General features: G+C 35.5%; 1 protein-coding gene, 1 long non-coding RNA gene and 1 pseudogene across 2 annotated transcripts; 2 read left to right on the top strand and 1 right to left on the bottom strand.

Annotated features, from left to right (window-relative positions):
- Positions 1 to 10,809: 10,809 nt before the first annotated feature.
- LOC126721951 (uncharacterized) lies at positions 10,810 to 12,538 on the top strand. The gene is made up of 4 exons (XM_050425095.1): positions 10,810 to 10,833; positions 11,693 to 11,794; positions 11,886 to 12,429; positions 12,519 to 12,538. Exons 1-4 carry the CDS (start codon positions 10,810 to 10,812, stop codon positions 12,536 to 12,538), a joined length of 690 nt encoding a protein of 229 aa, XP_050281052.1.
- A 4,730-nt stretch (positions 12,539 to 17,268) lies between these two features.
- Positions 17,269 to 17,982, top strand: LOC126721950 (tyrosine/DOPA decarboxylase 2-like; annotated as a pseudogene).
- A 27,819-nt stretch (positions 17,983 to 45,801) lies between these two features.
- LOC126722129 (uncharacterized) lies at positions 45,802 to 48,397 on the bottom strand. Its single transcript, XR_007653968.1, has 3 exons — positions 48,133 to 48,397; positions 47,478 to 47,529; positions 45,802 to 46,102 (listed from the first exon to the last, which is right to left on the bottom strand). It is a non-coding gene; the product is annotated as an uncharacterized LOC126722129 (long non-coding RNA).
- Between the last annotated feature and the right edge of the window lie 9,239 nt (positions 48,398 to 57,636).

Here is a 57,636-nt window from a genome sequence, read left to right as displayed (position 1 = left end):
ATTTGAGGATGAAACCGTCAAATGTGAGAAAAAAAAAAGGTAAGAGAACCACCAAATATGAGAAAAAACTATCACATGTGATGTTGGAACTGCATAGTGTGAGGATGGAACTGTCAAATGTGAGAAAAAAGTAAGGGAACCACCAAATATGAAAAAAGAACTATCACATGTGATGTTGTAATTACACAATGTGAGGATAGAACCGTCAAGTGTGAGAAAAAGGTAAGGAACCATCCAACGTGACAAAAGAACTGTCATATGTGACGTTGGAACTGCACAATGTAAGGATAGAACCGTCAAATGTGAGAAAAAAAAAGTAAGGGAACCACCAAATATGAGAAAAAAACTGTCACGTGTGACGTTGGAACTACACAATGTGAGGATGAAACCGTCAAATGTCATAAAAAAGTAAGGGAACCACTAAATGTGAGAAAAGAACTGTGATATGTGATGTTGGAACTGCATAATGTGAGGATAGAATCGTCAAGTGTGAGAAAAAAGTAAGGGAACCACCCAATGTGACAAAAGAACTGTCATATGTGATGTTGGAACCACACAATGTGAGGATGAAACCGTCAAATGTGAGAAAAAAAAGTAAGAGAACCACCCAATGTGACAAAAGAACTATCGTATGTGATGTTGGAACCGCACAATGTGAGGATAAAACCATCAAATGTGAGAAAAAAGTAAGGGAACCACCAAATATGAGAAAAGAAATGTCACATGTGATATTAGAACTACACAATGTGAGGATGGAATAGTCAAATGTGAGAAAAAAGTAACCTGGTGTAGCAGGTTACCTACTAGTGGGTACTGTACCCCATTTTTTTGGAGGGGGTACCGTAGAATTACTCCTAATCTTATTGTAAATACAATTTTAGTGAAATATCATTGTCTAAATAATTTTTCTATAAATTATAGGATTTGATTTAATTATTAATTTATGTTGTTAGGATTTAGGAACAACAATAAATTAACATATTAATCACCCAAAACTAGGAAAATTCGCTTAATCAAGTCGCTTGTAGTGTAAGATGTAAGATAATTTTTTTTTTTTTTTCTTTTTTAAATTCAATAATTGGAGCATAAGAGATTTGAATCCTAACTATGTTCATAGGAAAAATTCAAATGCGTCAACAAATTAAGCTACAAAATTATTGGCATAAAATATGAGTCAATGATGACCAAGATTCATGCCATTAAAAAAATGACGTAATTAAGAAGTAGTAACAATAAGAAATGGAAGTAAAAATGACGTAGTATTAAATAACTATCCAAAATTCAAAAGGTTGTAATTAAGAAAAAAAAAAAAAACGTGTTAAATTTTGTTGCATTCCTATCCTAGTTTGCATCTATAAATTTTTATCATTTTAAAAAACTAGTGATCCATTCCATACGTAATTACGTACTATTTTTCACTTTTGATTGGTAAGATTAAAGACCATAAGAAGCCATTAAAACATTTTCATCTTGACATTAAAAAAAATAAGAACATTTTCATCTTAATATATAAATTCAGGGGTTTGGCTTACCTTTAGTACTTTTTTTAACTGAAATTTTCTTTTGTTTTAATAAGAAACTACCACATCATCCACTAACTAAATAAAATGTGGAGATTAAAATCCATTATCACTTCCAATTAAAAAAGTATTAGAGATAAATCAAACCCTAAATTCAAATCATCTATGTATAAAACGTGTATGCGATTAATGCAAATAAATGATGGTCATAAAGTATAAGACCCAAAGTTGAATGACAATTTTTTTTTTAAGAAGGAAGTTGCATGACATATTATTCTATCTTATTTGAATTTTGTAAATCACAAAAATTTCTAAACTACACATAACTTTTACATATTAGACCCATGTGCAATTCATGTGGAAATGTAGGAATTAACATAACTAGTAAGAGATATGTCCCTATCAAAAAAAGAAAAAGAAAAAGAAATATGTCCTCATGAAAAGATGGTTGATTGCAGGGAGGTGACATCTCAATTATTGCCACAAGTCATTCTGCAGAATCGATAATATAACTTAAATCATAGAGTATAGAGCATCCACAGCAGTGGAGCTAAAAATATTTAGCTATTTAGCTCCACTAAAAGTTACTTTATATATTTTACCTACACATATGTTGCAGCAGTAGATCTATTTTAGCTTTTAATACAATAAAATAATATAAACATCACAATAAAATAATATATCTCCTATACTAAAATAATATATCCCATTACCCAAAAAACATTCATAGCACCAACCACAACCAGCTCTACCATTAGCCACACCCACAACCACACCCACAACCACCACCACCACCACCGGCCACAACCATCACTCTACTTTGGCAATCACAACACAGCATAGAAAAAAAAAACAAAAAAACAAAAACAAAACCACAACCATAATCACAACCCCATCACCACCAATCACCACAAACCACTAGACATGACAACCAACCATGACAATCACAACCACAACCCATTGCCACTGCCACAACCACAACCACAACCATAAACCAGAAAACTCATAGCCAAAATACACAAAACCCACTTTCAAAGCCAAAATCATCCACCACCACCACAACCAAAATCCACAAACCCACTATCAAAATCATCCACCACCACTACCATAGCCAAAATAAACCACCACCACCACAGCCACCAAACCCATATGAAAATACATAAAAAAATAAATAAATAAATAATAAAAACTCAATCACAGCAAAGGAGAGGAAGAGGCAGCGCAGGTCTGACACATGCGGCAGCGGAAAAGGCAGCGCTTCTGAGGAAGGAGAGGAATCCAGAATTCGCTGGCTCTTGATCGTCGAGGAAGAGATCCTTTTGAACTCTAAACACACCATTCGTGCACATGATCGCAAAGCTGAGCATCAACACCGAGATGAGGAACGATCCGACGGTGGTGATGAAAATGACGACAATAGCTAAGAGCGAGAGACCAATGTTGGTGACGTCGAGCTTCGGTGGTGGAGATGTTGACAATGGTCGGGCCGGCGGCAGTAAATAGAGTGAGAAGAGACCGGAGTTGAGAGAGAAAGGTTGAGATACTTGAGCTGAATGAGAGACTAGTGGAAAAAAAAAAAAAAAAGTTGTACCCGAGGAATAAAAAATTACTTTTTTTTTTTTTTTAGATGTGAGCTACAGTGCACATCTATCTATAGATGTGCATTGTAGCAATTCAACTAAAAATTTTAGCTATTGCTCCACTGCTGCATAGGAGTTTTTTGTGTTTTGGCACATCTAAAATAGCTATATAGCTATTTAGCTCCACTGCTGCAAGTGCTTTTATTTGACACGAAACTATTTTTAAAAGTACAAAATATTCTGTTCAATAGCGATTTTTAAAAATAGTTCAAAAAATTGCTTAAACCATGTTTTAAATTCAAATTAATTTTTTTTTAAATAATATTTTTTGAAAGACTAATTTAAAAGAATATTAAATAATAATAAAAATTGAAAATTTGTTTAGTAATGTTAAATTACGATTGTCCCAAAAGTTTAAACTATTGTAATATGGTAAATTTAGTTATTTAACCACATATTTCTAACACTCCCTCTTATGTGTGTGTGCCGAAACTACTTTTTAATAAGTGAAACCCAACATGTGGGAATTTAAATGGGAGATAGAGTGGAGGAGACAAGGATCGAACTCAAGATCTCATACTCTATTACTATGTTAAATTATCGATTGTCTCAAAAGGTTAAACAATTGAGATATGGTAAATTTAATCATTTAATCACATATTTATAATAATGTTAAATTACCAATTGTTCCAAAAATTTAAACTATTAAGATATGGTAAATTTAATCATTTAATTAATACTTCTAATAGTCCCCCTCAAATGTAGGCCTAAACTACCTTTAAATAAGTAAGGCCTAACACGTGGGAATTCAAATGGGAGGTAGAGTGGAGGAGACATGATCGAAATCAAGATCTCATGCTGATACCATTTTAAATTACTGATTTTTCCAAAATTATAAGCTATTAGGATATGGTAAATTTAATCATTTAAGCGCATATTTCTAACAAGTAATATCAAATTTAAAATAATTTTTTTTAACCAACTGAGAAATCTTTCATTCAAATTGTGGGGCCCAATAATTTATGGGCCAGACCCACTTGCTCATGGGGAGTCCAAAGGCCCAAGCCGAAGAAGGCTATGGCCCAAGCTCAATAACATAAAGCAGAAAACGGCCCGGAGAAGCAGCTGAGGACAGTACAGTCCTCGGTTGACCCAAAGCTCCACCGAGAAGAGGGGCAAAAACGGTATAGGGACAAACTTGAAGGAAAATCTAAAATATCTAGGAAAGGCTGCCCCTACTACCCTCCCCATACACGGCTCTGCACCTAACAGAGCCGTATTCTTCAGCTTTATCAACCACTCCCAACAACTTTGGTCTTGGACTGACGGGACAAGTATCAGTCTTGGAAAGGTCGACCCTACACGTGGACGAAGGAAAGCGAACGCAGGCTAGTATAAAAGAAAAAATAAGTAATCTGGAGAAGGGACTGGAAAAAATGGCCAAAATGGAGGGCCTCCCAGTCTACCTCCAAGAGACATACTCCAGGGGTGAAAACACCTTGAACACGTACGAACACCATAAAGAATCCACCGCCGGGTATCCAAGGCCTAGCCTTTCAAACCCACTATCTACAAATGATATTGTCTGGGCCCTTTCACGTGCGAGCCCAACACCGTTGGGGTTTGTTGTGTATTGAGTCCTTACAATTGGCGCCGTCTATGGGAAGGGCTTGCGCGTTGGCTCAGGTGACAGTGGAGTTAGGCTTTTGTCGAATAAGAGTCTATGAGGATGCCTTTATGACTGGCGACACATTCTTGTTGTTCCAACATAAGTTCCCACTAGGGGCTACGCCTCGCAGTGCCAGTGGCGTGGGCAAGTCTAGGGGCTTCAAACATTAAGCTGACTTCCTCCACCTTATTCAAGGAGCTAACCTTTAGGAAATAAAAAAATAAATGAACAACTACAAGTTTTGGACAGAACTAAGGCCTTGCATGGTCCTCGGACCCAAGCCTTTGGGGAAACCAACTACTTATAAAGAAAAAACAAGTTTTGGACAGAACCAAGGCCTTGCATGGTCCTCGGACTCAAGCCTCTGGGGAAACCAACTACTTACAAAGAAAAAACAAGTTTTGGACAGAACCAAGGCCTTGCATGGTCCTCGGACTCAAGCCTCTGGGGAAACCAACTACTTACAAAGAAAAGACAAGTTTTGGACAGAACCAAGGCCTTGCATGGTCCTCGGACCCAAGCCTCTGGGGAAACCAACTACTTACTAAGAATAGACAGAACCAAGGCCTTGCATGGTCCTCGGACTCAAGCCTCTGGGGAAACCAACTACTTACAAAGAAAAGACAAGTTTTGAACAGAACTAAGGCCTTGCATGGTCCTCGGACTCAAGCCTCTGGGGAAACCAACTACTTACAAAGAAAAAACAAGTTTTGGACAGAACCAAGGCCTTGCATGGTCCTCGGACCCAAGCCTCTGGGGAAACCAACTACTTACAAAGAAAAGACAAGTTTTGGACAGAACCAAGGCCTTGCATGGTCCTCGGACCCAAGCCTATGGGGAAACCAACTACTTACAAAGAAAAAACAAGTTTTGGACAGAATCAAGGCCTTGCATGGTCCTCGGACCCAAGCCTCTGGGGAAACCAACTACTTACAAAGAAAAAACAAGTTTTGGACAGAACCAAGGCCTTGCATGGTCCTCGGACCCAAGCCTCTGGGGAAACCAACTACTTACTAAGAATAGACAGAACCAAGGCCTTGCATGGTCCTCGGACCCAAGCCTCTGGGGAAACCAACTACTTACTAAGAATAGACAGAACCAAGGCCTTGCATGGTCCTCGGACTCAAGCCTCAGGGGAAACCAACTACTTACAAAGAAAAGACAAGTTTTGGACAGAACCAAGGCCTTGCATGGTCCTCGGACTCAAGCCTCTGGGGAAACCAACTACTTACAAAGAAAAAACAAGTTTTGGACAAAACCAAGGCCTTGCATGGTCCTCGGACCCAAGCCTCTGGGGAAACCAACTACTTACAAAGAAAACACAAGTTTTGGACAGAACCAAGGCCTTGCATGGTCCTCGGACCCAAGCCTCTGGGGAAACCAACTACTTACAAAGAAAAGACAAGTTTTGGACAGAACCAAGGCCTTGCATGGTCCTCAGACTCAAGCCTCTGGGGAAACCAACTACTTACAAGGAAAAACTACATTACATGGACCTTAGGATCTATCCGAGGAAAACTCTCCACTAACAATTGGGTTAATTCCTCAATTGCGAGGATTCTCAAGTCTGCTTTCGGATCTTCAGCACCAAAGGGATCGATGCAATATAGAGCAGTATGTTGCCTGAAACACAATCGGAGTTCCCTACTGCTCAGTCAACTCCTCGGATGGATTATTTAGAGATTGTCAACCAAATTAAGTGTTCAAATACAGATTAAAGACATCTATGCTGGAACTACTATTTTTAAGTTCCACATTAACAAATGTAGTTGGGATTTCATGACCCAACTATTCAATTCTTGGATTATAACATTAGTATTCCAAACAACCAAAACCATAGTTTCTGGCAGCAACCACAAACTTATATTGGCATGAGAAGAGAACCTACCTTATAGCCTTAAACACCTGCCAATACTCTCCCATGAAAATGAAGACAATTGAACCTTTCATTTTTAATTGAGGAGACTCAAAGCAAAGAAGCAGACAACTAAGATAGCTTAGCTCAGTTGTACATCTCCACAAGAAGAAGATATAGGGTCAACTATAAATATATATATATGTATATATATATATATAATAGAAATTCATTAATTATTACAAACAATTGTACATTGGAGGCATTAAGACTTGTGCTGATTATCAAAAATTAAACTGCAATATTTGTGCAGAGTGCACATCAGAAATCTAAGTCATACGCTTAAAAAACTATTCCATAATTATGTTCATTATAATATTTTTCAACAAGCTAATAAAACCTATAAGCATATGTAAATGAGTTGATGTGCTGTAGCAAATTTTAGAGTTCCTAACACAATTCTTGTTTCATTAACTCCAAACACAAATACAAATCTCCCTCTTCCCTCACTAAGCTTGAGAAAACTCTTAATTTTATTTTTCATTTTATCATTAAAACTTTCTGAAAATATATTTTAAACTACTGCTCTTACTGCATTTTAATTAACTTTTCCCTTCTGTTTCTAAGAAAAAAAAAAAAACACACACACACTTTTCCCTTGTAAAAATGTGCAGTTTGCACAGTATAGAAATCAGTTTTTAATTTTATGATGGATATATTTAGATCTAAACAAAAGAACACAATTAATGTTGGGGGGACATTACCTTATGTAATGGTAAAGTCACGGGGTGGTCACAAGGGCGGCACCAAGTGAAGATTAGGGGGTTGAAAACTTTAAATAAACCATCTGAGCTGGCCAAAAAAGAAAAAGAAAAAGAAAAAAAGTATAAGAGCTAAATAAAAAAAAAAAGAATTATGTATAATATTTTTAAAATATTTTTTTGACCGTCCTTAATAAAATTTTGAACTCCTGATCCCAAACTTTTTACATTCAACAGATAAAATGAGCTTAAATATGATTATCTAGACAATATCTTAGCATTTTTAAACATTAAATGCAAAAAGCCCAACAAGAAAGTAGAAAATTTGTTGACCTTAAAATTCAAGAAAATTTTCCGTATGGTTCTCTGCTTTTGAATTTCTTATTTCCTTCTTTGTATTCTGCTTTCATGTCTGGGTATTTAGCTTATGCTTCTGCTCCATTTATCTTTCATTTTTTTTTTTTTTTATGCTCTGTTGATGCTGTTTTCAAATGGGTTTTCTGGTTGGTTTGTATGAAGGGATTTTTCTTGGTATCTGATGGAGTTTTCAGTGTTGGGTTTACAGTGGCTATTTTTGGGTCTTCCTGAGAATTGTTAAGGGTTTGACAGTGGGGTTTTGGCTGTAGTTCCAGTGGGATTTTTCTTGGCTTATTCTAGGATATTTGTAGTGAGAGTTTTGGAGGATTTGCTGGGTTATTTTCAGTGGGGGTTGAGATTGTCGATTTTGGGGTTGATTTTATGGGTTAAAACAGGGATATTTATGGTTCTATTTGGGTTTGCAAGGGCATTGTTTTTGGGTATAATATGTGGTGTTCTTGGCTGGGAATTTGGGTGTTTCTCTATAAAGTTTGTAGGGGTTTAGAGCTGGGTTTTTGGTTGGATTTCTATATGATTGAGGGATTCTTGCAGGTTTTGTTTGTGAGAAGGTTTTTTTGTGTATTTTCTGGGTTTTGATAGTTTTTGTAGTGTGTCTGGGAGTTTGGGTGTTTCTCTGTGGAGAGGGTAGAGACGTGTGTGAAAAATATTGAGGAAACTTGATTTGCATGGGAGGCCTTACTTATTTTTTAGTAAAAGATGGTGAGGTCGCGTGGGATGGGAGATCGCTTTTTCTTTGGCATTTGGCCAGCTTGCAATTTGTTGAGGGTATGGAAAATATTTGGTTGTGCATGGAACCAAATTGGCTGTGCAAACTTGGGGGTAAGGACAAAATTTGTTACATCTTCTCCTAGATGGGTTCTAGAAGAAGTGAGATTTAGGGAAATGATCCAATTAAGTACCACCACTTGACATAATTAGGGACCAAATCAATTTCAAATGTGCACTTCTTTAAGCAATTAATAAAAAGCAAGTAATACTAAGGAATTGGACTTGTTCCTCGGAAAAGTAAATGAATTTCTAAGGAACACAAACTCCAATAAAATTGGACTCAATAAATATAGTGGCACACATTTCATGCAAAATCAAGTAATACTAAGAAGGGAAATGGTAATGAGTGTCCTTAAGTAAATTTTACTAAACTTCTTTGGAGTTTGGGTTCATATCAACTAAGTTCAACACTTTTAGAAACAACTAATTCAGTCTCTAAAGGATATTTTTATTCCTAACTCCATTTAGCACAGTTACTTTTATCTCATATTTTGTTCACTGTGGATGTGTAACGTCCTTGTCATCAGAGAAAAAACAAAAAGAAAAGAGGGGGTCAAGTCAGATTTTTAGTTCGCACGTGCCCCCCACCTAACACCACTCCCCATCACTCATTTTCACCCACCTCTCTTCTGTCTTTTGGCTGGCTGTCTCTTTTCTGTGTTTCATTTTCTTTCTTTTATCTTTACTTAAACACACACACACACACACACTCACCCACCGGCCTCCACTCCAAAGCAATCAATCCTCACCATCATTTTTTCGACAAGATCACCAGAAAAATACTTAGGAACCCCAAAGCATCTTCATTACTTTATTTGAGGTAAAAGTTCTAATTTCTTTTGATGGGTATTATGTTCTTGTTTGAGGTTATTTTACCCAAGATGTAATAATGATATTCATGTGATTTACGAGCTTTGGAAATGATATTCAACTTGGCTGTGCATGTACATGACACTGGCAGTAATGGTATTATGGTTGAATTATATGCAACTTACATATATTTTTTGGATAAAAACAGTTTTTTATTTTTGAAAGGGATAAAAACCGCTTTTAGATAGAGACATCGACTTATTTGTTATTATCAGTTTCTTTAAGTATCAAAATCTCCACATTTACAAAGATCACATATATCATGTTAGTTGAGCACTTGAGCTATATACAGTGACTTCTCTGTAATTGTGAACTTTGAAATTTCATTCTCTCTAATAATGGTTTACTATATGCAGACGATTTGGTCCAACAAACCGCACCATCCAATGATGGGCGTGCAGAAGATTCAGTTCGGGAATCCCCAATATCCAATAATATAAATAAAAAACGTGGAATAACGCTAATGCAGCGTATATGGGCTCTTCCACCGAACAAGAAACTTGTATGTGGGTTAAATGGGAGCAAGCAACCGGTTGGGGAAAGCGGGCAAACATTCAAAAGGTGGTTGGGCACCTTATGCATCTGCCGCAACTATTGCCCACTTATGCCTGCTACTTGGACGCATGTCGACCGTAAATGCAAAGAAGACACTTGGGTAGAGATAGAGGTTGTATCAAATTAAGATACTTTTAATTGTTATGTATAGTCGTGTATGTGCTAAATGGCATTTTCAATAGGGTGAATTATTGCACTATGCTAACTCAATTTTTTTGCATTTCAGAAAAAATGGATCATTGACCCAGAGATTATTAGCCCAGCTAATCAAATGAACTGGGCAATGCACTTATTAGGAGAGTTGAGAAGGAACCGAAGAAGTAAGTTAAAAAAAAAAATGCTACCCAAAAGATGCGTTAAAAGAAGATGTTTATAAAAGCAAACCAGATTGGGCTGACGAGCAGGACTACCGCGCACTAGTTGACTATTGGTTTGATTCTAAAACGAAGGTTGCGCTATTTTCTTGCTCTATTTTCTTGCTCTATACCGAGTACAGTGTTTTAACTGATTTGTTTGTTTTAATTTGTTGGCGGGAATGTGTAAAGGAATTAGTGGATACGAACAAGAGAAGTCGTTCGTTTCAGACGGATATAGCGAGGACAGGGCCTATAAGTTTTGCACAAACTGCTGACAATATGGTAAGAAATGCATTATACAACAACTAGCCAAGTTTTAATGCTCTACTATTTTAATTGAACTTGTGACATATTGGTGGTATCAATAAATTGTAGTTGTATTTATTTATTTATTTTGTTGTTGAAAGAACATGGTCGATTCGAATTCATGGAAATTAAAATAGATTTTGTCGGCGTGAGTTTAGCATTGAGGAAGGGCTTGCATGGAGATGACAGTAATGGTGGCAATGCCCAACGTTGTCGTAGAGTCCAAACTAAGCAATCCACAATTTCATTACTGTAATAATACAAACTTCTTGGTTTAGAATTAATCAATATTAAAAAATCACAAAAGAGTTTCCGTACATATTGTTTGATTGAATTAAAATTATTATGTGTGATGAATCTGAAGAGTTTGAAGAAACTAGTTTACTGAAATTATTATGTTTGCATGTTTATGACTGTTAATAGACATTTCTTGTGATGTTTCATGTTTTTGATTAGTGATTTTATTAATATTTATGTTTGCCACTTTGTTAGCAAGAGTTTGGTTTGGTATATAGCAATTGGGATGCATATAGGCAGGGGGTTGTAGCTGCGTTTAAAACGTGGCTATGGAGTAATTGTAAAAATATTTAGGGGGTTGTAGCTGCGTTTAAAACGTGGCTATAGACAAATTCAAAAAATAGTTAGGGGGTTATAGCCGCGTTTTAAACGTGGCTATAGACAAATTCAAAAAATAGTTAAGGGGTTATAGCCGCGTTTTAAACGTGGCTATAGGTAACGTGGTTATAGCCGCGTTTTATAAGAAACGTGGCTATAGTTGTGGCATATAGTTAAATCTAATATTATAAAGAGTGTTGATACCAAACGTTACCTCTTATAAAATGGCTATTTAGTTAAATCTAATATTATAAAGAGTGTTGATACCAAAAACTGCTTTAAAGCATTCACATGAAGAAAACAACTCGTCTTTTTGAACGTAATAAACTACATGTTTACGGAATTTGTTTTATGGTTATATTGCATGTTATGTTCCAAATTCCATTTGCTATGTTTGGTTGTCGTTTCATACCGACATAAATTTTCACTATTGTAATGAGACTGTTGAATATGATGTAGGCAAAAGAAAACAGCCAAGCAGTGGAGCGTGCAGATGTTTTCATAAAAGCATACTGCATGAAAGATGGGACTCCTATTAGTAATGAAGTGCGAGACAAGATTGTAAGCCTATATCATAACCTATTTATTTTTATATTTTTGCATGAAATGTTTATAGCAAATAATATGTTATTTGGTTCTTATATGAAAACAGGATAAAATGAAAGAAATTTTAAACAACGGGGGCAAGCTAGTAGGAGACCATCGCGATGGAATTCTCTGGGCAAAAGATGATGCGTTCGCTCAAGTGATGGGCAAAGAACGTTCTGGACGTGTCCGTGGGGTCGGTTTTGGACCAACCCCATCAGGAAGAAGTGGGTCCAACCTTCCATGTGTGCCTGGGCTGTCGTCCACTGAAACGGTCCAACGAATGATTGCATTGGAAAATTCGATGAGGGACCAACTTGCTGACTCAGAGCAAAGGCATCAGCAGCAACTGGCCGAAGCACTGGCTGAAGCAAAGCGGGAGTCAGATGCACGGCATGAGCAGCAACTAGCCGAAGCACTGGCCGAAGCAAAGCGGGAGTCAGATGCACGGCATGAGCAGCAACTGGCCGAAGCAATGCGCGAATCAGAAAGACGGCATCAGCAGCAGCTGGACGAAACAAAGCGGGAAATGGCCGATACAAAGCGGAGAATGGATGAAATGGTAGCCTTCTTACAAAAGAATGTCATCTCAAGTTTAAGCGGTTATTCAGGTAATACAAACTTTGCGTTTAATTTAATAAAACTTGCGTGTTTATTGCAATATTATGTGCTACTAATATTGCGTATATAATATTTTCAGGTAATAGCGCTACATCATAGTGAGGACTCTTCGTGGACTCTTCATGTATAATTGTTTGGATATTCGGAATATTGTAACTTTGTGGATATTGAAAATATTGTAAACATGATTGTAATATTGTGTCAAATGGACTATACACTCTTCGTGGATATTTCTTTAGAGAAAATTAATGCTTGAGAAAATTCTTACTTGATATTTTGTTGGAATTTTGGGTTGTTATTAGAGATATTTTGTTGAAATTTTGTATGTTTGACAGGTTTGTAAAAATCTGCCCAGAAAAAGGAAATAAGAAGGAAAAAAAAAAAATACTATAGCCACGTTTTTAAAACCTTAAAAACGTGGCTATAGACCAATTCATAAATAAGAATTCGGGGGGCTTAGGCCGCACTTAAAACGCGGCCTAAGGTTGTAATTTTGTGCCGCGTTTTAAACGCAGCCCAAGGTTCAACCTTAGGCCACGTTTAAAACGCAGCTCAAGGTTGAACCTTAGGCCGCGTTTAAAAAGTGCGGCCTAAGACCTGAACCTTAGGCCACGGTTAAAACGCGGCTTAAACGAGTGTCACAGGCCATCACAATGGGAGGTATGGCCGCACTTTTTAAACGCGGCCTAAGGTTCAACCTTGGGCTGCGTTTTAAACGTGGCCTAAGGTTCAACCTTGGGCTGCGTTTAAAACGCGGCCTAAGGTAAAGGCTTAGGCCGCGTTTAAAACGCGGCCTAAGCCCGTACCCTTAGGCCGCGTTTTAAACGGGGCTATAGGACCCGGGCTTGGGCCGCGGTTAAAAAGTGCGGCCATAGGACCATCAGTCCTATAGTCACGGGTTTTAGGCCGCATTAGAAACCGTGGCCTAAAAAAACGTGGCTATAGGCTATAGCCACGTTTTTCTGCGATATAGCCGCGTTTTAAAAACGCGGCCAGAGGACATTTTTTTTGTAGTGCTTATTACAAGTATTTCCAACTCTAAAGTAAAAGTAAGTGTTTGTAAATTGTAAGTGTCACTTTTTATTATAAATTTTTATTATATGTGTATGAGTGTGTCTAATATTGATTGTGTGCATTATTTTTTTTTCTTTATAATGTTATTTGTGTGAATAATGACGTCTACGTGGATGTTTGTGTGTACAGTATAAATATAATATAACTTTATATAATTTAATAATGGGTCATGCTAATGAGTGCCCTTAGAGTATTGGTTAACCATTTATTTTAAAAAAGTTTTGAGATCACCTTTATGAGAAATGAAAAAAACTGTCAAAATATTAATTGTTTTTTTTTTTCCATAAAAACTTTCTTTAAATGAATGATTAACCAATGCCCTAAGGGCATTTGTTAACATTTCCCTTAAATAATAAAGAAATAGAGAGGATTTGTTACATGGGTGTGTAAAGTTATCATGTTATAATAACTTTTTATCATAGAGTGAGGAAAATTTAAGAAAAAAATTGCAAAGTTAGTGATTATTCAAGCATTTGATTGGTTAAGTAAACACGTAGTGAATTATTTTATGTATGAATGAGTGTGGTTGTATACGTCAATAATTAATATAGAGTCAATGAGTTGAGTTTAATCATTTAGTTTAAAATATTTTTATAAAAACAATGACAAATATATAATAATAATTGCATAAAAATAAAAATTTAGACAAACTTAACAAAATAAAATGGTCATAACTACCCATATTAGCAATAAATACTCAAAATGAACTATTGAGTAACAATTTAAAATTTGAAAACTTGTAAAAGGGAATTGTAAAAATTCATATATATATATATATATATATATATATTTTTTTGTTGAAAACTCGATATATTCAAGTTCTCTTCTTATTAAAATTTTTAATTTAAATTCTTAACTACCCCTAAACAAAATTCCTAGAACCGCCACCACAGTAAGAATTTAAAGATTTGTTTGGAATATTATTGGAATGTTAAGAATTTAAAGCTAAGCCCAACATGTTTTCATTAAATTATGACCCTACACATCACGTGTTGACATTTAAAGCAAATATTATAAACACAAGTTTATCTCAATGGCTCACGTATCAAATATTAAACTTTTCTTTTGCTATCTAAATGATTTACAACCACCGCATATCCTTGGACCGGTGGTTACTTCATAAGTATAAATGTTTGTGAGGTGTTGGAGGCAAGGGCTAGCGTTTAAGTCTCCATAAGGGAGTTTCACACACATATATACTTAGATTATATTAGAGTAGAAATTCTATCTTGTATATATATAAAAAAAAAAAAAATGATTTACATTAAAGAATGGTAAAAAGACAAAAGATGGGTTACATAAAAGGGACATCTGGAGAAAAACCAGGATCAAATATTAAACTGATAGGTCCAGAGACCTGCATGTTACTCAATTTTTTGCTATATAAGAAACCTATCCTCATTCATTAATATAATTCTCATTCAATCTGCATGATACTCATTTTTTTGCTATATAAGAAATCTATCTTCATTCATTATTTATCATTCAATCAGCACATCACCTTCTGATTCTTCCATACCCATTCTCTCCTTTAACAAACCACCAAAACATTTAAATTCCATATCTTGATCATGGGCAGCCTCACTTTCGATAATGATCATGAAAACAATTCCCACTTCGTCACTAACCCTCTAGACCCAAAGGAATTTAGGAGGCAAGGCCACATGATCATAGACTTCATTGCAGATTATTATGAAAACATAGAGAGATATCAAATCCTAAGCCAAGTTGAGCCAAATTACCTTCGAAAGCTCTTACCAGAATCTGCCCCTTACTCTCCTGAATCCATTGAAACCATCCTCCAAGATGCGCAGAAATATAAACCCTTTAACTAGGAATAGATTCCTTGTTAAAGAAGTAATGTATTCCTAATCCAAGAGGGAATAGTAAAAGAGTCTTATAAATAGACAATGCTCTACAAAGAATTTGATGGCTTTGACTTTGGCTTTGGGCCAAGGGTCCTCCCTATGGGGAGAGGGAAAATAAAGCATGAAACCAAGAGAGAGAAAATAGATTTTTGCTTGAGAGGAATGTAAGAAGAAGGAGAGAGTAAAGTACTGCCACATTCGAGAAGACACAAAGAGAGTATGTACAAGAGCAAAGAAAAAGGAAGTTGCACAATAAAGGAAAAGTAGAGAGAGAGCAGCAAAGAGGGAGCTGCTTAGAGAAAAAAGAAGATAGCCAAGAGAGAGCTGTGCGTGGAGTAGAAAATAAAAAGGAGGGAGAAAAGTGTTGCCGCCTTTGAAAGAGATAATTAGTGTGTATGTGTGAGAGCAAAGAAAAATAAGAGACATTTTTCTTTAGCTGTGAGACATATACAAGAATTATTGTAATTGATTTGATAATAATGAAATTATTCGGAGTTTACTCCGTGGTTTTTCCCTTCAAAGAAAAAGGGTTTTCCACATAAATTTTCTATTCTTGTATGTGATTGTTATTTTGGATTGCTAATATTTGTTGATAATATTATTTAGGATCCAACAAGTGGTATCAGAGCTAAGGTTAAAGTAAAAGCGATGGCCGAAAACAAAGGCAAGGCTTTAGGAATTGAAAAGTTTGATGGAATAGACTTTGGATATAGAAGGATGCAAATTGAAGATTATCTTTATGGGAAGAAGTTGAATTTGCATCTTTTAGGGAAGAAACCTGATACTATGAAGGATGAAGAATGAAACCTTCTTGATAAACAGGTATTAGGAGTTATTTGATTAACTTTATCAAGATTAGTTGCGTACAATGTTATAAAAGAAAAGACCAACAGTGGTATTAGAGTTTGGTTGATTTAGTGGATGACTCTTTGTGTGAATTAAGATGGAAGAGAAGGGATTGCTTTGATTAAGGTGGAGCTATTCTAAGTGGAAAAGAGGACTACTTGATTAAGGTGGAGCTATCCCAAGAGGAAAGAAGATAGTTGAGGACAATTGATGGAATTTGAGTCAAGGTGGAGATTGTTGGGAAATTGCCTCAAATTCCAATTGTGACTTGAAAAGTCAATTAGGTTTCCTAGTTGAAAAAAGGAAAATTAATTTGGGTTTCTTTTTTGTAGAAGGAAAGACTATTTCTTGGTGTGGAAGAAAGTCTATTCCTTATTAAAGAGGTAATGTATTCATAGTCCAAAAAGGAATAGATTCCTTGATAAAGAGGTAATGTATTTCTAGTCCAAAAGAGAATAGTAAAAGAGTCTTATAAATAGACAATGCTACAAAGAATTTGATGGATTTGGCTTTGGCTTTAACCCAAGGGTCCTCCCTATGAAGAGAGGGAAAATAGAGCGTGAATCCAAGAAAGAGAAAAGAGATTTTTGCTTGGGAGGAACGCAAGAGGAAGGAGAGAATAAGGTGTTACCGCATTCGAGAAGACACAAAGAGAGCATGTGTAAGAGCAAAGAAAGAGGAAGCCACACAAGAAAGAAAAAGAAGAGAGAGCAGTCAAAAGGGAGCCTCTTAGAGAAAAAAGAAGATAGCCAAGAGAGAGCTGTGCATGGAGAAGAAAATAAAAAGGAGAGAGCAAAGTGTTGTCGCCTTTGAAAGAGATAATTAGTGTGTGAGAAAAGAAAAATAAGAGAGATTTTTTTTAGCCATGAGACATACACAAGAATTATTGTAATTGATTTGATAATAGTGAAAATATTCGGAGTTTGTCTTGTGGTTTTTCCTTTCAAAGAGAAAGGGTTTTCCACGTAAATTTTTTGTTCTTGTGTGTGATTGTTATTTTGAATTGCTAATATTTGTTGATAATATTATTTGGGACCTAACATATGGGTCCATGTTGATGCCGCATATGCGGGAAGTGCTTGCATTTGCCCAGAGTTTCGGCATTTCATTGATGGCATTGAGGGTGCAAATTCATTCACTTTGAATGCACATAAGTGGTTCTTTACTACTTTGGATTGTTGCTGCCTTTGGGTGAAGGATCCAAGCACCTTGATAAAATCACTCTCAACAAATCCTGCGTATTTGAGAAATAAGGCCACTAATTCAAAGCAAGTGGTGGACTACAAAGACTGGCAAATAATCTTGAGTCGAAGATTCTGAGCCATGAAATTGTGGCTTGTGCTCAGAAGCTACGGCGTGGAGAACCTCAGGTCCTTTTTAAGAAGCCATGTAAAAATGGCCAAACTTTTTGAAGAACTTGTAAGGCTTGATAATAGGTTTGAGGTTGTGGCCCCTAGAAATTTTGCTTTGATCTACTTTAGGGTTTTGCATAAGCCAAATGTTAAACAATTTTATGAGAATGGTGTGTCTAACCATGACGAGAAGGCCTTAGATTTGGAACGTGTAAATGGGCTAAACCAGAAGCTGATGGACTCAAACAATAGGTCGGGCCATGTCTACATGAGTCCTACTGTGGTTGATGGAGTACACATAATTCGGTGTGCTATAGGTGCGACCCTGACAGAGGAATGACATGTGATCATGGCTTGGAAGGTTGTTCAAGAACATGCAGATGCTTTGCTCGGCAGATATTAATTGAACATATCAACTATATGGGAATTATCTCATATATTTAATATATGTATTATCATTTCCATAATATGTAATACACATATTTTAAAAGGAATGATACATATGTTTGATGTATGATATATACATTTCCATTGTGTTGAGTTTGCTTCAATATCTACTAAAAGTAGTAATGGGTGATTTTCATTCAAACATGCATTTAAAAAGAAGTGTGCATGGAAAGTGGTAATATGATTACATGCACAATCTTACTCTTATATTGAAGTCTTAATATGATATGCAAGTGAAGTACAATGGATATCACAAACTTTTCTTGAACTGAGAGACTCTCAGAAATCTATATGCAAGAAGTTCAAAAAGTAGCAAAATACAAGTAGAAATTTTCAGAGCCAATAATGGAATCACGCTAAATAAAATGACTTTTGTAAGGATCAAAACTCACCGCGTTACAGCCATGAACTACTTTGTTTTTTGGGCAAATTCCTTCATTAGGCATTTAATTAGTCATTATTGTTATTTATGGTAATTTTTATTTTAATGATTACTTTTAATTTAAAATTCAAAATAAAGTCTAGTCTAGATGTCTCCTAGAGTCCTTGGATTTAATCTTTTTCAATTTTGTCTTTTTTGGTGAGTTTTCATTGTTTCTAGTCTAATTTCATGTTTGACATGAATTATGATGTTTTAGTTAAACCATAAGCATACATTTTTTCTCTCCTCTCAGTAGGAGTCCTCTCTCTCGTTTCGACGAGTTTTACCTCCCTTAGATTCATTCTGAGGGGTTGCGTTTTCTTCCCTTAGTTTTTTGCTGGGGTTCTTTGATTTCTAGAAGACTAGATGGCAGATGATGTGGTAAACCGCTTGGAGAACATGAAATTAACAACTGAAGAGGAAGAAGTGATTGAGATTTCAGATGAAGGAAGGAAGGATGAGATAGAAAGTTGCACCCACAGCTTGATAGGGAAATTTTTAACGTGCAAATCTTTTAACAAAAGGGCGGCTCTTTCCACACTAAAGAAAGCCTGGGGGCTTGAGGAACGGGTTCAGTTTACAGAGGTGGGTTCTAACCTTCTCCAGTTCAAATTCCAAAAAGAGTTTGATATGGAGAGAATACTTCGAAGTGGGCCTTGGACGTTCGATAACCAGGCACTAATGCTCGTTAGATGGAAAAAGGGGATGACCGCTAGGAATGTGAAATTTGATTCGGTCTCAATGTGGGTCCAGATTTGGGGTGCCCCATTTGACATGATATCTCCCACGGTGGCAACTGTGGTGGGGAGCAGAATCGGGGTTGTTGAAGATGTAGAGAAGAAACAGAAACATGACGTTCAGAATTTGTTCATGAGAGTGAGAGTCTCTATCCCTATCTCTAAACCGATTCGTAGGGGTGGATTCATTGCGGGTTCGGATGGAGTTCGCTCTTGGGTAAATTTTAAGTATGAACGGCTTCCGTTGTTCTGCCATTACTGTGGCTTACTGGGGCACGATATCAAGCATTGTGCTAATTATTATGCAACTTCGAAGAATAACAGAGACGTGGAGTGCCCGTATGGCGACTGGCTGAAGGCCGTGGGGCTGCGTACAGGATCACCAATCAAAGGGAGTTTTTCTAGCTCTGTTCCTAATACCAAAAACAAAGGTCCGGTGGAATCCCATAATAGCACCGACGATGAGGCGCAGCCTCCAGCGGCGAAGGGGTTAGATCCAACTAAACCTAAGGGAGTCGACGGCGACGTAAATGGAAAGCATGCAAACACGGTAACCGTTCCGGATGTTCAGGGGATTAATGCCGAGATTGTAGGAGGTATTACTATGATAACGGATAAAGGGGGCGTGAATTATGGTGAACGTATTTCTGGAACGTTAAATTCAAATGGGGAGCATAAGGACTTACCTATTCCTGCTGGGCACGCGACGGATAATGCCCAGAGTGGGCCTGCAAAGCCCACGGCCAAATGGACCAGAGTCCCTCGCATGGATCTTGGGCTAGAAGGAGGAAATGCAGTAGAAGCCTTGCCAACTTTAGGGAAGAGAGGGTCGGCCCAGATAGTGGGAGAGGCAGAGACAGAGAAGATTGGAAAACAGGGGGTTAAACGTGGGAAAATCCAAGATGACAGTTATTCAAATTCAGCGGCGGGGGTGCTCGATCACCCTTGCCGATCACAATGAAGCTGCTGAGTTGGAACTGCCAAAGGCTTGGGAACCCTTGGACAGTTCGGAGCCTTCAGAAAATCGTGAAGGATCAAGCTCCCAATATTTGTTTCCTCATGGAAACAAGGTTGGACAAGAAAGGTTACAAGAAACATTGCGAAGATTTACCTTTTCCCAATCAATTCATAGTCAAGAATCCAGACTCAGGAGGTGGTTTAGCTTTGATATGGAAGCATGGGGTGGATGTGGATGTCATAAATTTTACACAGAACCATATTCTAGCAAGGGTGAGGGAGGATGACGGCTCTGTGTGGTATTTGACCGGGTTCTATGGTTGGCCAGAAACTATGCAGAAGTTCAAGTCGTGGGCTTTACTTCATCACTTGATGTCGTTTGTGGACGGTCCGTGGATGTGTATAGGGGATTTTAATGCCATATTACATTCTCATGAGAAACAAAGTGCTCGACCCCCTCCGTATAATCAAATGGATGCATTTAAGGAAGCCTTAGAACGTTGCCATTTAGCTGACCTGGGATTTGTTGGTTATCCTTTTACCTGGAACAACAAACGTCCAGGCTCGGCCAATACCAAGCAGCGTTTAGATCGTGCGGTTGCCACAGAAAGCTGGAAAGCGAAATTCTCGGCAAGTATTGTTAACCATCTTTTCTCGCATGCTTCTGACCATGTACCATTACTTTTACAGATCAAGAAGAGTAGGGGTAGTCATGCAAGGGAACCAAGAAGTTTCAAGTTTGAAGAATCGTGGCTGTTATGGGAGGAATGTGAAGCTATGGTTCAGGAGGCTTGGACGAAACCAGTGGCAATGGGTTCGGGCTTGAACAGAATTAAGGAGAAAATTGCCTCTTGCGATGCGGACTTGCATGTGTGGGGTTCTTCTAGGACCCATCCTGACACTGAAAGAATTAAAGCTCTCCAAAAACGGGTTGAAGACCTCAATAAGGGAGAGACTACAGATGACAGTAAGGCTGAATTTCTAGCTGCAAGCAAGGAGTTGGATGCTCTGTTAATGAAGCAAGAGATATACTGGGCGCAACGCTCAAGGATTTCATGGCTGAAGCATGGGGATAAGAACACGAAATTTTTTCATTCCAAGGCCTCGCATAGAAGAAGAAGAAACTTGATTCAAGGAATAAGGAATCAAGACAATAGATGGGTGGAAGACATATCAGATATTGCTCAGGTTGCTACCAGCTATTTTGAGGGTATGTTTCAAGCAGGTACATGTAACCAGTTGGAAGATTGTTTGAATGCCGTTCATCACAGAATTACTGATGACATGAAGGATATCCTGACCAGTGAATATAGTGCGGATGAGATCAAAGCAGCGTTGTTCCAGATGGGACCAACGAAGGCTCCTGGACCTGATGGTATGAATGCTCTCTTTTACCAAAAATTTTGGCATGTTGTTGGTGATGATGTTGTTGCAGCGGTGTTGGACTTTTTGAATTATGGAAATATGGATCCTGGTGTTAATTATACCCACATAGTTCTTATTCCTAAAATTAAATCCCCCGAGAAAATGTCTGATTATAGACCTATCAGCCTTTGTAATGTCATCTATAAAATAATTTCCAAAGTCTTAGCTAATAGACTGAAGCAAATACTCCCTCAGATTATTTCTCCTACCCAGAGTGCTTTTGTTCCTGGTCGCCTCATTACTGATAATATAATGGTTGCTTATGAATGTTTACATGCTATGCATTGTCGTAAAAAAGGAAAAAAAGGCTCTCTTGCTCTGAAATTGGACATCAGTAAAGCCTATGATCGGGTTGAATGGGCTTTCCTCAAAGGCATTATGGAAAAGATGGGATTTCCGGAGATCTGGATTGACCGGGTTATGTCTTGTGTTTCTACTCCCTCCTTTTCTGTTTGTATTAATGGAAAACCTTTTGTAAATATTTTACCTTCTAGGGGAATCCGACAGGGAGACCCATTATCTCCTTATTTGTTTCTCTTATGTGCAGAGGGTTTTACTTCACTTTTAGCCAAAGCAAAGTTGGAGGGGCAGATCCATGGGATGTCCATTTGTAGAAGAGCTCCATGCATTTCTAATCTTTTGTTTGCTGATGACTCTCTATTATTCTGTAAGGCAACCCAGGGAGAGGTGCAGGTGCTTATGGAGATGTTAGACTTGTATGCTTCGGCTTCTGGGCAATGCATAAACTTTGAGAAGTCTTCGATTTTTTTCAGTAGCAATACTGAGGCAAGACACAGGGAAAGGATTATAAACTTATTGGGGGTTAAGGAGGTAGCAAGGTTTGAGTCGTACTTGGGATTACCGACTTTGATTGGTCGATCCAAATACCAAACTTTCTCCTTTCTCAAGGATAGAGTTTGGAAGAAGCTCCAAGGATGGAAGGGTACAATGTTGTCAAAGGCGGGAAAGGAAGTTTTGATCAAAGCCGTTGCTCAATCTATTCCCACATACACTATGGGAGTATTCCAATTGCCTGTGAAGCTGTGCAATGAACTTAATGCCATGTGTGCTAGATTTTGGTGGGGTCAGGTGGGTGATGAAAGGAAGATCCATTGGAAGAGCTGGGAGTCTTTGGCTAAACCTAAGAAGGATGGAGGCATGGGGTTTAGGGACATTCGGTGTTTCAATTTGGCAATGCTTGCTAAGCAAGGCTGGAGGCTAATTCAAGACACAGGCTCACTGTTACATGCGTGTTTCAAAGCTAAGTATTTCCCAAGGAGCAGATTCTTGGAGGCAAAGGATGTCCCAAATAGTTCGTATGTTTGGAAAAGCATTCTATCTGCCCAAGAAGTCATGAAACGAGGTTGTTGCTGGAGGGTGGGAATGGGTTCTGATATAAGGGTCTTGACTGATAAATGGATACCGAGTCATCCTAGCAATAGGGTGATTTATCAACCAAAGGAGGTAGAATGGGAATGGAGAGTGGTGGATCTTATTGATTGGAATGTTGGAGTATGGGATAGACACTTGATAGAAGCAAAATTTCAGAAGGAAGATGCCGAGGCCATTCTCAGAATTCCACTCAGCAGAAGAATGGTGGCTGACTCATTGTTTTGGATTCCAAACCGAGATGGGGCCTATTCTGTTACGTCAGGATATAGGGTGGCTTGTAAAATAATGAAGGAGGCAAGCATGAAGGGGGAAAGCTCAAGAGCGGGTGATGGTGCGTTGATATGGGGTAAGTTATGGCAGTTGCACATCCCCAATAAAATAAAAGTGTTTGGGTGGCGGGCATGTCATGGTATTTTGCCAACCCGGGAAAATTTGCTCCGAAAACATGTGGTGGAAAATAATATTTGTCAACTCTGTAAAAGAACAAGTGAAACAGAGCTGCACGCAATGTGGAATTGTAGTGTGGCCCAGGACGTTTGGGCTGGGAGCATGAGGAAATTACAGAAATGCAAAGGAGGCCAATGTGATTTTCTGCACTTGGTGGAGGAGTTGATGTTGAAGCTTTCTCGAGAGGAATTAGAGCTTTTTTTCGTGCAAGCTTGGCTCATATGGACACAGCGCAATGCAGTCATATTTGGTGGAGTGATACAAGACCCGTCTCGGCTAGTTAAGAGAGCAGGTGAATTCTTGGATGAGTTCAAACAGTCCCAAGCTCAGTTGGCTGTTGCGACGGTCAATGCGAGAAGCTCAAATTGGATTCCTCCGTCAGGATCGAACTACAAACTGAAATTTGATGCGGCAATCTTTCAGGAAGGCAATGCGACGGGGTTTGGGGCGGTGATCCGGAACAATGAGGGAGAAGTTATGGCAGCTCTATCAGCAAGAGGACCACCGGTTCAGGATAGCGAGGAAGCGGAAGTGCTGGCTTGCAGGAAAGCACTGGAATTTGCAGTGGATTCTGGGTTCACTAATATCGTGCTTGAAGGGGACAACGTTGCTGTTATGGCGGCCATCTCCAGTTCACGTCAAATGTATTCTCGGCTGGGTCTTTTGTATGCAGATATCTACTGCTTGGCTACAGGTCTTCACGTTCAGTCAGTGTCATGTGTTGCTCGGTCAGCCAATTATGTTGCCCATTCTCTAGCCCGGTTTGCTAGTTGTATTACTGATGAAATTATTTGGCTAGAGGAATCTCCTCAACCGGCCTTAGAAGCCCTGTATTTTGATGCTCTGTACTTTGATGACCGTTAAGTTATAATACAAAGTGGTGTTTTCAAAAAAAAAAAAGAGTCTCCTAGTTTTCCTAGGAGAACTTTCCTATGGGTCATCTGGCAACCCCAGACTTTCTTTTTCTATTTAGATGCATTGTAACCTCTAAAAGCAATTTAATTTTTTCATTAATAAAACATTAGAAAGTATTATTTTATACTTTCTGGTGGATGTAAGAATACTCCATGTGGATTCAATGCTCACTGGCATGAAGTAAACATGTTGTTTCCTTTTAACTTTCATTTGATGAGTTGTATGTTCACCATTCTATGAGCATTTTACAATATTGCCCATACAATTTGAATGTTGAACCCCACTTTCGATCTTATTGTGTTTCCTCTTCTTTCTTTCTCCCCCCACACTACGTAGGGAATTTTTATTTTATGTCACGGTATATATCAAATCTCTCACATGGGAGTGGATTTGATATATCACCATGACACAAAATACCGTCTCTCACTTAAAGTGCAAACCACACATCTACTCACACTTCACTACAACTCAAACCCTTTTACCATATCAGCCTCTTCCTTTCATCTCCACCACTCCCATGTGAGAGAGATTTGATATACCACTGTGACACCAAATACTTTCTCCCACGTAAGGGGCAAACTATACATCTTTTCACACTTCACAACAACTTAAACACTTATCCCATATCAGTCTCTCCCTGTATCTCAACCACTGCCATGGGAGAGAGATTTAATATATCACCATGATGCCGAATACCTTCTCCCACGTAGGGGGCAAATCACACATTTGTTCACACTACACAACTCAAACCCTCATACTATATTAGTCTCTCCCTTTCATATCTCCCACTCATCAACCCATGTCCTCCTTTGTTCATTAAACAACACCTGAACTCTCACCCACCAACCTCATTTTCACCACCGACTTCAACCTACCATTTTTTTATGGAGAATAAAATTGAGGTTGAAGCATTAACTACCTATGCCAAAAACCTCCTTTATTGGGAGACCAAAGTGGTACTTAACCATATCCACAAAACATATATAGAAAGAGTTCACAACTTCACCCTAGTGGGCAAATCGGTAGATGACAAACTGATAAACTATAATAAAGCCACATCAATAATCCAGAAAGAGTGGAACCTTTCCAAAAGTTTCTTATTCGTTTCTATGGGCAACAAACAACCTTTTCCATTTCTAATCTAGAACATTGACAAATTCCACCTTGACTTTGGAAACTGGGTAAGAGCTAGGTGATCAATGATTTGAATTTCTATAAATGTGTGAAATGCATTTTGTGATGATTGAGAATGTATTTTCCATATCTCATTTTTATGAAGCAAAAGTGAGAATCCTTAAAAATATAAGGATACTTTTTGCATTCTAAATTTCACACTTAAAAAAAAAAAAAAAAAAAATTGAGATGAAGAAAAAGAAATGGCTTCTAACTAGCTCCAAATAGGCATTGGTGTTACAGGATTATTTTGTTGACCCTTATGGTTAGGCCATTGTTTGAATTAAAAATACTAAATAGATCTGGAAATCAAGCCAGATTGATCGGGTTGGATTCGACGCAATCAGTTGGGTCATTGCCTCATTTGACTAAAGATGATTTCTTCCCTATCAATTTAACAAAAATTGCATTAAGCCTAAATTGCTTAATATGCTAATACTCTTATTAGAGATGAAAAAGTACCTGTAATCCGCCCCCGATCCAATCCACCCCATGCAGATATTCTTGTTTGGAAACGGGAATAGGACACTTGTAATCCTAATCCGACCTCACCCTGTGACGCCTCCGGCGGCCTAATTCCAAATTCCGAACAAACGAAATATTCTCTCTCAGAAACCAAGCTTCCACTGCATTAATCAATTAGTTCCAGGTAAAATACTTTTCACCTTCGTATATAATTGGTTCATTCCATTCCCATGTATAGAATTCCACTATATATCCGGATTTGATATATAAAGTGAACACACTCAAGGATTCTTTACCTAATTATGTCTTTCGTTGACCCTTTATGCTTAAGCACTAACCTTTTTTCTGATTCCATCTTAAACACTATGTATCAAGATACTACATTATTTGATTTATGGGATTCTTTCTTAGATAAGGAATTAGCTTTTTTCTTATCTCTTATCATTAGCATAATATGATTTTATCTATATTCCTTTTCTGTAGCAGTTCAAAACACACATTTCTGTTCATTTATTTGAGAGGTTGCTAAAAATGCATAAACTTTGAGGCCATGTTACTTGCAATTTTTTCTTCAATTTCTACTATTAGATCATTAAATAAATATACTTTTCATTGCTAGCCCCTAGAGCTTAAAAGGGTCCTTTTTCTTTTTATTTTTTCTTTTTTATTTTTAGGTAAATCCCCTATCTTGTTTGAAGGGAATTTATTTTATTTTTTGTAACGAATGAATTTATTACTCAAAACCAAAAGTCAAGCCTTGAGAACCTTTACGACATTCGAAAATGGTTATAGGAAAATGCTAAATTTACTTTTACTACAAAAGGTTTACGAAGTGAATGTGATTTGTGTTATTTCAACAACTAATAAATAAACATTTGAATTACCTTTCTATGATTACTGATTCATTAGTCTGTAAGGTTTATTTAGTGAAATTTGTAGTTTCCTAGCATCCCTCAGTTTTTATTTTTAGATAATTCGATAGTTGTGAGAAAGGGATCTAAATTCTAGACGTGTTTGTTGGAAACAACAAGAAGTGATAGTTGAACTGTAAAGGTCTTGACCGCATCACTCATAATTATACTGTGTATTGTTGGTAAATCTCTTACATCCAAACAATTACTGGAATGAAGTCGCAGGACCACAGCCAGCAGGAACAAAGAAAGACCTCAAGCATAAATGGAACACTCCCAAACAATAGTGGTGCCTAAGTGAGCTAAGTACCTCTGATTATTCTAATTAAGATCCTAGCCCATCCAAATATCAATATTTAATATATAATAAATGTACAACAATATTTAATATATAATTTTATAATATTAGATAATAATTAATTTTAGTACAAATTTATTATTATGTATGTTAATTTTTATTTTACTTTAATTTCTAGAAATAAGATCCTCTTTGTTATATTTTGGTATTTTTATTTTCTAAATATAAGATGCAAAATGCTAAAAACTTACATAAATTCTTTTAAAAAATGTTATATATTTTTTAAGTATACATATTTATCACTATTAGTTTATTAGTATATGAAAAGAACTTATTATTTATTTATATAATTTAAAAATTACTAGTTAACTACTCTCTTAGGATCTCAATTACATTCTACGAAATTTCGATAACCTATAATTTTCAAATATATATATATATATATATATATATATTTATCTTTGCCCAAATAGTTTACAAATAAAAAACACTAGTGACTAGTGTTATTCTATCTGCATCACTCTTGATGCATGCATGCCACCATGGGACACACTACGTACCTCTAATTAGTATCAAATTGTTTAATTTAATTTCCATTCTATGGCTTAAAAGGAATAATCAAAATGAATTAAGGTCATGTGATGGGTGTGACACCTTCAAGCATAACTAATTACTTAAATTTATTTTCCCTCGAAAAAAATATTTACTTAAATTTCTGGTTCAATATACGATTTTAAGTACTTTAAAATAATGTTAGAATTATGTGCTTAATTAATTAAACTTTTCAATTAGTTGATTATTCACTGTTTAAAATCTTGATTATTGGTGGCAACGTCATTTATGGCCTACCCCAGGATACTACCATCATCCCTTCTCACAGGGACGAAGGTAGCCTTTGAATTTTTCTCAAAAAAAAAATTTTGTTTTAAAAAAAGTAATAGAATATATACTAGGTATTAATTTTAGCAATTTTGTTATATAAAATTACACTTTAGTATCATTAATTCTTTTAAAAGTGATTTTATAGCCACACATCTTTCTACAATTATTTTACAAATTATTGAGGTGGCAAATTCTTATTGGTTTGTATCTAGGTCCACCACTTACACCACTTTTCTATTTACCAATAATCACTCACCACATTAATAATTTGTAAAAAAATTGTAGTTCTAGCATTTTCTTCTTTCTAAAGACCATAGAAAAATCTATAAATTTAAATTTAAAAAAAATATATATAAGCCCAAAAAAATTAGCCCAACAACAAGAATTACAAATAGTGAAGTTAAAAAAAAATTAAGTTTAATCAATTAACTTTACCCAAAACAAACAACCAGATCTTTCAAAAAATGTCAAACAAAATAATTGTCCTTACGCAACAACATGCATCAAAGTCACCAAAAAAAGACACTAATTAGTGGCTAAACCACCGCATACAACCAGCAACAAAATTGCCCCCTTAACTACAAATTCTGGATCTATCCTTGCCTTCTCATGTCATACCAAGATTTGGTATCAATAACAAATGGATGTGAAAATGTATAATGGATGCAAGATTTATTTGATTTAATATTAAAAGCTCTAAAACGAAGTATGCATCACATTATGAAAGTTCATCATTTAACTTTACAAACTTTAAGATAATAAGATTCTGGATGGAATATGACAATTCTTAAAGGAACACATTACACATACATCTTATTATCAATGAATAACTTACAATTAACGATTCAATTCCTTGTCGAAGATCTGATGCATAAGTTAAAACAAACATCTCAATAAGAAGTGGAAATTGCAACAATACAAATAGGGTGACGAGAACACTAGAAAGGAAAATGACTGAAATGACAATCCACATTTTTTGGTATAGAATGATGATAAGAGAAGCAGGGAAAAAACTTTCATCATGGCCAGTTGCTATGGAGAAGAAAATTAATGGTGGAAATTAATGCTTATTATCATTTTTGTGGGCAAGGATTTAAGGAAGTCTTGTTCTACATAATGTCATGTTAAGGATTCCCATAAACATCAAAACTAAAGTAGAGGAAGAAGAAAGTAATAGTGCATCAGATGCTATAAATATCATTAACATTTGTTGCGATGAGAATATTCATTGAAGAATTTTTTCGGGTTGACTGAGGTTATTGTAAATGTTTATTTTTCTCTAATTTTGCTATGATTTGTGTAAGGACTCAATACGCAACAAACCCCAACGGTGTTGGGCTCGCACATGAAAGGGTCCAGACAATATCATTTGTAGAGGGTAGGTTTGAAAGGCTAGGCCTTGGATACCTGGCGGTGGATTCTTTATGGTGTTCGTACGTGTTCAAGGTGTTTTCACCCCTGGAGTATGTCTCTTGGAGGTAGACTGGGAGGCCCTCCATTTTGGCCATTTTTTCCAGTCCCCTCTCCAGATTACTTATTTTTTCTTTTATACTAGCCTGCGTTCGCTTTCCTTCGTCCACGTGTAGGGCCGACCTTTCCAAGACTGATACTTGTCCCATCAGTCCAAGACCAAAGTCGTTGGGAGTGGTTGATAAAGCTGAAGAATACGGCTCTGTTAGGTGCAGAGCCGTGTATGGGGAGGGTAGTAGGGGCAGCCTTTCCTATATATTTTAGATTTTCTTTCAAGTTTGTCCCTATACCGTTTTTGCCCCTCTTCTCGGTGGAGCTTTGGGTCAGCCGAGGACTGGACTGTCCTCGGCTGCTTCTCCGGGCCGTTTTCTGCTTTATGTTATTGAGCTTGGGCCATAGCCTTCTTCGGCTTGGGCCTTTGGACTCCCCATGAGCAAGTGGGCCTAGCCCATAAATTATTGGGTCCCATAATAGCCCCTCAAAACCATGTTGTCCGACCTCCTGGTTGGAGAGGGGGGTTTTGATAATACCGAGCCTTTATTACGGCTCATTTAATTCAACCTTTTACCGACGTTGGCAACTCTCCACCTGCCCAGGAAATGCACCGGTCTACGAGATGTTCTTCTTGATTTGTTCACGATATGTCCATGCCGTTTGGTTATCCGAAGCATGTCTTTAATGGTTTCTCTTCACGAGACCCCTCAGATTCAATGGTTACTGATGGTGTGGGGGAGCGGAACGGGCGCATTCTTGTTTGCAGATTTCCTTGGAGATCTGAACACATTTAGTACACTCCTCTTCGTCCCTTATATAAAGAGGAAAGACGAGAGTTGTTTTTCCCATATATGAATCCCTTAATCCTCCAGAAATCTAAAATCCTTAGATTCCTCCCAGAGTTTACCTTTACCTTCTGATTATACCTCAATCTGTAATACGTTCACCACAGTCATAGGCAATGAAGAAACCATTCCCCTCTCAAAAATACCATGTTCTAATAAAGCTTGAAATGGCTCGGTCAGGGCAAGGATGGCGGAGACTCAAGATTTGCCTCACCTTCCTTTCAGCCAAAATCCGAAGCAGGGACTCGTCACGTCATACTTTCAGCGTGACTGAGCCGAGGACACCCATGATTAGTACCACCCGCTCTCTCATGAGCATATCTAACATGGCACCAGTGTGTTAGGAGTCAGGACTGGGGCAGGGACTAAGTGCCCCTGCTTCTTCCTCTCTTTGTTCACTGGCGCCTCCTTTTGCCTCTCTTTCTTCTTCTTTCCACCACCAGATCCATCCTGGTGCTTTTCCTTCTCCCTCTTTTGCTCCTTCTTCTTCCTTTTCATCTCTTCCCTCTTCTTCCCCTCCATCTTTTCATTCATCTCCTCCACCTTCTTCTTCCTTCTCCTTCATCTTCTTCTTCCTTCTCCTTCATCTTTTTCTAAAGAAGGTTCTTCTCTCAATATGGGCGATACTGAGGCAGAGATTGGAGAGACTTTGAAGACAAGTTTAAAAGACACCTGACTGTTTACTTATCTGTATTGCTGATGTTATCGTTGCTTCGGCAGTTCACCTTTTGTATAGGCTTGTTTAAGCCCCTCTTTGTACGTTGTAATAATTCTTCATATTAATAAAAATTGTTATCAATTTACTTCGCATGTTCTATCTCTATGTCTTTACAAATTTGCAAGTGCTGTTCGGCTCAATAATATAACATTTGAATCAATGACAACTAGGGCCAAAATACTTGCTAATGAAAAGATGTCACCATAAATTTAATAGAATTGTTTGGCACAACAATGCCGACCTGTGAAGAATGATACTTACCCCAAAATGTGCCGAGATGAGAACTAGATGCTCTATGTGGTGTAGGAAGTAACCATCCAAAGACGTATCACCCGCAAAAATGAACAGCCCCCTTAGGCTACTGAGTAGTAGGGCGTTTCGCCATATTTTTAACACTGTTATTGGTCTTAACCTTTTACAGTATTTGAGCCGAGGACTTTCCCCATCCAAGTAGTTGGTTTTCCCATAGGTTTGAGTCCGAGGACCATGCGATGCCTTGGTTCTGTCCAAAACTTGCATTTTCTTTGTAAGTAGTTGGTTTCCCCATAGGCTTGAGTCCGAGGACCATGCAAGGCCTTGGTTCTGTCCAAAACTTGTATTTTCTTTGTAAGTAGTTGGTTTCCCCAGAGGCTTGAGTCCGAAGACCATACAAGGCCTTGGTTCTGTCCAAAACTTGTATAGGTGCCGAGCAGGAGGTTGTCCTCGGCAATGGCTATTCCTCGGCGTGGGCCGTAGTCCCTGGGCCCCCATGCAGAACGGGCCTGGGCCGGAAATTCACTAGGCCCACAAATTAAGAGGTATTTCTGTAGTTTTTGGTCACGTGGTACTCTTTGGCGCCCCAGTGTTCGAGGTGCGCCTTCACGAGACTCCTTTAATCTCACACTTGAGAATTTAGGGTATGATATCAACTTATCACTGAACCAATGAATCTCAGGCAGAGTAAACATTAACCTGAGTACGTAATTAAAACTGTGTTTTCTAAAGCAACTTCAAGAAGTAATGACTAATGACAGCTATAATGACCCCTAAACCGTTACGATTGTCCTCTTCATTTTAATATTAAAGTCGTAAAGTAACGTTTAGACTTAGAAGGATTGCTATGGAATTTCAAGGATTACATATTATGATTGGGCTTGGAACTTAGAAACCACTTCTTGTTCCAAAATCCAAATAAAGGGGGTCAACTGTTCGTAGCTTTGATGAGTTATAAAATAAGAATGCCGCATTGCCCCCCCCCCCCTCCTTAAAAGAAAGACGTAAAAGGAAATTCATACCTACTAATTGCTTGGTGTGAGTTAAGCTATTGGTAAAATCAGTAGGGTCAAGCTTGATAAGATTGTGAATTTATATTTAAATATTTATGCCGTGGAGCATTTCACTTAATTAGTATTTTTTATATGGCTAGACCACGTTGGTTGACACAATAGTCACAAACACAATAGTCACACTAAATAGTTAGCTTTACATATTATGACACATTAGCATTTCATGTTTTAACTTATGAACCTTTTCATGCAGTCAGCTGATAAGATCACCACTACTCACGCTAAAGAAACTGTCAAGTTTTTTGAGAACTCCTCCGTTTCATGTGTCCTGGCACCCCGACTCGCCCCGGACGTCATTAATGAGTTAAATAATTCTCATTATCCATTGACGAAAATAGAAAGTTTTTCTTCTGGCATCCAATATATGGTAATAAGTTTGATATTTATATATATATATATATATATATTTTTTTTTTTTTTTTGTTAACAGATACCTTAAGCCTTAAAAGCATTCGTTAAGGAAATACATATATTGATATGCATGTCATTTTTTTAAATTAAATTAATATTTTGTATACAAAATTATCAATTCTGTTACACTGTGACACTCATATGTTAATGTTTTAAATTAAATTAATGTTTTGAAAAAAAAAAAAAAACTCAACGTCTTCCCAAATTTTAACGAGCATACAAAGATTTTCTAAATTTATGTTAATTTTAGGCACCTTGACAATCTTTAATATAATAAAATTCAATGGGTCATACACCACGTAAGAAAAGTTGATCAAAGTCTTTGTTATTTAACCATAAGAATATTAAGAAACTCGTAACTCAAATTAATTCATGAAACGATCGCTTCCCACCAGCCTTACAAAAAGAGGCCCATGACAAAAAACTTTTTAACTTGGGCTTTATATCTTCTATAATGGGCTATAAGGCCCAGTTTATGTCTAAGAAGTTCTTATGTGTAAACCAAAGTGGAAAATAGTTATATTTGTGAGTAATTTTCACTCAATGGCAAAAGGCTTCTTAAGCCACCTATATCTGTGAGTAATTTTCACTCAATGACATAAGACTTCTTGAGCCAGTGGTGTCTAACAAGTTTATGTTTGATTATTAACTCACTCTTCCTATGGGATGTGCTTGACGACTTCTAGCGAAATAAAAATTAAAACTTTGTAACGAAAAATATAAATTGAGTGCAACAATATTCCAAAATTTGTTTCCGTGTAATAGAACCAATATTTGTTTCATCCACAAGAATTGATTGCAAATTTGCAACAATATTCTTTTTTTTTTTTACAAGATAGAAATTCTACTCTAACCTAATCTAAGTATATATGTATGTGAAACTCACTCTTAGAGACTTTAACCTTGGCCCTTACCCTCCACACCAATTTAATAAAAATATTGACAAAAACTAAAAAACACTTTTCCATATGTATATTTAAAAAGTATACTATGGTTTCCATCAAACCTTGTTCTATTTAATTTTCAAACAGAGCAAATAGGGATCAATGTCACAATGCACCATATAGTTTGATATGTTTAACGCCATTGAATAAGAAAGCACCAGATACGTTATATGGGTCAGATACAGTTCCAGACTTCCAGCATGTTGACATGGTAGATCAAGAAAAATGAGGGCACATCTATAATTATTTTTATTTTATAATACCTTTATATGTAAATGAATTACTCATATAGTCCAAATTCCAAAAAAAGTATGTAGAACAAACAGAGATAAAGTCGTACTTTATATTTAAATCATAAATCAATGACTCACACAAGATTTCTAAGTAACAAAGTTACAAAAGCTCTAAATTGCACATGAATTGGGGTCCATAACTTAAAATCTGATCAAACATATACAAAGTTTAGCCTAATTCAGCAGATATTATTCTTTTAAAAAGAAGTTTTTTGGAGGAGTGCAACTGTTGTGTGTCTGTGTCTGTGTCTGTGGGGTGTTTCTGTCTCTCTGATTCTAAGATGAGCACGGGTCCTCTCACGGCACTTTTAAGATTAGGAAATGTACAAAAGGATGGGCGAGTAACCATCTCCATTATGTTAATTTAGGCACCTTGACAATCTTTAATATAATAAAATTCACCTATTATCAATTTTATAGCAAAGTTTTGCAATTAATAAGAAAAACTCCCATATTTATGATATATATATATATATATAATCTCCCCTATCTCATCCCCCTTCCCCTATATATGTGTGTGTGTTTCTCAAAAAAAAAAAAAAAAAAAACTATTATCATCTTATCTCAAAAAAAAAAAAAAAAAAAAAAAAAAACTATTACCATCTGTAGTGTTAAATTTAAATCTCTACTATGCTATCAAAATCACACATTTTTATAGCTGTGAAAGGAAGCAGACAGAAAGGGATCATCAAAAAGCTTTGATAATTGTATGTCTTATGAGTGTCTGATCTTTGTTTATGTAACAAACAATTATAAAGCATGTAATGTGATATGGTAACCTTATTTCAAATTTATTACCATATAATATGTTCCACAAAAATAAAAACATACTGCATTAGTGTGCATGCAGGGGTTAGCTTGGGATACACATGGCCTTAGGTAAAGTTAAAGTCAGTTAATTTTGTAGCATTTAGGCCTGACACTAGGTCTGTAAAGTTCATCCTTAGTCTACCTAGTGGGTAAACAGCTTAGTCTACCTAGTGGGTAAACAGCTAGGGTGGTTCAGTACAACCTGATGTTTGCAGCCTAAGTAACAGAGACTAATAAGTGAGCTAACAAGGGACACTGAAATTGCAGAAATTCTTGTTTCTACCAAAAAAAAATATGTAAAAAAAGGAATATTCAATTGGAAGAGTTGTAGGTTTATAAAATCTGTCTTAGGAAGCATAATATTTCCATCAGCTGAATTATCCTACACCTTACATGGGTAGATCACTGCACTGTATAAATTTGCACATATTTCAATAATATAGAGAGTATGGGGCTGATCACCCTGTTTCTATCACATTTCTATATTTAGGTGGCTTAGAAAGTAGTCAAGTCTCAAGTCATTACCCTAGACAAAAAGATTTTATCTACATTTTAATCAAATTCTAGTATGGAAGCTTCGTTTTAGTCAAGCACATTTTTATGGTTTTTCTGCTTATGTCTTAGGTTTTATACTAAATAATACGTTCCTAATTGATAGTTTACTTTTCCTTTTCTTGATCAGAAAGTTCCACCTTCATGTGTTCAAAGTTGTTATGTCTTAGGTTCAGCAATTGGTTGATAAGGTGTTGCAAGATTATAAAAATCCATGATAATAAATTTTCTCTATTGGAATTGAAAATTATGTTTATGTAGAATTACTTGATATTCCTTGTCCAAAGAGGGAAACAAAATTCCAGACTACTAAATATGTATCTGAGAAAGTACTACAAAAATTCTATAGAAATGGTCATTTTCTAATCTGACATTTTTCCCTAAATAAATCTTCTCTTGCACTGTATTAAGTTTCTAAAAGAATGTGACAAAAAAATATTCAGTCAAAACCTTGCACGTATCAATCAACCAAAAAAAAATTAAGAAAAATAATAAGACACACCCCATGCTCCATATAAGGCATCATCAACTTGGACTAGAGCATATTAAGAGTAACATAACAATAACATTCTAATATTTCATAAATTCCAAAATACCTCCAAACTTATACCAAAACGGACAAACATGGTGTAGAGAATGACTTCAACCACAAATTTTTTTATTTGTCATAACTAAAATGGACAAGAATAAACAAACCAATTATAGAAGAAGACAGCAGGAAGTGGGGTTAATGAAACTCACTTAACCCTCAAGTAGCAAGAGGATATCTGTGGCAACGGTGCATCTTGTACCCTGAAACCATTAAGCACAAAATCAAAACTCAATAATTGAGATAGGATAGAATAACTCTTTGATGATGAATTATTTTATTACACCAAAGAAACAAAAGCTCACTGATCATTAGAAGTGACTAAGGAGAACCAAATTGGACTAAATCTTCTGTCATGTTTACTATTTGCTTTAAGCATGGCTTGTTATACTATATATGTGTGTTTCTAAAAAAAAAAAAAAAAAAAAAAAACTATTACCATCTGTAGTGTTAAATTTAAATCTCTACTATGCTATATATTATTCCTTTAAGCACTATAATAATGAATTTAATGTTATACTATGAAAGCATCATATAACATATGAACCCTTTATACTGTCATGTATAATTTTGTTACTAGTGGAAGTATCATACCCACAAAAATAATGAGGGCATTGTCGAATTTCCCTTTATTAACATATGAACCCTTTAGTTAACATGTTTGCACGTGAACTTTTAGTACATTACAAGAACTCCTTTGATCAACCATTATTTTAGGTATTAAATGGTATCTATAGGATTCTAGAGCCCATAAAGAAATTTAGAATTTACCTCATAACTAGGGCAATGCGTCATCCATCTCCATTATAAATTTAATATAGTAATTAATAAGTTAAACCATCACTAGACTGTAAAAAGTAAGAATGTGTACTATCAACTCTTCATTTAAAAGGTTAAAGAAGTCCATTAAAATACTGATGATGTTTCCATTGATAATGGTGTAATCTATGTTTCATTCTTAGAAAACCAAGTCAATTCATTCTAATTTTGTAAAGATAAACAATCACAATTCTAAACAAAACACAATAAGAATAAAATGCTACGTTCACTGGACCTAAGCACTTTTTTTCATATAATATAATTTGGTTGACAAAATTTCAAATGATTTCACAATTTCGGTGCACTTAATTCGTAAAGCTGGGGATAAACTTAGACTGGAAGGTAGAAGCTCGTTTGATCAAATACTTGACTGGTTGAGTATCAAAATAATACAAGAATATATGTAAAGATAGAATCAAAAATGGAACCTGTCAAACAAAAAATGACTGGTAGTTGGTTGGTTGGTTGGTTGGTTGACTAACTACCTCATAACTAATGACAAGAATGTTAAAGGTGCAAAGTTAAAAAATGAAAAATATTTTTCTGAAATTCGATAAAATAGACAAGAATAAACAAACCAATTATAGAAGAAGACAGCAGGAAGTGGGGTTAATGAAACTCACTTAACCCTCAAGTAGCAAGAGGATATCTGTGGCAACGGTGCATCTTGTACCCTGAAACCATTAAGCACAAAATCAAAACTCAATAATTGAGATAGGATAGAATAACTCTCTGATGATGAATTATTTTATTACACCAAAGAAACAAAAGCTCACTGATCATTAGAAGTGACTAAGGAGAACCAAATTGGACCAAATTGAACATGTTTACTAAATCTTGTGTGTTTCTAAAAAAAAAAAAAAAAAAAAAAAAAAACTATTATCATCTTATCTCAAAAAAAAAAAAAAAAAACTATTACCATCTGTAGTGTTAAATTTAAATCTCTACTATGCTATATATTATTCCTTTAAGCACTATAATAATGAATTTAATGTTATACTATGAAAGCCACGAACATGTTCTACAAATCTCACACTAGAGAGAGAGAGAGAGTACATACGCTTTGTCGGCGATGGGCTCGACGGCGTTGGGTATGGGTCGCCGATGGGTATGAGAGTTCGGCCTTGTCAGCGTTGGGGTCGTCGGAGTTTTGTTATGGGTTTCTCTCGGCGTCGGGGTCGGCGGAGTTTTGTTATGGGTGAAATTTAGATCGGATGGAGGGTGACGGACAAAGAGGTTGAGATCGGATGGAGGGTGAGGGTTGAGATCGGATGAAGGGTGAGGGTTGAGGTCGGAGATGGAGGGTGATGAGGGGTCAGATCGGACGGAGGTGATGAGGGGTCAGATCGGATGGAGCGTATGGAGAGTAGATCGGATGGAGCGTATGAGGGGTCAGATTGGACGGAGGTGATGAGGGGTCAGATCGGACGGAGGTGATGAGGGGTCAGATCGTAGATCGGATGGAGCGTAGATCGGATGGAGCGCTTGAAATCTTTTTTTTTTTTTTTTTGAGAAGGAGAGCTTGAAATATGATGGGTTGGAGAGTACGTAGATGGGTTGGAGAGTTTCTCATTGGTATTTATACTTCCCCTAAAGCCGCATTTTTAACATGCGGCTATAGGGGAAATCTGAAGCCCCGTTTCAAAAACGTGGCCCCATCCAGAACTGGAGCCGCGTTTTTAACACGCGGCTTCAGACCCAGTCCTTAGGCCGCGTTTCTAGATCAAGAAAATGCGGCCTCAGAACAGAATTAGAGCCGCGTTTTCAACACGCGGCTTCAGGACTAGTCCCTAGGCCGCGTTTTTATCTAAAAAAACGCGGCCTCAGAACCTGTCTATGGCCCCGCGTAAAAAACGCGACCTTAAGGTTCTGTGAAGCCGCGTTTTTTAAAACGGGGCTTTAGGCTCAACCTTGGGCCGCATTTTAAAAATGCGGCCACAGTAAAAGAAGACCAAAAAAAAAAAGTTTCAGAAAAAATAAAATGTGGAGGTCCTTAGGCCGCGTTTTTATCTCAAAAAAACGCGGCCTAAGGTTCAGGTCTATGGCCCCGCGTATAAAACGCGACCTTAAGGTTCTCCTTGGGCCGCATTTTTGAAAACGGGGCTTTAGCCGCACCTTGGGCCGCGTTTTCTATGGCCGCGGCTTAAAAAACGCGGCCCAAGGCCCCCGCGTTTTGTAGTGAAGGGTGTATAAGATTTAAGTCAAGATGTGAAAAAATATTTTTAAGAAAAAATTAATGTATTAAACTAACAAAAAAACATATTAAATATATATAATTTTTTTTTTTTTTTTTGAAGTTAGGGGGTTCATTTGAACCCCCTAACCATAGTGTAGCACCACCTCTGAATTCTTAGTATTGCCGATGGTTCTTAGGTGTACGTTTCAAAGGTCATTGAGGGTCATTTGGATTCTCAAAATAGTATTTTTCATGGGTTTTCCATACTTTTTTTTTAGTGTTTTGACCGTCAAAAAAGAAATTTTTCTTTTCTTTTCTGTAGTGGCATTACGTGTTTATATGAATAAATGTTTGAAATATACTTATATACACTAGTGAATGTATTTATTTGTGAATAAGTTCATAAAATACAAGATAAAATTATATAATTTATATGTATATACTTATATACACTTGATATAAATAGTCCATTTTGTAGTAAAATTATACAAATTTTAACAATAGAAAAAGTTGGTAAATCTAATTTTTATAAGTTCATAAAAGAATTATTCTATCTAATTAACTCAAATAATACAATTATAATTATAATTTAGTTATTAATTATTAGCATAATTTTGTGAAGGGGTAAAATTTTAGTATAAATATCATATATATATATATATATATAAAGCCAAAGATGAGAAAAAATTCAATTAGATTTTATTTGTGGGATAATTTTGTGCCATTCATGTGTCCACTTAAGTTTCTTAATCTTTGTGTCAAGTAAGTTAATGAGTACAAAACACTAATAGCCCAAAATATTAATAAACTATATAAAAAAAAAAAAAATCATATATATACTTAACAAAAATACCACACCTTCTATCTTATTAAAAATTAGAAGGTGTGGTATTTTTGTTAAGTATATATATGATAATTGTGAATAATTGTGCATATTTTTATGATAAAAAAATGTTTTTATTTTTAAATACATCTATGCGTATATGCATGAGTTACAAGTTAGTTTATTTTATAATAATAATAATAATAATAATAGGACCAAATTTAGCTACAAAATTGATTGTAACCTAAGATTACAACCTTACTCAATAAAATAAATATTACTACATATTTTGAAAATCTAACTACTGAATTGCATGGTGTGGGGCCCAATAATTTGTGGCCCTGGCCCATTTATTCATTGGGGACCAAGGCCCGAGCCGAGGAAGGTTATAGTCCAAGCTCGGTAATACAAGTACAAAATAGTCTTAGGACACAGCCGAGGACGATTCAGTCCTCGGCATGTCCGAGGTCTCACTGAAAGGAAGGGCAAAAACGGTATAGGAGCAGCTTGGAAAAAAATCTAAAATATCTAGGTCAATAGAGAAGGATATGCTGGAAAGTATAACGACTAGGGAAAGCTGCCCTTACTGCCATTCAATACTCTGCACTTGACAGAGCCGTACTCTCCAACTTTTACAACCATCCCCAACCACTCTAGATATGGGCTGATGGGACAAGTATCAGTCTTGGAAAAGTCGATCCTACACGTGGACGAAGGATAAGGAACACATGCTAGTATAAAAGGAAAAGTAAGCAATCCAGAGCGGAGGCGAGGAAAAATGGCCAAAAACCAGAGCCTCCCAGCCCGCCTCCAGGAGAAAAACTCCTAGGGCGAACACAATTTAATTATGTAGGAACACCACGGAAAACCACCGTATTGTGACTGAGGCCTAGCCTTTCAAACCCACGCTCTATAAATGATATTGTTTGGGTATTTTTACGTGCGAACCCAACACTGTTACTGGTCGTTGCGAATCGTGTCCTTACACATGGTCTTTGCGTTTTTAATACATATCAAATTTTATATCAATCAGATATTATCTACTATATTATCTATAAGTTTATATTTTATGCATAATTTTAAACTACAACAACTTATAATTCAAACAATTTATTGATGACATAACTATTGATCTTTAATTTTTCAGAAATTTTGCATGCATAGAGGATATAAGAAGATGTAATCTAATGGTAAATTTATCAAAATTCACTTCCAATAAAAAGATCTTGAGTAAGGCTATAGCCTTAGGCTACAACTAATTTTGTAGTTAAACTATATCCATAATAATAACAATAATGATAATGATAATGATGATAATAATAATAATACGTTAATCAACCATATTACTTGTTGGTTCAATAAATAAATGAACTAAATTTAAACATGTACCTTCACAAAAATAATATTAAAAAATAAAATAATGTTTGAACCTTTAATCTAGTTTTGCAATAAGTTTGAGCTTGATACATCTTTGTAATAAAATTGAATACTTAGTTTGGCTTGAATCAATTACAGTTAGATATGAACCAAATTTAAATGTGTAATCTAGTTTTGCAATGAGTTTGAGTTTGATTCATGTTTAAAATAAAATTGAATACTTGGCTCTGATATGAGGGGTAGGTTAAATTAATTCTTTTTAAATGAAATCCCCATCTTGCTGATATGGTCTTCAAGCGTGGTCGATCCACTGCACTACAACACACGTTTACTCAACGAAAATAAACAGGAGTAGAAAGCGATATCATATCAGAACCATGTCTTTCATGTGACATATCTAATTTTAGCAACAAAAAATAATAATAAAAAAAAAAGTTCTGATCGGTTTCTTTTCAGGTTTTGTCCAAAAATGTCTATACTTCCGCCGCTGTAGAAAGTAGAATATAAGAGCATTTACATCTGAAAATTGCATCCTATCCTAATATACTATTCCAAAAATCTACTTTATCAATTATATCATACCATTTTATAATACACCCAACGTCCCAAAATCAATTTTTTCCCATTTTATTTAAATATTCTTTTTTATTCCTTTTTTTTTACTATTTCTCTTTTTCTCTTCCTTTTCCTCTCTTTCTCCCTCAACCTCTAGCACCGGCCACAACTAAGCAAACAATTACCACCATACCAAAAACCCAAAATAAAATAAAACCTACCAAGTACCCACTAAAAACCCATCAAACCCACAGCAACCTAACCAACCAATCACTAGTCACAGCCACGGTGAGTATCAAAGGATAGAATCACCAAACTCACCAAACGCTGGCCACCAAACCTAGAAACCGGACACCATGCCAACACCACCAAACCCACCAAACGCCAGTCTCCATGTCGATCTCCACCGCGCTGGCCTCCAGCCACCATGCCGATCGCAGCCGCACCACCAACCTCGCCACCACCTAACCTATGGCATCCAAACCCACCACCTGCTTCACGCCTCCAAACCCACCACATGACCCAGGCATCCAAACCCACCATCAAACCCATGAGCTCCACCACATCAAACCCATCTACCACCACATCAAACCCTTATTTCAAGGGAAAAGAGAGAGAGAGAGAGAGAGAGAGAGAGAGAGAGAGAGAGAGAGAGAGAGAGAGAGAGAGAGAGAGAGGAGTTAGATAAAGCAAACAGTAAAAATGAATAAAATAATAATATTTTTTCTTTTTACAATTGAGTTAGAATGTGATTCTCCATTTAAAATCGCACTGTAGCACAATTGCAATTTTTTTTTGCAATAGTTGCCTCTTACAAGTCCGGATGCTGTGGGGTTTTGGACCTTTATGCTAAATTTTCCCTACATATGGCATATGTCATTCCCAATGTGAATGCTCTAACAAAGTCCTCACAAAAGGACTGACTGTTATATCATTTCAACTTTTAGTATTGCTATTTTATGTTTTTATTTTTGATGAATCACAATGCTATTTTCACAAATCTATCTTTTACAAACACTTTCCTATAAGAAACTTATACTCCTTTTGCCACCAAACCCACCATAAAGTTTGTTGATTAATTAATCTAGCAGCAAACTTTTTTTTATACAAGATAGAATTTCTACTCTAGCCTAATTTAAGTGTATATGTGTGTGAAGCTTCTTCTTGGAGACTTGAATCTCGGCCCTTACCCCCAACACCCCATAAGTATTTATACTTGTGGAGTGACTACTGCACCAAAGGTGTGTGGTGGTATCTAGCAGCAAACTTGAATGCCTAAACAAACCCCCATTTATCATTTCAATCATGCCACCGACAGAGAAAGGTTCACAACACCTCTTACATTGAATTAGCCACTCAATTATTATGGCTACACCTAAAGAATGATGATAGGGATATTAAAAATTTTATTACGTAGAGTTTATAATTAAACTAACGTGAACAATTGCAACAAGGAAAAAAAATTTAAATATTCATCTATTTGGTTATTGTATCCCACTAATCAAATTTATTGCTACATTAATTTGTAAGTTTATATAGTAAAATTTATACTAATTTCAGCATTTTTCTCATCCCAAATACAAGAGAAATGGGATGTGAAATTTCACACAATAAAAAGGTGACATTCGTAAATTAGATGGAGGTATATCATTTTTTGATGAGTAATCATTTAGAACTTTAGAAGTATAGCAATCTAGTACTTCATTTTCTTCCATTCCAACCAAAAAAAAAAAAAAGGTACTTCACTTTCTCATATAATAGTGGATCCAATATTAAATTCAAAGTGGATTCAACTATTTATGTGAAAGAAAGAAATACAATATTATTATAATTTGGAGTACTTAATAATTTTCCTTATTTGTCATAGGTCCATTTTTTCCTTGAATAAGAAAGAATTTATTAAAGGAAGAGGGATGGTCCTAAACCATTTTCTTCCTACTAAAAGAGAAAAAAAAATGGAAGGAGAAAATGTGCAAAGTACCATTTCTAAAGAGGGAACGAGCTTGATTGTGTGGACTACAAAATTAGCTGATCTTAGAACAAAAATGAAATCCCAACAAACAAAAAAGGAAAAAGACTTTTGATATCATTTACAGTTACTTCATTGGGCCACTCAATGTCAAGTCCAAATCTTCTGTCCCGCTTTTCTTACTCCACTATATACTCCACAAATAAAAACATGTCACATGTCTATTTAATTTATTAAATGCTAAATTTATGCCTTCTGTTATTTCAATTATCTAAATATGATGGGTTATTTATTTTAGGAAATTGAAATAACAAAAGGCATAATGCCACATGTCTATTTAATTTATTAAATGATAAATTTATGTCTTCTGTTATTTCAAATGCCTAAATATGATGGGTTATTTATTTATTTATTTTAGGAAATTGAAATAACAAAAGGCATAAATTTAGTATTTAATAAATTAGATGGACGTGTGCATGTTTTTATTTGTAGAGTACATAGTGGAGCAGGAAGAGTTGGGATAGAAGATTTAGACTCCTCAATGTCAACATATACTTACTGGATTGCAATGATAACATTAAGTACATTTCCTTCAAAATTGATATCTAAGACCAAAGTGTATGGCTGTGGACACAGTATGAAGAGCTACTTGAGATTTACTCTAGCTTGCATCCCCACGAACATGAAAATTGGAACTTCAAAAATAAGGTCTCCATTATATAATCTTGACAACATATATTCTGCCACTGCAACCATATCATCACGAATTACTGCATCAAAATTGTTAAGTTATTGTTTTTCACATAATATTATGTTGACTTTATTCCATGACAAAAAGTGTTGTAATTCCATTAATTTATTTCTTTGTATTTTGTGAGATTTATTTGTAATGGGCTTAGTATTAAGTTGGTGAAGATTGATCATAACAATTGATCTCTCGACTTGCTCCCAACTGACTCACAAATGGACAACCCGCAAAAGGTCATGTGAGAAGTACATGCTGGAAGTTGAACAGTCTTTTGCCATGTTGTATTTGGTGAGTCATTTCGCGACTAGGCCAAGTTGCAAGTGACCCGCGAAACTCTCTACCTAGATGATTTTAAAGAGTGTTTTCCTCATTTCTTTATCCACACTATATAAGCCCACATTACCCACAAAATTGCAAAGGAGGCTACTCAGAAGAAAACCTTAGATAGGTTTCTACAACACTCACCTTGTTAGAGAAAGCTACTCATCCTCAAGAGAGAAATCATTGTAGTCTCTTCTCCTTTCCCTCTCCCATTGTTATACCTTGAGAAAAGATTTATATTCAAACACAACCAACACATATTTAGAGTGTAGAGTGAAAGTTCAATTAGTGTGTAAAATACTAATGAATGTTTAGACCCCCAATATTAACAATACCAACACAAGCTTATACACAAATAATATATGTGCGAAATGATGTATATAAGCTATAACCAATTAGGTAAAACACTCTAAACCATAATTAATCACAAACACAGTAGCAATTAAAAGGTAAAGAATAAGGGAAGAGAGATGCAAATACAAAAATAACATCAGCACGTGTTATCGAAGAGAAAATCGAAGAACTCGATAAAAAACTTCTCCACCACTCTTCAAGCAGTCAAATGATCCACTAAAGAATATAGTTGGGATACATGAATAGTAGAAGACCCTCCAAGCCTAATCTACCCAATGCACCTAAGCCCTCCAAACTTCTTACTCCAACAAGGTTACGCCTAACCTTGTCTTCTTTAACTTCCCGGATCCCGCAATAAGCCCATTGCATCAACCAAGTAAATTTGTCATCTCTGAACTGCTTCCCAAGTACCAAAATACCTCCTCACTGATATGGGTATGGTGAGATAAGGATTTAGCAAAATGGACCTATCACACCCCAAACCCAAAAGGGTCTAAAGCATGAGAAGTACATCCTAAGGGTACCTGTAGATTTTTTTCCTTTTGGCAAATCAAAGTATAGGAGATCTATTTTCCTTTCTTTTCCACAGGATAAGAATATATAACCATACTAAAATCTCCACATTACAAGTCAGAGCTCTATAACACATTTACAAACAATAACTAAAAATCATATGCCTCCACATAGAACATGAATATATTACGAAACTCGGATTAAATTACACAAAGTCACAATCTTATCAAGAATAAGGGCCTTAACATCGAGTCTAGGACTACCATGCCAAAGGCTAACAAACCTCAAGCAACCCACCTTCAATAGAATTTATTAAGGTCTTGTTGAACATAGCAAGATCGAATCACCAACCATTTACAGCAAAAGTCTTCAAATTTAACATGGCACTCTAATCATCACCAAAGAAGTAAGCTCCATATCCAAGGTATAGCTAATAAATCTGAAAAACTGTTAAAGGGTGAGATGAGCTAATGCCCAGTAAGTAGCATAATTAATGGGGGTGGGGGAAATGCAAGTTTCATGATAATGAACAGTTTACAAAACATGTTTTAGTTTGGGAAATTGCTAACTGAATACTGCAATATCATTTTCAATAATAATGTAACAAGAATGATTAAATGATGAAAACTATATATTATAATCTGTGAGCATCAACAATATAATTTCCAAAGCCATAATATCTAACACAAGGTAAATTATCACAAATATACCACACTACCACATAGACCGATCAGGGGATCCATTCATTCACAACTGGTATGATATTGGGTCCGTTTGGATACAGCTTATTGTTGCTGAAACTGAAAACTGAAAACTGAAAACTGAAAACACTGTAGCAAAATAATTTTTAAATGTGTAAATAGTACCGTGGGACCCATTTTTAATATTTTTTAATATGTGAACAGTGTCAGCACAGTACATAAACAGTGCATTTACTGTTCATAATAGTGAAATTTGTCCCCCCAAAGTCAACAAAAGCGGGCCAAAAAAAAAAAAAAAAGAAGAGAAAACGCGAACTCACCAAAACGTGGACGCAGACGCCGAGCGCAAACGCTCACATTGTCCTCTCTGGTATGTAGACTCTTGGCCCCATGGACAACAGCCTCACTCATACCCTTAAGGTTTTTCTCTCCCCCCATGGACAACAAAGAGAGCGCGTCAAATAGGGCCTCTCTTGCATGTCGTCTCTTGGCCCCATGGGCAGCAGCCTCACCCATACACAATCAAGGAACCTCTTCCCCCCATAGGCAGCAGGAAAGAACGTGTCATCCAAAATAAAAGGGCACTGAGCTAGATTTAATTCCGTTGTCACAAAGACTATGAAAACCAAATCGGGTGATCACCAGGAAATCGCACATGGCATGGTGTCAAAACCACATAAAGCTCACAGGTATACATTTCCTTTCAAATACATAGTTTATAACCAGATAGTTTCAGAAAAACCTTAAATAATCTAACTTCCACAAAGTTTGTAAGGTTTTCAACTTCATTCTTGTCAAAAAAAATTCTAACAATTTCCCACATAACAAGACAAGATAAGCATCTTTAAATTTTTTAATAGACCATAAAATCCATGATTTCCTTATCAAAGATTAAACAAAAAATGCTCATTTTTCCATATCAACAATTCATGCATTTCCCCAAATGCAATACCAAATATGATGCATTTCCATATATAATCATATCTATATATATATTAAGGTTACGACACAATAGTTTTTAGGAAAATATAGTTTCTATAGGTAGTTTCCAAAAGCATGTCTAACCCAAAAACATTTATATAACATGGTTATTTTTCAAAATCCCATTAAAAGCTACTTACCTCGCAACCGCAAAATTCTAATTCTCCAAGCTCCAAGGAGATTAGCTTTAACCTAAACAATATCAAGTAAACCTATCACAATAAGCATAAAGCTTGAAATCGCATCTAGCCACAATTTAGGAATTGCCAAAAGAGCACTTAATTAGGCAAGCCTAGTATTTAACCTCATCAATAGTAATGTATTTCACTTCCAAAGTTTCTCAACAAATTGATTCACAAGACATAAACTCCAATTTATAAAGTTAACCCATTTAATATCATCTCCAACATTATGACTAACTTCCATAAAATTTACACTACATCATTAAGAGGCCCATGAAAGCAAAATCAAAATATCCTCCAAGACAAGAAATTTAGAACTTCAACTAACTCCAAATAAACCCAATAGCAATGGCAAAATTAGATTTACCAACCATCACATGTTATAACTCAAAACTCATAAATTTTCTACCATAAATAAACCTTAGGTAGTCATCATTAGCACAAACCATATACCCACTCATCAAATAATTCCACCAATACAAAACCCATACATATGAACACATAAATATCACTTCCAATGCTCATAAATCACATGGGTATCATTATTAAAGCTTAGATAAAAATAACCTCAAGCAAAAGTGTGAAACCCACAAAAAAGATTAGAAATTTTTACCCCAAATAAAAAGGATGAAGATGCTAAGAGGTTCCTAAGGATTTTCCGGTGACATTGCCGGAAAAATGATGGTGGAGATGATGGCAAGGAGGTACCGGTGGGAGAGAATGAGAGTGAAGAGAAGAGTGTTTGAGAGAAAAGAAGAAAATAGAGAAGAGAGCAAGGAATGGATGAGCCGGCCAAGATAGAATAAGGTGGATTGAAAATGAGTGGTGGGGAAGTGATGTAGTAGGTGGGGCACGTGTGGTCCCAAAAATCTTACCATTATTACTTTTTTCTTTTTTTTCTTTTTTTTTTTTTTTTTTTAAAGCTGGGACGTTACAGTACCTCTCAAGGATATATCAATGGAGATGGTGAGAGTAAAGAAATTTGGAGAATTAAATGATGAAGATTGTGGATGAGTTAATCTTTTCTTTTTTTAGGGTTTTTCTCTCAAAATTCTCTCTAGAAGATCACTACATTTCGTGGGTATAAGGGTGTTTATAGTAGTGTATGTGAGGAATGTGAAAAGTCAGGTTTCATCCAAATAGGGCATTCTGGCGACTTAGCCTTGAAACTGGAAAGAGTCGTGAGTTTGAGTCGCGAGCTAACTGCCTAGCCAGACTGTATATTTTGTCCTGTAGTGTTCTAGCTGTCGTGACCCTCAGTTCCTTGCATGCTTCACACGTGTGCCACTTTGGCGACTTGCTAGTCGCAAGTCAGTCATGAGATCCAGAAGCGAAACTCCTTTGATTTGCACACATCTTGAGTTTTCTTCACACTTTCTTACACACAACCCTTACATGATTCTCACCTAAATACAGGGTATCTAATTGCTAAAATACAAGCAAATTTGGTACAGGATAAAACCAACACATGATTGAATAAATTCAACCTTACATAGAGAGTGTTTTAGAATTTGGGAAGCATTGGGTATTTGCTAAAATAAGCCGGTGAAGCTTGGCAGATGCAATTGGGCCGACAGTGTTACAGGATCCAGATAACTAGTAAAGACAAGACTTTGAGAAGTCCATTAGTAGCTGGAGCTTGGAGGGCTCAAGTACTTTGGGTAGATTAAGTTTGGAGGGTCTTTTTGGTATCCTTGTACTCCAACTTATTCACTGGTAGATCATTTCGACTTAAAGGGTCACGGAAAGATTTTTTGCCGAGTTTTTCGGTTTTCTCTTCGATAACATATAGTCGTGTTATCTTGGATTTGCTATTGTTTTACCCATTGCCCTTTCCATTTTAGCATTGCACTTATTTGTTTATCCATGCAATTGTTGAATGCTACGATTGATTAATTTGCTAATCACGTATATTAAGTATGTTAAGTATAAAATTAATCAAGCTGTAATTTAAAATTGGGGATCTAAACAAGTAATAGTGTTTTGCACTATTTGAGCTTTCAAAAATTTATTTGAATCCAACCAGATTAAGATGCCCATATCATTATAATCTCAACAACATACTGCCACTGTTCATGCTCGTTGAAAATTTTATTAATAGATTTAGTTGCTCTACCAAGGTTAGGTGACAAATATTTTAAATTTTTAATACCATTTTTATTTTTTAGGCACTAGATTTTTTTTTTTTTTTTTAGAGAGTTTAAATCTATGGTATCCGCTCCTAATGATAATTCTTTATCATCAAACCAAGACACCAATCAGTTTTTGGTGTAAGCAAGAATTGAACCCCAGATCTTTTATACAACCATCAAAGATTTTATCAGTTGGACAAACTGGAACCCACTTTTACGCACTAGATTTTATCAAAAAGGATTGCTGCAAAGAATCCTACTATAGACCAAATCAACTCTATATCCTCTTTCTATTTTCTACATTTTGACCCATACATATAGACCAAAGAATCCCACTTTGAAATTCATGATTAACTGGTATAAATATTAGAAGTAACTTTCTTCCTAAAAAAGAAAAAACAAATCTCTCTTAAATGTTGTGACCGATCAAATTACAAGCATAATAAACGGTAAAAGTAGCAGATAGTAATGCCATAATTATATTAAATAAAATAGTTATGATGACTTAAAACATCAACGGTTTCATCAAAAAATATCATCAACGGTAATGTAATGAGTATAAAGCTGGATACAAATTCAACGGATTACATTTACTGATTCACAGCTATGAACCCATGACATTATATTACATTAAAAGTCATTCTTATCACATTTGGTAAGTTTCTATAACGGTTAGTAAAATGAAATCAAAACATTAAAAGATATTATATTTTGATTTGAAAAAATATATAATTTTTTATAAAAATATCCAACAAACTAACATAAATTTTTTACCTACCTTTAACAACTTGTCACTTAGATTTTGTTGTGAAAGTGTTATGTCAATATTTAAGCGTAAATTGCAAATTACACCCTTAAAGTTTGGGGGTCTTTGGATTTTATACTCTAAAGTCTTAGAATTTTGATTTTACCTCCTGAAGTTTGGGGGTGTTTGGATTTTACACTAATATTTCAGAATTTCGATTTTACCTCCTAAATTTTAGGAGTATTTGGATTTTACAACCCTAAAGTTTGAGAATGTTTAGATTTTATACCCTAATGTTTCAGAATTTTGAGGTGTAAAATCCAAACACCCCCAAACTTTAGGAAGTAAAATCCAAATTCTGAAACATCAGGGTGTAAAATCTAAACGCTCCCAAACTTCAGGGGATAAAATCCAAATTATGAAATTTCAAGGTATAAAATCCAAAAACCCCCCAAACTTTAGCAGAGTAATTTTTAATTTACTGAATATTTAATTTTATAAGAAAAAAATGTTTCAAATGTTTGCTAACTTGTTAAAAAATAATAATAACCTTCTCTCTTGAAATTTAGTTTACTTTGGCATTGACAGCAAAATGAAGTTGTTTTTTCCCTGCACTATTCTTCTTCATCACAAAAAAAAAAAAAAAAAAAAAAAAAAAGTGATACAACCAACAGATCTATAACTACATCTATGTTTTATTAAATGTATGATTAGTTATTTGACAAGAATGTATAATTAGTTATTGTTTGAGCATTTTAATATTAATTAATTAAAATGAATAAATATTATAACATAAATGTAAAGATGTGGGAGTGAATTTGAAAGATGAGAAGTTAGTGAAAATATTTAATCCCACATTAAAAATGAGAGAAACTATTTTATTCTTTTTAATTGTGGTGATTAATGGGCTAATATGAATTGACTTAGATATTGGGTTAGATACATGCACAAGTGGGAGGTAAAGGATGGAGTTGTCAAAAATGGAAATGAATCAGCATTTTGGATCCTCCTACTTGACAATCTATTCAAAATAATTACCATATTCGTTGGTAAGTAAATGGCCCGAATTAATACTCCATTTTTATTATGGAAAATGAAGAACCATTAACCCACTTAATGGACTATCTGTTTGGACCTTTTCATTCTTCAGAAACTCCTTATCTCACCATTAATTGTGTAACTCCAACCCATCAGATTAATATCTCGCAATTGATCTTGTAACACCCACTACATCAGAATAATTGACCTAATTAATTAGATTAATTTGAGTAGTAATTTCGTGAGGCCCATTAAGCCTATAAATAGATTCATTCAGACCCAATCCAAGTTACTACAAAAATACACTAAAATAATTAGAGAGATTCTTAGCAAGAAAGGGTGTTTTTTCTAGTGGAGCTTTGGGCTTAAAGACAAGTCTGAGAAGGTCTATATCAGTTACAAAGTTTAGCCAACCAAGGGCTTGAATCTCCTTAAAGAGAGCGACTGTCGTGCCTTAGTTCAAATAGTGTTGTGTAATTTTTTCTCTTTAAATTAATAATATTTAGAAGTATTATTCAGTTTCTCTTTATGTTATTTTCATTATTATTGTGTTTGCACTAATAGTTATTTAATTCTATTTTTTTTATGCATTCTATAGTTGTTGTCTTACCGATCTTTAAACTATTAATAATGTTTTTATAATACTATAAAATATAGTTGTATTGTATACTAAATTGTTTGGAAGTGATATATAAAGAAAAAAAAAATAGTCATTTTGTTTTTAACTTCCCTACCCACGATAAATTCCTAGTTCTGCTAATGCTGACCCCCTAAAAAAAATACTAAGCAGTATTTTATGTAAAAACACCTGTAGAAACTAAGCAGTATATAATATTAAGACTAATATGAACATTAAAATGAAACTAATGTAAATACTAAGCAGTATTTTAATGTAAAAAAACCTGTAAAAAGATAGCATATATCAACTATCAAGTACGTTGCACTTTGTTAAACTCGTAAAATGATTAAATTATAAAAATTTTAAGCCATATAATATTTATTTGTGCATTTAAATCTTTATCATTAACTTGAAAAAAATACCAAATTATGGAGATTATTTTATAATTATTTCTAAATTTTATCACCTACTCATTTCTATGAAGTATGAACAATAATAAATTATTATATTAATAATTTGAAGCTCTTTAATCTTTTGAAATGTAATTGTGTTCTTGTTAATTTTTTTTTTTTACTTTTTCCCTTCAATTAAAACTTTCTCTTTATTATTTTGATTTTTATCCTTATTTTGATTTTTATTCTACGAGTTTTGAATCTAAAAAAAAAAATGATAAAATAGGAAGCCCCCCCACCGCGGGTCCGCCCTTGCCTATAGTACAAAAAATAGCAATCATTAACAAAAGCATAGCTAAAGTTAAAAATAAAAAATAAAAATCCAATCATTTAAAGCTAATCTTGATTTGGAGGGTAGGAAAAGAAAAACGTTAATATTATTTAATTGTATATCAGTAGGTATTTTGAAATCTTTGCAGTTCGCAAAAAAACAAAAAAGAAATCTTTGCAGTTCATGTTTCTTATTTTTGTCTATAGGATAACATTTTGTATTGCATGCCTGCTGTCTGCTACTATAATGTTTTTTTTTTCTGCTACAATTATTATTATTATTATTATTTAATTTTCATTATGTTGCATACTTTATCTTTAACATATATGAACAAATACTCATCTTCTTCTTTTTTTTGGTAGTAACTAGTAAGTATGATCCGATTACCAATTTATCGTCATCAGCCATTTTAATATATTATTCATCACATTATTTTAGGGGTCTCAAATGGGTGGGTTTGGAGTGGGCATAATTGGGTTGGGTACATAAAACTCATTTACCTATTTATTGTCCATTTAACTAATTACTCTTAACCCAAACCCAACCCAACCTAATTATTATGGGTAACCCCAACCAACCCAATTACTCAATTATCAAAATTATCAAAATGCCACTAAAACTTAAAAATGACTAAAGTACTCCTAAAATTCTCTAAAATTAGCAAAATACCCCTAAATCTAAAAAAAAAAAAAAAGACCAAATATGCGTATAGATACGCACTTCTCATTTTTCTGGCTACACTCAACTAGCTTTTAGTGTAGTAGAACCACTAACACTTTCCAACTAGCTTACGTGTAATACCCATAAAGGGTGAATAAACAAACTATAAGATCCTACAATGTACATCAATGTGTGATACACAGTCTACATATATTATTTTATTTTTATAATAACTAATTGTATTAAAGAAGTTTTAATTAGTTCAATAGCTAAAGATTTTTGTTATTAAGTGTGTGTTTGGGTTAGGATTAAAAATTAAAATTATTTCACTATTCAGCTTATTTTTCCTACTATTCATAGGCCCCACTGCACTTTTTGGCACTATTCATAAGTCCCACTATACTATTTCAACTAACTTTTACTTTTATCTACAGTACTTTCAGTAATAATTTTTCAGTTTCAGTAAAATAAACGATATCCAAACACACCCTTACTAATCACCTTCCCAAAAGATCTCATCATTTAGTGCAAGTGTAGTCTTGCTAGAATGCCAAAATGCCACAACACTCGATTTATTTTGCTAAAAAATTAGCAATTTACTACAATAAGTTTGTACTTATAGAAATTATTGTATTTTGGTGCTAAATTTAAAATCTCTCTCTCTCTCTCTCTCTCTCTCTCTCTCTCTCTCTCTCTCTCTCTCTCTCTCTCTCTCTCTCTCTCTCTCTCTCTCTCTCTCTCTCTCTCTGTGGTGTCTCTGGTTGTGGTTGTGGTTGTGGATCGATTTTGGGTGGCTGATTGGGTGACTATAGATTGGCGGTAGGGTTGAGTTTTGGTTGTTGGGTTGAGGATCGAGGGCTTGTGATTTGTATGGCAATGGGTTGTAGTGGTTGGTGGTTTTTTGGTTTGTTGGCGATGGTTGGTGAACGACGCTGTGTTGGTCGGTGAACAATGGTATGGTGGTTGGTGGGTTCTAATATGGTTTCCGTGGCTTGGTTGCGGTGGTTGAGTTGTGGTAGTGGGTATGGGTCTGTGTGGTTACTGCTTTCTAGGTTGCGAAGAGAGAGATGTGACTTTAGAGAAGAGAGAGAGAGATGAAGAGGAACATAGATAAAAAGAGAAGAGGAAGAGAGAGAAAGAGAGTGAAAAAATAATACTAAATAAATGAATAGCTGTGAATGTAGGAAATGGGATGTAAGATAAGTTGTAAAATTGTGGGTTAAAATAGGTAAAATATTTTTTTGAATCACTAAATATTAAAATTTGTATGTGAATGCTCTAAGATAGAAGGGATGCTATTCTGAAGACTGAAAATGTTTTATGCTTCTTTGGGATTGTAAAACATTTCATTAAATAAATGAATAGCAATTCTGTTTCTAAACACTCAATAATTAATGAAGGGAAAAAAAATTGTCCCACACCAAATTAACGGGCTTAAGATGCGTCCCATTAGAGTACTTGGATCAATTAACTAGATTGGTGAGGGGAAGGATTTTCAATGTGGGTTTAGCCCACGTACTCCTCATGTTCAGCGATCCTTAGGTCCAATTAGACCACGTATTTCTCATGCCCAGTAATCCTCAATAGGCAAATTGTTTGAATTGTTGACTAGTCCAACAAATACTATGATTGAAGTAGGGCTGTTCAAAAAACCGTCCAACCTGATCTAGCTTGAAACTTGAATAGTTACTGTCAATTTTGACCACTAAAAATTGTTGGCAGAAGTTGGAGTGTTTATTTAATATTTTTTAATTCGATATTTACAACCATAAAAGAAAAAAGTAACCACCCCCCCCCCCCCAACTCTCTCTCTCTCTCTCTCTCTCTCTCTCTCTCTCTCTCTCATCATCCCTGGTAAACACCCCTCAACCAAAACTCGATTGTTCTCCTAAAATTGGAGTATTATTGACATTAACAAAGAAATCAATTGAAAGCAATTTGAGAAAGTTCTCAACTTAAAAAGATTGAATCAAATGATGGGTTGACACTTGCTTGTTTTGATATTAACATTTTCTAGAAAATGAATCTTTTTTAAAAAGTATCTTCTAGAAAACTAACTCATTTTTATAAGTTTGGAAGCAACTTTAAAATGAGTTAGAAAATTATATTTTGACTTCTCTTATTTAGCTTGATCTGAGATAAATATATATATTCTACTAAAATTTTATGGAAAAATAGAAAATAATTTTATCTCAAACTAAGCTAAATAAAGGGGATCAATAAATAATTTTCCTTTAACCCTACTTTTCTGATACTACCAAATACAGGAAAACGCAAAAAAATCTATCATTAGTATTAAGAAAACTAATTATTAATCCAACTAAGTCTTTTGTACAAGTTTTTAGTATTTTGGGGGTGAAAAAAGTTGGTAATATTAATAGAGAGATATTATATTCACAATATTTTTACAATATGTTCATAACAAATCATTGGTGGTTAGTTGTTATTGGTTCAAATTTGAACTTAACACTAAAATTACTTTTTTGCCTCAACAATAACAACCGATAACAATCTGTCACTTAAGATTTATTGTAAAAATGTTATAAACATATAATTTCTCTAATACTAATCTAGTTCATGCATCCTTGGCACTCCCTTACAGCACGGGGCTGAAAGAGAAATTCAAGCATCTCCATCCACGACTGGCTGGTTAACAATATATATCTCCCTCATATTCGTGATTTGCGGGCATATTTTCGATAAGGTTACAAGTATAAGACTTAGGACAAGGAGATTTTAAATTATTTTGTGAGAGAATGGAAAAAAATTTGAAATGGTTGTTAACATCATAAAACCCATTGCTAGATCACCTAGTTTACTCCCTCAATTCTTCTTGATAGACTTGTTAAAGAATAATAATAATAATAATAATAATAAAATAAAAAATCTCTTACTTTCCTTCTAGGTAGTCTTGCCCCAAATAATAATTAATAATTTCAGTAAGTTAATATATATATATATATATATAGAAAATATTAACTTATTGTTGGAACCCGTACGTCGTTGTTTGGATAAATTACCTTGTAAGTAATTCCATATCCAAGTCAGTCTAGTTTCCCATATACACGAGAAAAATGATTTCTTTGCACTATAGCTCAATGAAAAACAAAAACTAAAGAAATAAAGAAAAGGGTAGGTAGATAATGTTAGAGAGGATAGATTTTTCATTATTAAAAGCAATGGTTTGATGTTAGAGAGGTGGGATTCCTCATTATTAGTAGAAGACCTCCGATGGAATTCTCCTAACTCACATACCAAAATCTCTCTCCTGACAACTTTCATTCCATTTTATTCCATTCAACAATTGTTCAAAAGTGATTTCAAGAACAACAATACGCAATCCAGTGATATATACTACCATGGATGCCACTAGTAAATTAGTTGAGACCATCTTGTTCTTCTTGTGTCTGTTCCTAGTGGTCGTATTCTTAACCCTTGCTTCCTTCTTCTGCACCCGCTTTCACACCCACAGATACTCGCCACAAGTCGCTAATGCCCGAAACACCGGCACCAATGAAGTAGGCCTTGATGAATCCACCCTCCACAGCTTCCCAAAGGTTCTCTATGGCCAATCTAAACTCAAAAAGAGCAGCTCAACTTCCCCTTCTTGCTCCATATGCTTAATGGAATATAAAGAAACTGACATGCTGCAGTTGATGCCGGATTGTGGCCATCTCTTCCATCTTCATTGCATCAACTCGTGGTTAAGGCTGCACCCCACATGTCCAATATGCCGGAACTTGCCAGTTCCGATTCCGGGCGCTATTACTCCAGTCAATCAATTGCCTCTCTTGGCAACACAACAAGTATGATTAGAGGCATGCAATGGACAATCAGAATATCTTTTGTGGGGGGTTTATGTAATAAAACATTCAGATCAATGTTTATAGGTGATCTTTTTGCCCTCCCTTGATGATTTCATATACAATATAAGCATTGTTATTGTTTGTTTACATTTTGATTATTTATTTTTTTGGGAAAACAATCAATACCTTCCTGAATTGTGCCATGCTGATGTCGGTGTGTTGTAGAGTTCATAGATATCTTATCTTAGAATATATAAAAAGAGTGACTTTGGCTTGATATTCTCATTGGCTGTTTGATATTCTCGAATGTAATCTACACTCCCTTGTATCAAAACTTGATTAGTCTTCACCTTGCCCCCATGCCTCTTATTATTCCGATTTGACCACATCACCC

The sequence above is a fragment of the Quercus robur genome, chromosome 4 (genome assembly GCF_932294415.1).
Source record: "Quercus robur chromosome 4, dhQueRobu3.1, whole genome shotgun sequence".
NCBI classification, from domain to species: domain Eukaryota; kingdom Viridiplantae; phylum Streptophyta; class Magnoliopsida; order Fagales; family Fagaceae; genus Quercus; species Quercus robur.
This window is presented reverse-complemented; position numbering and strand designations above follow the sequence as displayed.

Excerpts from the sequence above, each read along its gene's own strand:
- LOC126721951 (XM_050425095.1), top strand. The coding sequence starts at position 10,810 with ATGGTGGCAATGCCCAACGTTGTC. Across the intron at positions 11,795-11,885 it reads ATGAAGTGCGAGACAAGATT|GATAAAATGAAAGAAATTTT; the intron begins GTAAGCCTATAT and ends ATATGAAAACAG. Across the intron at positions 12,430-12,518 it reads AAGTTTAAGCGGTTATTCAG|GTAATAGCGCTACATCATAG; the intron begins GTAATACAAACT and ends TAATATTTTCAG.